This window comes from Ipomoea nil, unplaced genomic scaffold, assembly GCF_001879475.1.
Source record: "Ipomoea nil cultivar Tokyo-kokei standard unplaced genomic scaffold, Asagao_1.1 scaffold2928, whole genome shotgun sequence".
Lineage (NCBI taxonomy): Eukaryota > Viridiplantae > Streptophyta > Magnoliopsida > Solanales > Convolvulaceae > Ipomoea > Ipomoea nil.
In genome coordinates, this window is record NW_017619356.1 from 1,506,345 (window position 1) to 1,578,433 (window position 72,089).

At 45.4% G+C, this 72,089-nt stretch overlaps 2 protein-coding genes across 2 annotated transcripts; both read left to right on the plus strand.

Annotated features, from left to right (window-relative positions):
* Positions 1-27,757: 27,757 nt before the first annotated feature.
* Positions 27,758-31,066, plus strand: LOC109162262 (RNA-directed DNA polymerase homolog). The gene is made up of 2 exons (XM_019310981.1): positions 27,758-27,886; positions 30,569-31,066. Exons 1-2 carry the CDS (start codon positions 27,758-27,760, stop codon positions 31,064-31,066), a joined length of 627 nt encoding a protein of 208 aa, XP_019166526.1.
* Positions 31,067-31,072: 6 nt separating this feature from the next.
* LOC109162263 lies at positions 31,073-32,761 on the plus strand. The gene has a single exon (XM_019310982.1). The coding sequence runs from the start codon at positions 31,073-31,075 to the stop codon at positions 32,759-32,761; it is 1,689 nt and encodes a 562-aa protein (XP_019166527.1).
* The last annotated feature ends 39,328 nt before the right edge of the window (positions 32,762-72,089 follow it).

A 72,089-nucleotide genomic window follows, 5' to 3' on the forward strand; every position in this document is an offset into this window, starting at 1 on the left:
GAACATCATAATTATCAAGAATCTCCCAATATCAAGATCACCCATGGAATTATCCCATCAATCATCAATAATAATATCGCAAATCATCAATACACAATAATATGGGGAAATCCTACGGGGGAAATCATAGCTATGAAAATAGGTTTTGTTGAGACATGGGTTACCTCTTAGCCTTAATTAATTCCTTGGCTATGAAGGGTCTTTCTTTAAGCTTTCTTGCTTTCTTGATTTCTTCTAGGGGGATTCTTGGAGCTCTTTGGGGTGGTGGGCGTTATTCTTGTGGTGGGGGGTTTCTAGGTGCCTTTTAAGTCCCCTATTTATATATTTAGAAGTCCTAGTTAGGAACTAATATTATGGGCTTGCTAGTTCTATTTCTTTTAGGACTAAGGATTGGGTTTAGGGATAAGGGCCCGTGGACTATGGTGGGCCTTTCCTAATTAATTATTGTGATTTAATTCTCTCTTTTGGGTAATTGATTAAATGATTTAATTGATCTTAGGGGTCATAACACGGGGTGTTACACTCTCCCCCCCCCTTATGAGGGGCTTCGTCCCCGAAGCCCGGTGTGTTAATCCACTCTTTCACCCCTAGGCATCCCGCATCTTGGCCTCCTGGTTAGGAATGTGGCCCCACGTTTTGCCTTAGCTGGGGTAGACTGGATTCCTGGTGGTGTTGTGATAGAAGGTGTAACACCCCAGATTTTGCATAATATGGTAGCCGGTGGGTGGGGGTCACCCGCCGGCCATCACTGTTCCGGGCAGCGGGTGCCCGGCGGGCAGCTGCCCGCTGCCGGAGCTGCCCGAATTGCCGCGGGTAGGTGGTGGGTCCCCTACCCCCCACCTACCCCCCACTGACTCTTTTCACCACTTTTCGTCCCGGGAACCATTGTGGAACCCGAAACCATGCTTAGACACTTTTCAACGTAATTAACGACAACACATAGACAATTAACGGAGCAAATACGATAAACGAACGGCACATAACCTATCATGCTTTTCTAATCATAATCAACACCCAAACATGCGATTTCCCCACCCGATAATCCAAGAATAATATCATACGATACAACCTAGGGTTCTAATCACTTTTATATCAACAAGAATACAATTCGTCTTGTAATTGCAAGATTCGGTAAGAATAACACATACACATCAAGAGCATCACATAATTATCCAGAACAACACATAATCATCAAGAACTCCATATAATTACCAAGAACACCATAATTATCAAGAATCTCTCAATATCAAGATTATCAAGATTTCTCATGGAATCATTATATCAATCATTAATAATAATCATCACCAATCATTAATACACAATAATATGGGGAAACCCTAAGGGGGAATCATAACTATGAAAATAGGTTTTGTTGAGACATGGGTTACCTCTTAGCCTTAATTAATTCCTTGGCTATGAAGGATCTTTCTTTAAGCTTTCTTGCTTTCTTGATTTCTTCTAAGGGAATTCTTGGAGCTCTCCTGGGGCGATGGGGCGTTTAGGCGTGTGGGAGGGGGTTCTAGGTGCTCCCTAAGTTCCCTATTTATAGATCCAAGGGTTTATTTAGAGTTTATTCCTATTGGGTTTAGGGGTTGGGTTTATATAATTGGGCCTATGGGCTATGGTGGCCTTTTTCCCTAATTAACCATTATAGTTTATTCTTTCTCCTGGGTTATTAATTAATTAATTAATTAATTAGTTGGTTTTAGGATCCGTAACACGGGGTGTTACAGAAGGGTTTTAGGTCTACCTCGGTTTCCTGTTCCTGAGCTGGATGCCCCGCGAGTGCCCAAGGTGGCCTCGATCGCCGCCACCCTCTGATCTAGTGTGCGTGTCGTACGGATCAAGGATGAGAATCCTTCCTCCATGATTTGGTTTTGCCGGTTGAGCTGTGCGAGTATGCGTTCATTGATTGAGCCCTCGTTTTGCTCCCTTGGATTTCCTCCCGATCGTGGTTGCACTGTTGGGTTGGGCTCGTCATCCTCCTCCTGGTCCTCATTTCCCTCCAGAACCCCACAATCTTGCATAGCCCGTTTGAGCTTTTTGTTGGAGATGTCTAGTTGGTCGACCAATTCTCTTCGCTCATCCTCGGGTTTTTGGTAGATTTCTTCGAGGGTGAGGTAATGTCCTCCCTCGGTGTAGTAGATGTCATTGCGGCGTAGGTTTTGGGCATTAAAGACCATGCCATTTGCGGTCTTTACCTCGGTGTGGCTTAGGTCCACCCCCTTTTTCTCCATGATCCAACTTAGGATCATCCCGTAGGGTAGGCTAAGACGGTTGTTTGTCTTGCAAAACTCCATGTGTTTTAGCATGAGTGCCGGCAGGTTAAACTTGATTTTATGTTTCAGTAGATAGGCAAAGGTGCATTCTAAGCTCCCTACGTCCTTGCTCTTATTATTGGTGGGCAAGAGGCTATCGGTTACAATCATAACCAATATCTTTTGCTCCGCTGATAGCCACTTCCGGTTGGGTCGCGTGGCCGAGGTGAACCCGTCCTCTTTCCCGAGTAGGTACCCGAGGTAGTCCTTGTACCCCGTGTGTTGGGTATCGATCCACCCCTTTCGGTCGTAGTTTGACACACCCGTGGTGGTCAATTTCAAGAGTTTGGCCAAACGGCCCTCGGAAAGCACAATTTCCTTGCCACGGACCTCGGTGGTGACTTCTACCTTGTCACCCCGTTTGGTGGCCACAAGGTGTTGGTAGAATTCTTTCACCAATTCGGGGTACGTATCCCCCTTGATGGTGAGGTACGTATCCAAAAGCCCTTGGTGTTTAAGCATGTCAACCAATTCCGGAGAAAATTGGTCGGGTTCAAGGGCTTTACCTCCGATCACGGTGTAATCGACGTTGCTCCATTCCGGGGTGCGGGTTCCGAGGGGCTTTTTTGGCATTGTGAAGCTTCTCTTGGCGGCGAAATTTTCCGGTGAACTTTCCGGTGAGGCGGTGGCGGAGCTCCGGCGCGTTTTTCCGGCGAGGTCTTTGGCGGCTAGGCGGGTTCCGGCGTCGGTGCGATGAGGGGGTGATTGCGTGGTGGTGGCGTTGGGCGGTGATGGCAGCGGGTTGTAGCTGGGCGGTTGACGGGAAGCGGTGGCGTTGCAGGCTACCTCAGGGTGACGGCGGCGTGTGGCGGGGCGACGTATGGGCGATCGTCGATGGCTCCGGCGGTTGACGGCGGCTGGTCGGGCTGTTGGTCCGGTGCTTTGGGGCAGCGGGGGTGGTGAGATGGGTAGGTAGGGTGAGGAAGAGGGAGTGTGGAAGAAGAGAAGGAAGGGGAAGGGTTTTTGATTTGGGGATTTTTGTGGGTTTTAGGGATTTGTGGGGGTTTAAGAAGAGGGTGTTCCCTTGGGGTTTTAAGAAACACCTTTAGCCTAGCGATCAAGACTTTGGTCTTGTAAGTGGGAGGTCAAGGGTTCAATTCCCATTGGTAAAACTAGGTTCCTTGATGATGGTGCTCTTGTCTTTTTCCTTCTTTCGTCTTCTAGTGGTGAGGGCTTGTGTAGTTTTAGTTCTACCCCTGTAAGTAAGACCGAATTTCGAACTAATCTTTTATTTATAATATTTCTGAAGTAATTGAGCTAAGTAATTCTACTACGGAGGTGATTACAAGGAAATTGCTGAACTACCCTAGACAATATTCGTCTTCTTGGCTTTCTCCCACAGGGTTGGCATGGTCCTCGTCTTCTGGGCTTGGGTTTCCTTCCTCGAGATTGCTCTCGTTCCCGAGGTCGGCTTGAGTGCGGCTCATGACGAATATTTTTCCAGGAGCGTCGTAGTTTCCTTGATGAGTGGTGCCCCCATGTTGTCCCATGGTGGTAGTGCGTGGTCTTTGGGGTTGGGTGCAAAGGAAGGCCTTGTGTCCTTCCTCTCCGCAGTTGAAGCATCGCAAGTGTTTGCCCATGCAATCCTTGCCTCTATGGTTCTTGTTGCATTTCGGACAAGGAAAGCTGTAACACCCCTGATTTTCAAGACATTTAAAACTTAATAATAAAGGTAACATCTCATTAAATTTCAAAGCGTAACATAAGTTTACGGGGTGCTATGCCACACCGGGGCTAGAGAACCCAGGTGCACAGGCTGTCTAACTACTATCCTCCGAAATATAAAAGCATAACATGGCACGCAGGCCGAAAGGGAAACTACACTACTTCTACGCTCCAGTTCTAGCGCGCTCCAGTGCTCTAATCCTCTGTGCCTGAAAGCCAAATATATCTGTTCAGCGAGAGATGCTGGTAACCCACTCCAACGCGTTGAAATACAATACATATAGAGATATATATAGATATACGAAAACCATTTTGAGCATGAAGATATATCCTACGAACTCTAGCTTTAAAACCGGGAATGACTCGACAGATAAGGTCAGACATAAGCAACAGTTATAACGAGCATATGCAGTTCACAACAGATAAGGCAGATAAGGCAAAGCATAAACAATGATCATAACCCAACATGGACAATCCCCAATATAAATCCCATAGTCACATCCCCCAAGACACTCGTAATCACAACTCGTCCATGTCACAACACATAACACACTTTGTTGGCGCCACAGGACCAATCGCATGCCCATACATGAGGGTCAGCGCATATAGCTCTGACACGGCCCCGCAGCACCCTGCCCCGTATCGCAACACGGAGGGGTCGATCGCAACCGACCGATGAACCGCAGCTCATAAGAATGTGTAATCTGACTGTAGCCAGGAATTCCCATCTGACTACAGCCAGCCTCCGAACCGCAGCTCGGGAAAATGTCATCTGAATGCAGCCAGGAATTCCCATCTGACTACAACCAGCTTCTGGACCGCAGCCCAGGATACCGTCATCCGACTGCAGCCAGGAATTCCCATCTGACTGTAGCCGGCTTCTGAACCGCAGCTCAGGATAACCAATCCGATCGCAACCGAATTGGGGCAACACGCACACATAACACATAGCAAGCACATGCAACCCACATTACACATTGGGAAGGGGGATAAAGCGTATAACAACCTTATGCGTGATCCATCACGTACTAAGAATAGTTCTAAGGGGTTCATACTTCTTCCACCTAGGTCAACGGGATACCAATTCAACTAGCATGCAATATAATAGACTCATAAACCTATGAACGGTATCCGAAATATCAAACTAGACATAGGCACGACAAACTGGGTCCGTTGGGACACCATGGGGATTGGGGAAACATCAAACGGGGAAGCCGGGGTCCCGAGGGGGGGAAATTCCAGCGGGTAGCCGGTGGGTGGCGGGTCCACCCGCCGGCTGCCCGCCGGCCATCACTGTTCCGGGCAGCGGGTGCCCGGCGGGCAGCTGCCCGCCCGCCGGCTGCCCGCTGCCGGAGCTGCCCGAATTGCCGCGGGTAGGTGGTGGGTCCCCTACCCCCCACCTACCCCCCACTGACTCTTTTCACCACTTTTCGTCCCGGGAACCGATGTGGAACCCGAAACCATGCTTAGACACTTTTCCACGTAGTCAACGACAACACATAGACAATTAACGGATCAAATACGATAAACGAACGGCACATAACCTATCATGCTTTTCTAATCATAATCAACACCCAAACATGCGATTTCCCCACCCGATAATCCAAGAATAATATCATACGATACAACCTAGGGTTCTAATCACTTTTATATCAACAAGAATACAATTCGTCTTCTAATTGCAAGATTCGGTAGGAACAACACATAATTATCAAGGATAACAATTAATCATCAAAAACATCATAATCATCAAGAACAACCCGTAATCATCAAAACCCCAATTAATCATCAAGAACATCATAATTATCAAGAAACTCCCAATATCAAGATTATCAGGATTCCTCATGGAATCATTATATCGACATCAATAATAATCATCATCAATCGCCATTTACAACAATATGGGGGAAACCCTAAGGGGAAATCATAGCTATGAAAATAGGTTTTGTTGAGACATGGGTTACCTCTTAGCCTTAATTAATTCCTTGGCTACGAAGGATCTTTCTTTAAGCTTTCTTGCTTTCTTGATTTCTTCTAAGGGAATTCTTGGAGCTCTCCTGGGGCGATGGGGCGTCTAGGCGTGTGGGGGGTTCCGGGTGTCTCCTAAGTTCCCTATTTATATATTTAAGACTCCTAATTAGGGCCTGAATGGTATGGATTTACTAATTCTATTCCTTATAGGACTCAGGGACTTGCTTTAGGGATAAGGGTCCATATTACTATCTTTATTCCTAATAGGCTTAGGCCTCTAATTCAGGCAAGGGTCCACGGTTCATGGCGGACCCTACTAATTAATTAAAGGGGAACTTAAACATAATTAATCATATTTAATTATTATTAGCGGGATTAATTAAATAATTAATCCAGGATTAAAGGCCGTAACACGGGGTGTTACACTCTCCCCCCCTTACAAGGGGCTTCGTCCCCGAAGCCCGGTGTCATAGTCCACCCTTTCACCCCTAGACATCCCGTAGTTCGGCCTCCTGGGTAGGAGTGTGGCCCTACGTTTGTCTTAGCTTGGGATAGGCTGTACTTTTGGTGGCGTTGTGATAGAGAAGTTATGGGTGTACCTCGGTTTCCTGCGTTGGAACTGGGCGCCCCACGAGTGCCCAAGGCGGCCTCGATTGCTGCCACCCTCTGATCGAGTGTGCGTGTGGTGCGAATCAAGGATGAGAACCCTTCTTCCATGATTTGGTTTTGCCGGTTGAGCTGTGCGAGAATGCGCTCATTGACGGAGCTCTCGTTTTGATCCCTCGGGTCCCTTCCGGATCGTGGTTGCACTGTCGGGTCGGGCCCGTCATCCTCCTCTTGTTCCTCATTTTCTTCCGTGCCTCCGCAATCTTGCATGGCCCGCTTGAGCTTTTTATTGGAGATGTCCAACCGATCAACCAATTCTCTACGTTCATCCTCGGGTTTTTGGCAAATTTCTTCGAGGGTGAGAGAGTGTCCTCCCACGGTGTAGTAGATGTCGTTGCGGCGGAGGTTTTGGGCATTGAGAACCATGCCATCGGCGGTCTTGACTTCGGTGTGGCTTAGGTCTACCCCCTTCTTCTCCATGATCCAACTTAGGATCATCCCGTAAGGTAGGCTAAGCCGGTTGCTTGTTTTGCAGAACTCTATGTGCTTTAGCATGAGTGCCGGCAGGTTGAACTTGATTTTATGTTTTAGGAGGTACGCAAAGGTGTACTCCAAGCTCCCTACATCCTTGCTCTTGTTATTGGTGGGCAAGAGGCTATCGGTTATAACCATAACCAATATCTTTTGCTCCGCCGATAGCCACTTTCGGTTGGGTCGAGTAGCCGAGGTGAACCCGTCCTCCTTCCCGAGTAAGTACCCGAGATAGTCCTTGTATCCCGTAGTTTGGGTATCAATCCACCCCTTTCGGTCATAGTTAGACACACCCGTGGTGGTCAATTTCAAGAGCTTGGCCAACCGGCCTTCGGAAAGCACAATTTCCTTGCCACGGACCTTGGTGGTCACTTCTACTTTGTCGCCCCGTTTGGTGGCCACAAGGTGTTGATAGAATTCCTTCACCAATTCGGGGTACGTATCCCCTTTGATGGTGAGGTATGTATCTAGAAGGCCTTGGTATTTAAGCATATCAACCAATTTCGGAGAAAATTGGTCGGGTTCAAGTGCTTTAACTCCGATTACGGTGTAATCGGCGTTGTTCCATTCCGGGGTGCGGATTCCGAGGGGTTTCCTTGGCATCGTGATACTCGTTTGACGGGCGTGTCTGCCGGCGATCTTTCCGGTGACGCGGTACGGTTTCCGGCGAGGCGGCGCGGTTTTCCGGCGAGTTCTCCGGCGAGGCGGCGGCGGGACTTCGGTGTATTCTTCACTTGCGAGGCCGACGCCGGTGAGGTGGGGGCCGATTCTGGTGCGGTGGCGCTGTGGGGTCGGCTGGGCAGCGAGTTGTAGCTGGGCGACGCTCGGTGGACGGCGGGTGATCTCCGGCGGCTTGGTCTGGACGGCGGCGAGGCGGGGCGGCGTCGCCGGGGAGTGGCCGGGCAATGGCGGCGTCCGTTCGGTGGTGTTGGGAGGTGGCTGCTATGGTGGGGCAGTGGGGTGTGCGAGAGGGAGGAGGAGAGGGTGTGGGGAGGAAGAAGGAGAAGAAGAAGAAGAAGAAGAGGAAGAAGGGTTTTTGATTTGGGGATTTTGTGGGTTTTAGGGATTTGGAGGGGTTTTAACAAGGGAGTATCCCCTTGAAGTTTCAAGAAACGTTCATGGGCTAGTGGTTAAGGCTTTAACTTGTAAGTGAGAGGTCCATGGTTCTAATCCCAATGGTAACATTAAGTATTTCTTGGTGAGGTGGTTTTTGTCCTTTTTCCTTGTTTCGTCCTTTAGTGAGGAAGGGTTGGGTGGATGGCATAACTTGTGTTTTACTCTCGTAGTGGAATCGGAATTTGAATGAAAAGGAATCTTTATTTATAATACTTTCCAAGTAGCTAGGTCAAGTAGACATAATGCTCCCGAAGTCATTAAACTAAATAAGTCGTCTATACAGTGTAGAGGGTGGTTACAAGGGGGTGATGGCTTATCCCAGACAGAATTCGCTTTCGGGGTTTTCTTCGGCGGGGCCCGTATGGTCCTCGTCTTCAGGGATTGGGTTTTCCCTTCCTAGGCCTTCTTCGTTCTCGAGGTCGGCTTGCGTTTGGCTCATGAAGAATATTTTTCCGGGGGCGCTGTAGCCCCCTTGGTGACCGGTACCCCCGTGTTGGCCCGTGGTGGTGGGACGCGGTCTTTGGGGCCGAGTGCATTGGAAGGCCTTGTGTCCTTCCTCCCCGCAGTTGAAGCATCGCCAGGGGTTGCCTGCGCAGTCCTTGCCTTTGTGACTTTTGTTGCATCTCGGGCAAGGAAAGTTTCTTGGGTTCGCTTCGTTGCTTCCTGGGGGCGGTCTTGGATTAGTCGGGTTGCTTGGTTTTGTGCCGATGTCGTTCCTTGTTCTTTTCATCGGTGGTGCCCCACTCCCGGTGTTCCTTCTTCGCATTTGTTCCTGAGCTCCGCGTTGAAGTAGTTGGATCCGATAGAGGTTCGCGGCACTGACGTAAGCCTCGTTGAGGGTCCGGGGCCTACTTACTACTAGCGCCTTTCGGGCTTCGAAGTTGAGGCCCGATACGAATCTTTCTACCTTGGTCACCTCAGTGGGGACAAGTTCGGGTGCGAAGCGCGCCAGTTCGAGGATCGTTTATGGTACTCCACAACGGTGGCCGTTCCTTGCTTTAGATGGAGGAACTCTTCATACATGGATGCTTTTATGTGGGTTGGGTAGAACCGTTCACGTAATCGTGCCTTGAGGCTTTCCCAGTTGAACCCTGGTTCTTGTCGATGGGTGGGTCCTTCGTGGATCCACCAGAGGTCGGCCTCGTGCCCGAAGTAGAACGAGGCTATTTCTACACGACGCTCTTCCGGGCATTCTACTACCCCTAGAATCTTGTCAAGGGTCCGAATCCATTCCTCCAGGACTGCGGGGTCCTCTTCTCCGAAGAACGTGGGTGGTCGGTGATTCGAGACTTGTCGAGTGACATCAGAGTTTGCATTCACCGGAGGCGGTGGGGGTCTGGTGTTGCGAAGGGCCGCGTTGCTTAACGCCTGCGCGACTTGTGTTAGTTGCTGTAGGGTTTGAGTCAAGGGGTCGCTGGTGGCGGGTTCCGGAGTCCTTGATTGCCTTTTGTTCGGTGCCATGCTATTGTTTTTCTAGTCAGTGTTTACAAGAATATTAAGTTAGGGTTCGACGCACTTCTGGTGAAGTGATAAGTGGGGAAGGGTTTTAGAATGGGAAAGGGCAACGTGTAGGGAAGTTATGTGTAGGTTTCACAATCTCACCGCGCGTCCTAAGGTTCCTGAGTCCTATGTTCCTAGGTACTTAGAGTTTAAGCCTAACGTCCTAAAGTCCGGTCTTAAGAGTCTTTTCCTAGGGTCAAACTTAGGCTCTGATACCAACTGTAACACCCCTTATTTTCAAGACATTTAAAACTTAATAATAAAGGTAACATCTCATTAAATTCCAAAGCGTAACATAAGTGTACAGGGTGCTATGCCACACCGGGGCTAGAGAACCCAGGTGCACAGGCTGTCTAACTACTATCCTCCGAAATATAAAAGCATAACATGGCACGCAGGCCGAAAGGGAAACTACACTACTTCTACGCTCCAGTTCTAGCGCGCTCCAGTGCTCTAATCCTCTGTGCCTGAAAGCCAAATATATCTGTTCAGCGAGAGATGCTGGTAACCCACTCCAACGCGTTCAAATACAATACATATAGAGATATATATAGATATACGAAAACCATTTTGAGCATGAAGATATATCCTACGAACTCTAGCTTTAAAACCGGGAATGACTCGACAGATAAGGTCAGACATAAGCAATAGTTATAACGAGCATATGCAGTTCACAACAGATAAGGCAGATAAGGCAAAGCATAAACAATGATCATAACCCAACATGGACAATCCCCAATATAAATCCCATAGTCACATCCCCCAAGACACTCGTAATCACAACTCGTCCATGTCACAACACATAACACACTTTGTTGGCGCCACAGGACCAATCGCATGCCCATACATGAGGGTCAGCGCATATAGCTCTGACACGGCCCCGCAGCACCCTGCCCCGTATCGCAACACGGAGGGGTCGATCGCAACCGACCGATGAACCGCAGCTCATAAGAATGTGTAATCTGACTGTAGCCAGGAATTCCCATCTGACTACAGCCAGCCTCCGAACCGCAGCTCGGGAAAATGTCATTTGATTGCAGCCAGGAATTCCCATCTGACTACAACCAGCTTCTGGACCGCAGCCCAGGATACCGTCATCCGACTGCAGCCAGGAATTCCCATCTGACTGTAGCCGGCTTATGAACCGCAGCTCAGGATAACCAATCCGATCGCAACCGAATTGGGGCAACACGCACACATAACACATAGCAAGCACATGCAACCCACATTACACATTGGGAAGGGGGATAAAGCGTATAACAACCTTATGCGTGATCCATCACGTACTAAGAATAGTCCTAAGGGGTTCATACTTCTTCCACCTAGGTCAACGGGATACCAATTCAACTAGCATGCAATATAATAGACTCATAAACCTACGAACGGTATCCGAAATATCAAACTAGACATAGGCACGACAAACTGGGTCCGTTGGGACACCACGGGGATCGGGAAAACATCAAACGGGGAAGCCGGGGTCCCGAGGGGGGGAAATTCCAGCGGTAGCCGGTGGGTGGGGGGTCCACCCGCCGGCTGCCCGCCGGCCATCACTGTTCCGGGCAGCGGGTGCCCGCCCGCCGGCTGCCCGCTTCCGGAGCTGCCCGAATTGCCGCGGGTAGGTGGTGGGTCCCCTACCCCCCACTGACTCTTTTCACCACTTTTCGTCCCGGGAACCATTGTGGAACCCGAAACCATGCTTAGACACTTTTCCACGTAGTCAACGACAACACATAGACAATTAACGGATCAAATACGATAAACGAACGGCACATAACCTATCATGCTTTTCTAATCATAATCAACACCCAAACATGCGATTTCCCCACCCGATAATCCAAGAATAATATCATACGATACAACCTAGGGTTCTAATCACTTTTATATCAACAAGAATACAATTCGTCTTCTAATTGCAAGATTCGGTAGGAACAACACATAATTATCAAGGATAACAATTAATCATCAAAAACATCATAATCATCAAGAACAACACGTAATCATCAAAACCCCAATTAATCATCAAGAACATCATAATTATCAAGAAACTCCCAATATCAAGATTATCAGGATTCCTAATGGAATCATTATATCGACATCAATAATAATCATCATCAATCGCCATTTACAACAATATGGGGGAAACCCTAAGGGGAAATCATAGCTATGAAAATAGGTTTTGTTGAGACATGGGTTACCTCTTAGCCATAATTAATTCCTTGGCTACGAAGGATCTTTCTTTAAGCTTTCTTGCTTTCTTGATTTCTTCTAAGGGAATTCCTTGAGCTCTCCTGGGGCGATGTGGCGTCTAGGCGTGTGGGGGGTTCCGGGTGTCTCCTAAGTTCCCTATTTATATATTTAAGACTCCTAATTAGGGCCTGAATGGTATGGGTTTACTAATTCTATTCCTTATAGGACTCAGGGACTTGCTTTAGGGATAAGGGTCCATATTAATTAAAGCGGATCCTAATCACAATCTGAACAGTAAAAGGTTTACTATCTTTATTCCTAATAGGCTTAAGCCTCTAATTCAGGCAAGGGTCCACGGTTCATGGCGGACCCTACTAATTAATTAAAGGGGAACTTAAACATAATGAATCATATTTAATTATTATTGGCGGGATTAATTAAATAATTAATCCAGGATTAAAGGCCGTAACACGGGGTGTTACAAAAGCCCCTGGCGCCAGCGTCGTTGTTCCCTAGAGGTGGTCTTTGGTTGGTCAGGTTGCCTGGTCTCGTGTTGGCGTCGCTTCTTGTTCTTTTTACTGGTGGTGCCCCTCCTCCGGGGTTCCTCTTTCGCATTTGCTCCTGAACCCCGCGTTGGAGTAGTTGGATTCGGTAGAGATTAGCGGCACTGGAGTAAGCCTCGTTGAGAGTCTGAGGTCTGCTTACCACTAGTGCTTTTCGGGCTTCAAAGTTGAGGCCCGATACGAATCTCTCTATTTTGGTTACCTCGGTGGGGACAAGTTCGGGTGTGAAGCGTGCTAGTTCAAGGAATCTTTTGTGGTATTCCATAACGGTAGTTGTCCCTTGCTTCAGATGGAGAAACTCCTCGTACATGGATGTTCTCACGTGTGTTGGATAGAACCTCTCTCGTAGTCGTGTTTTGAGTTGTTCCCAGTTGAACCCCGGTTCTTGTTGGTAAGTGGGACCCTCGTGGATCCACCAGAGATCGGCCTCGTGTCCGAAGTAGAACGAGGCTATCTCCACGCGGCGTTCTTCCGGGCATTCCACTAACCCGAGAATTTTGTCAAGGGTTCGGATCCATTCCTCCAGGATTACGGGATCCTCCTCTCCTGAGAACGTGGGTGGTCGGTGGTTAGAGACTTGTCGGGCGAAGTCTGTGTTCGCGTTCGACGGAGGTGGCGGAGGCCTGTTGCTGCGGAGAGCTACGTCGCTTAGTGCTTGGGCGACTTGTGTTAGTTGTTGTAGCGTTTGGGTTAGGGGGTCGTGTGTGGCGGGTTCTGGAGTCCTTGATTGTCTTCTGTTGGGTGCCATGTTGTCGCCTTCCTGGGTCAATGTTTATAAGAGCGTTAAATTGGGGCTCGGTGTCCTTCTTTGCGATAATGGGGGAAGGTTTTCTCCAGGTAAGGGAGGTTATGTGTGGGTTTCACAATCTCACCGTGCGTCCTAAGATTCCTGAATCCTGTGTTCCTAAATACTTAGAGTTCGAGCCTATTGTCCTAAAGTCCGGTTTTAAGGGTCTTATCCTAGGGTCAAACTTAGGCTCTGATACCAACTGTAACACCCCAGATTTTCAAGATATTTAAAACTTACGAAATAAAGGTGAAATCTCATTAGATCCCAAAACATAATACCAGAGTGCGGGGTGTTATGCCACACCTGAGCTAGAGAACTCAGGTGCACAGGCTAACTAACTAATATCCTCAAAACGTAAATGCATAACATGGCACGCAGGCCGAAAGGGAAACTATCTACTTCTACGTTCCAAGTTCTAGCGCGCTCCAGTGACTTATTCTTCTGTGCCTGAAAGCCAAATATATCTGTTCAGCTAGAGATGCTGGTAACCCACTCCAACGTGTTGAAATACATTACATATAGAGATATATATAGGTATACGAAAACCATTTTGAAGCATGAAGATATATCCTACGAGACTCTAGCTTTTAAAACCAGGAATGACTCGACAGATAAGGCTAGACACAAGCAACAGTTATAACAGGCGTATACAATCCTCAACAGGCAAGACAGATAAAGCTGAGCATAATTAATAATCATAACCCAATGTAAACAATCCCCAGCATAAATCCCATAGTCACATCCCCCTGATATACTCATAAACACGACTCATCCATAACTCATCACATAGCACACTTTGTTGGCGCCACAAGACCAATCGCATGCCCATACATGAGGGTCAGCGCATATAGCTCTGACACGGCCCCGCAGCACCCTGCCCCGTCTCACATTACGGAGGAGTCGATCGCAACCGACTAATGAACCGCAGTTCTATACAATATTTATATACCTGACCGGTCTTTACCAGCGTGGTTAACAGTTGGGATGGTTCTCAACTCATTAAACTGCCCGTATAGTGGACCTTTGTCCTATATAATATTTATATACCTGACCGGTCTTTACCAGCCTGGTTAACAGCCGATATGGTTCTCAGCCCATCCGAATGCCCGTATAGTGGAACTTAGTCCTATATAATATTTATATACCTGACCGGTCTCTACCAGCCTGGTTAACAGCCGATATGGTTCTCAGCCCACCCGACTGCCCGTATAGCCCGATTGATCTCAACCAATTCGGGGTGACACGCACACATAACACGTAGCAAGCACATGCAACCCACATTAACACATTGGGAAGGGGAGGAAACGTATAACAAAACCTATGCGTGATCCTTCACATGCTAAGAATAGTCCTAAGGGGTTCATACTCCTTTCACCTAGGTCAGCGGGATACCAATTCAACTAGCATGCAATATATAAGACTCATACAACCTACGAACGGTACCCGAAATATCAAACTAGACATAGGCATGATAGACGGAGTCCGTTGGGACACCACGGGGGTCGGGGGAACATCAAACGGGGAAGCCGAAACCCCGGGTTGGGGTATTTTCCAGCGGGTAGCCGGTGGGTGGGGGTCCACCCGCCGGCTGCCCGCCGACGTGCACTGTTCCGGGCAGCGGGTGCCCGGCGGGCAGCTGCCCGCCCGCCGGCTGCCCGCTGCCGGGACTGCCCGACTTGGCCGCGGGTAGGTGGCGGGTCCCCTACTCCCACCTACCCCCCACTGACTCTTTTCATCACAAAAACGCCCCGGGAACCATTGTGGAACCCGAAACCATGCGTAGACACTTTATAACGCAATTAACGATCAACACGTAGTCAATTAAGGATCAAATACGAGAAACGTACGACACACAACCTATCATGCTTTTCTAACATAATCGACACCCCAAACATGCGATTTCTCACCCGATACACCAAGAATGATATCATACGATACAACCTAGGGTTCTAATCACTTTTATACCCACAAGAATACGATTCGTCCTCCAATTACAAGATTCGGTGCAAATAACACATAAGCATCAAGAATGCTATACAATTATCAAGAATGACATATAAACATCAAGAACTCCACATAATCATCAACAACATCATAATTATCAAGAATCTCCCAATATCAAGATCACCCATGGAATTATCCCATCAATCATCAATAATAATATCGCAAATCATCAATACACAATAATATGGGGAAATCATAGCTATGAAAATAGGTTTTGTCGCCCACCAAGGCGCCTTCACGATGGCTTGCCGAGCCATCTTGCGGGGGTAGTTTTGGCCGAGAATGGCCAAAGAGTGTGCAGACTACGCCAGGAGCTGAGAGACATGCCAGCACTTCCAGGTCGGCCCCGGCCGACCCGCCACGAACTACACCCCGATCAGTTCGATCATCCCCTTCTCCAGGTGGGGGGTGGACATAGTAGGGGCTCTACCTATGGGGTCGGGCAAAAGAAAGTACCTCATAGTGGTTGTCGATTACTTTACCAAATGGGTTGAGGCGAAGCCGCTGGCAAGCATCACAAGTCCCCGTTGCAAACAGTTTGTCTACTAAGACATTTTGTGCCGTTTTGGGGTCCCGATGCAACTCATCACTGACAACGGACGCCAATTCGAAGGGCAGGAGTTCGAAAGATTCTGCGTCGAGTGGAGCATCAACCATAGCCGAGTGGTCGTTTGCTATCTACAAGCCAATCGGCATGTGGAGAACGCCAACCGCACCACAGTGAATGGCCAAAAGAAGAAACTTGAATCCGTAGGGGGAGCATGGGTGGAAGAGCTCGACGCCATCCTATGGGCCTATCGCACCACCCCCAGAAGGGCCACGGGGGAAACACCATTTTCATTAGCCTACGGTTTTGAAGCCCGAGCCCCTGCCGAGGCGGTCATACCTTCTCGCCGAGAAGAAGAATATGATCCCGACGCCAACAAGGAGCACCACAGGGCCGACCTCCACCTAGTGGACGACAGAAGAGAGAAGCCTCCATCCGAACTAAAAATTACCAAAGGCAGACTAAGTCCTACCACGACAGACGAGTACAACCCCGTTACTTCCAGGTAGGAGATTATGTACTCAGGAGGAGAGAGGCGTGCCAACCCCAAGCTGGAGGAAAGTTCGCCGCGAACTGGGAGGGCCCCTATATTGTGGCAGCGGTGGTCCATGCGGGCAGCTGCAAACTCAAGAACCCCAAAGGAAATATGATACCCAGAGTTTGGAACTCGGAGCATTTACTGAGGTACAACCAGTGATCCACCATGGGCCGACCCAGCTATTAGGACCATCTCATCTCCTTTTTTCAAATAATGTCACAAGAGGCAGCAGGCCCCCTCCGTTGCAATAAACAGAATAAAGCTTTGTATTATGAAACATTTTTTCTCACCCGACTTCCCCAGTCATACCCTAAGGGGGCACGAGGTCCTGACACCGTGTACCAACCCCAATGGAGGAGCCCCACGGTCGAGTCTCACAAGACTATACCGTCGCGGTCAACATACCCTAAGGGGCACGAGGCCCGACCTCGCGTACCAACCCCGACGGAGGAGCCCCGCGGTCTAGTCTCATAAGACTATACCGTCGCGGTTAGCATACCCTAAGAGGGCATGAGGCCCGACCTCGCGTACCAACCCCGACGGAAAAGCCCCCCAGCCTAAGTTCCAAAGGACTCGGTCCGAACGGCTATCAAAAAGGAATTAAAGAAAAAAAAAAAAAAACCATAAAACGCCTCTGCCACGGCCAAGGCCCGCAAACTCGACCGAGGCGAAGGCCCAACAACTCAGCCACGGCCCAGATCTAGCAACTCGGCCGCGGCCGAGGCCCAGCAACTTGGCCACTGCCGAGGCGAGACGTCTCGACAGTAGCCGAGATCCCGCGTCTCGGCAGTAGCCGTGGCCCACGCCATGCAACAGCCCCAAGTTGGTGTTCCGGTCACCCGAGAAGTTCTCTCGTGAAAGCATAGAAGCAACAAAGGCGAGATTTTAACAACTTTTAACAAACGAAATGGAAAAGTTTGTACAAGATAGATAGGTTCAATTCAAAGTCAAAGAAGCGCGGAGTTTGCATAGGCAAAGAGTTCAGACAAAACAAACGAGCTCTATACAAAGCCAAAATAAGCGCAGAATTTGCATCTAAGTGCGACAAAAAGAAAACAACCCCGGGCTAGCCATTCAAGTCGCGGGCATCATGGACGACCTCGTGGGCGGCCATCCCCTCGACATAGGTGTCCAAGCTAGCGAGGACATTCTCCGTGGATGGAGAGATGGAACCCGTAAGAGGGGTTTGGCTCACGAGCAAGGCATCCAATCTCCCCAATGCATCCGCACAACTGGAAGCCACACCCCCGCCAACAGCATGAGTAGAATCACCCGCTCCAACAGAAGGACCAACTGCGGAGCCCTCGGGCAGGGGAAGATAACCTGGCAAGCCCCTCGCTACAGGATCAAATGAGGGGTCCTATTGCTTCAAGATAGCATAAATGTCCTGCTGCATCGTGTACTCACCCACATCATAAGCTGCCATCCCCTCCTCCTCGATGCGACTCTTCCCCTCCTCCGAGGCAAGCCACTCGTCTATAAGCTCCTGCCGCCGGCCCCGGGCGTACGACATAGCATCCAAAGTGAACTGGTGGGACCTGTGGTAAGCCGGTACCACGCGGCCCATCTCCTCTCTCAGTCTATCAGCCTCAAGACGACGAGCTTCCTTCTCCTGGTCAAACAACTGGGTGAGCTCAGTGACCCGCACCTCGAGAGTCCCATTGCACGCCCGGAGTGCCTCATGTCTCCCGCAAAGGGTGGTGCAGTGGAGAACAGCTTGCCAATCCGAAAAGGAAAAACACAAGATTAGCAACAACATGTGAAATATAAAGTCGCGCCCCTTAGAGGAGAGACATAAATCTACCCCTCTTCGGGGGGAACACAAAACATGCTCCCCTCCATCAAGTGATTGTACATGGCACCCTCGTCAGTGACGGCCGACCCGCGAGAGGAGACTAAGTCCTGGAGCAACTCGCGGAGGCGTGAGAGATCTCTGGGCCCCGACCGGCGGGGGGGAACAAGAGGTGCTCGCGGAAAGACGGGAGGCACGGGGATCACCGGCGCGCTAGTAGAACGAGTACGTACCGTAGCAGCAGTTGAGCGGGAGGTGCCCGCCCCACCCCCCTCGGCGGCTCTGTGGCACTTCCTCTCCCGGTATCTCTCCACCCGATCAGCCATCAAGGGAGGGTCTGTAACACCCCGTGTTACGGCCTTCAATCCCGAATTAATTATTTAATTAATTCCATTAATAATAATTAAAAAGAATTTAATTTGGTTAGGATTCCCTTTAATTAATTAATGTGGTCCACCATGGATCGTGGACCCTTGCCTAAACTAGAGTCTTAAGCCTATTAGGAATAAAGAGAGTGGACCTTCCACTATTCAAATTCTAATTAGGAATCCTAGACCTATTAGGAATAAAGATAGTAGGCCTTTACTACTCAGATTCTAATTAGGGATCCTAGGGCTATATACCTGTTAGGAATAGAATGTAGGTCCTTACTATTTAGACTCTAATTAGGATTTCTAACTCTATAAATAGGGGATTAGAAAGAAATTAGAACCCTTACCACCCATAGTTATATTACACGAAATTATTCCCAGGAGATTCCCCACCACCAAGCCTAGGGAGATCAAACGGATGGAAATCTTAGAGAAGAACCTTAATAGCCAAGGGAGGATTAATTAAGGCTAAGAGGTAACCCATGTCTCAACAAAACATATTTTCCTTGCTATATCTTCTTCATTGGCTCCTTTGATATATAATTTTGTGTTCGAGTCTTGATAAAGCTTTCCTAAGATTTATATGGTGTTCGTGAGATAATCTTGATGATTATGTGTTAATCTTGATGCTTATGTGATGATCTTGATGTTCTTGATACCATGATAAGTTATATGAATGATCTTGTATTATGATTATGACTAGAGCCCTAGGGTAATAAACGTGGATTTCGTATTATGTTATTCTTGGTATGTTTGGGTGGGATTTTGCATATTCGGGTGTTGAGTCTTGGCATGTTTAGGAGTCGTGTTAGGATGTATTTTGTAACACCCCGTGTTACGGCCACTAACCCAAACTAATTATTTAATTACTTACCCTTAATAGAGAATTGAATTCCCTTAATTAATTAGGAAGGGTCCACCATAGACCATGGACTTTATCCCTACACCAAACCCTTAGTCCTATAAGGAATAGAATAAGTAAATCCCTACCATTCAGACCCTAATTAGGACTCTTAGATATATATATAAGGACATAGGAGGCACCAAGAATTCACACCACAATAGATTCCACCACACAAGAATTCCCAAGAATCCCCCTATCACCAAACGTAGGAGAAATAAAGAAGAGGAGATCTTAGAGAAAGAACCTTAGTAGTCAAGGATTCTAATTAAGGCTAAGAGATAACCCATGTCTCAACAAAACCTATTTTCCATGCTATAATCTTCTTCTTTGGCTCCATTGATATGCAATTCTATGCGTGTGTCTTAATAAGGCTTTATGATGATTATGAGATAATCTTGATGTTTATGAGAAGATCTTATGTGTTCATCTTGATAACCTTGATGTTTATGAGAGGATCTTGATATTGGTGTGTTGATCTTGATAATCTTGATGTTCATGCTTCTAAGATAAAATTATGATCTTGTGCTTTAAATATGATTAGAGCCCTAGGGTAAATCGTTGATTTCGTATTATGATATTCTTGGTATGTTTGGGCAGGATTTTACATGTTCGGGTATTGGGTCTTGATTATGATTAGAAGTCGTTTTAGGAGGTATTTAATGTGATTCTTGATCTTAATTCATTACTTGATTACGTGGTGTCGTCATTTGTGTTTAAATGTGTCTGGACATGGTTTCGGGTTCCACAAAAGATCCCGGGACCAAATTATTACAAAACAGTCAGTGGGGGGTAGGTGGGAGCAGGGGTACCCGCCACCTACCCGCTGCCCATTAAGGCCGCCGGCAGCGGGCGACTGCTCGCCGGGCACCCGCTGCCCAGTGTTGCGCCGCCGGCGGGTGGTCCTCCACCCGCTGGCCACCCACTGGAAATTCCATGTGGAATTTTGTGGTTTTTCCCGTTTCATGTTTCCCCGTGTCCCGTGGTGTCCCAATGGACCCCGTTTTTCGTGCCTGAGACTGGTTTGATGTTTCTGGTACCGTTCGTAGGATAAAAGAGTCTTGTGTATTGCATGCTAGTCGAATTGGTATCCCGTTGGCCTAGGTGAAAGATGTATGAATCCCTTAGGCATATCTCAAGTAATGTGGTTGACCACGCATAAGCTTTATATACATGTTTTCCCCCTCCCTATGTGCTAATGTGGGTTGCATGTGCTTGGCTATGTGATATGTGTGCATGATACCCCAATTGGTTGCGATCAATTGGCTATACGGGTAGTTGGATGGGTTGAGAACCATCGGCTGTTAACCAGGCCGGTTGCGATTGGTCAGGTATATAAATATATATAGGGCTATGGTCCACCGTTTGGTTGTGATCAAACGTTATAAATGAGGTGCGGTTCATCAATCTGGTTGCGATCAGAAATACACACCATTTGGGATGCGGTCCACCGTTTGGTTGCGATCAAACGTTACTATATGAGCTGTGGTTCATCGATTGGTTGCGATCAATCTCCTTGTGCTGCGGTACAAGCAGGGTGCTTCGGGGCCATGCCAGAGCTATATGCGCTGGCGCTTCGTGTATGGGCGCGTAAAGGGTCCTGCAGCACCAACAAATGTGTTTACGTGTTGAGATAATGATTGACTACTAATATGTTTGATGTGAAATAATCTTGTGACCTCAGGGTGTATGCAAGTATCTTCATATGTGTGTTTGTAACTGATGAATGTGCTTACCTTTACTTGTTGAGTCTATTCTCGATTTTAAATTAGAGTCTCATAAGTATATATATCTTCTGGCTTCAAAATGGTTTTCCTTTTATATATATATATATATATATATATATATATATATATATATATATATATATATATATATATATATATATCTACCTATATTGTATTTTAACGCGTTGGAGTGGGTTACCAGCATTATTCGCTGAACAGATATCTTTGGCTTTCAGCACTAGAGGACCCGAAGCTTAGTTAGTTTCCTTATCGGCCTGCGTGCCATGATGATGTATTGACACTGTTTTGAGGATATTTAGATAGTATAGCCTGTGCATCTGGCTATACAGGCAGTTGGATGGGTTGAGAACCATCGGCTGTTATATATATATATATATATATATATATATATATATATAGTGCTGCGGTCCATAATCTGGTTGCGATCAGATATACATGATAATAGGGCTGTGGTCCACTTTTGGTTGCGATCAAACGTTATGATATAAATGAGCTGCGGTTCATTGATTGGTGGCGATCAATCCCCTTGTGTTGCGAGGGTATGTTAGAGCTATATGCACTAACCTTCGTGAAGGGTCCTGTGGCACCACCATATGTGCACACGTGTCTTATTGTTGATTATGACTGCAATAGTAATTGGACACTGATATGATTGATATTGGATAGTCTTGTGACCTTTGGATATCTGTTGGAATCTTTATGTGCATGATTAATTATATTGAATGTGTCTGCTACTGCTTGATTGAGTCTACTCTCGGTTTTAAATTAGAGTTTCATAAGTATATATGTATTCCGGCTTCAAAATGATTTTCCTTATATCTACCTATATTGTATGTAACGCGTTGGAGAGGGTTACCAGCATTATTCGCTGAACAGATATATTTGGCTTTCAGGCACAGATGAGTAACTCCGGAGCGCGCTAGTCGGACCCGTGGACATAGCTAAATTAGTTCTATTATCTGCCTGCGTGCCTTAAGATTGTACTAGATATTGAATTCAGAATTTCTTATAATTGGATAGTTTAGCCTGTGCATCTGAGTTCTCCAGCTCAGATGTGGCACAGCACCCCGACATTTATGTTTAGTTTATGCTCTGTTTGGGATTTGATAATAGAATTGCCTTTATAAGCGGTAAAAGTTTTAAAATTTAGGGGTGTTACAGGGTCCCCTACAAAAAACCAAAATGTTCGATCAAAACATAAAGTGATGTTACGAGGGTACGGGAAGGAACCTAGAGTGATGGAAACCGACCTCTCAGCGTAGCCATGGTAAGCTCAAGCTCGGGCTCGGGCAGGACCTCGGGTGCAGAAGTCGGCCCGGCCGAGGCCGAGCTGGGGGACTCGTCCCGATCCCGTGGCAGGAACTCGAAGGCCAAGTCATTCGAGTTCTCACCTCCGGAGGGCGAGTCCACGGCAATGGGCTCGGGCTCGTCCGCCAGGGGTCCCGGTAAGGGGGGAGGGAGCGGGGCACCCCAGACGAAGCCTAAACCCGCCAAGCTCTTCTCGCTCACCATCGGGGTGATGTAGATGGTTGGACAACCCCGTCGGAAAATTCGGACGTCTTCTAGCAAAGCGGCCCCTTTCCTAGGGGTAACATGCTTCCAGAACCGGGAACTCCAATGAGACATGAAGGGAAACTCGGGTCCTACGTAGATATACACAAACTTGGGTTTCCACACGTGATTGGGAGAATTGAGATCCTGGAAGGTTTTCATATGGGGGCGAGCTGAGAAAGACACCCACCCCTTGCTTGAACGACCCGTGGAATTCGTGGCTTGGAAAAGGTAGTTGAAGAGGTCAAGATAGGGCATTATGCGCACCTCTCTACAGCTAAGGAGGAAGGCCAATAGCACACAATGCGAGTTCGGGACTAGTTGTCCGGGGGCAATCTCGTAGTAGTTGAGGAGAGACACGACAAAGGGGTGGAGCGGGAAACGCAACCCATACGAAAGAGAAGGGACGTGCACCCCAAAGAGGCCGACCCGCGGAGGGGCGGTCACGTTGTCATCCAAGGTGGGCACTACCACCTCGATGCCCGGTCCCACTATCGCACGAGCCTTGTCAAGTTGGTAGGGCGAATGGCGGGCCATAGTGATCCTTGGGATGTGCGGGTCGAGGTCGGTATACTCGACCTCGACCTCGCGCGGGCTCGCGGCCTCCAAGTCGTCCCCAAGGTCCTCGGAACCCTCGGGGAATGCGGGAAGCTTATTTTCGAGCGGGATCAACGCGTCCGGAGAGTGGGAGTCGTCCATATCGATCTCACTCTCGTCAATGGAGTCCAACACGCCAAGATCGAAACTAATGGACATACAAAAGAGACAAAGGAGGAGGGACCATGGAAGGGGACCCCTCGGCCCAGCCCTTTGGGCGAAAATATATATATATATATATATATATATATATATATATATATATATATATATATATATATATATATATATATATATATATATATATATATATATTATGCAACTCGAGCAACTAGGAAGAAGGAGAGGAAAAAGAAACGACTAACCGGACTCGGGATGAAACTTGGAGACTCGAATGAAAGCTTGTGACCCTAGGAGGAGCTTGAGAGATTCTTGGTGTGGTGATATGGTGGAGTGGCCGAAAATATGGAGAATGGGGGGGTTTAAATATGAGATAGGTGGTGGAAAAGAGGGGGAAGGGGAAGAGTTGACCAAAAGTTTAAAATTTGAAAAGGTGTATGGGGAAGAAGAAAAGGTAATGGGGATGGGAGGAAGATTTGATAGATATGATGGGTGAGATTCTCAAGAATTTATAAGGAGGGAATTGCATGTTAATAGAGATTCTACCATATCTGGGGAGGCTTTTTCGCAAGGGAAATTCTATCCGCGATAAAGATTTTATTTGGTGGAGGTCAGCTAATTATCAACTCGGGGTGACCGCATAGGAGTCGGCTCGCAATGTGTCTACTCTCTATCATTGTCGACTCATCACAACGAAGAGAGTGGGGGACTCGTGATGGATATATTGGACCTGGAGCGAACCGACCTGGAGAGACGGACCCAAATCGCCGCGACGCGAGACGCCTCGGCCCAACCCCTTGGGCTGTGACCGGGTCGGCCCAAGCAGCTCGGCTGTGGGCCGAGCCCAGCCACGGACGAGCTCTGTGTAACCGAGCTCGTCACCATGGACCTTAGCTATTGCCGAGTCGGTCCAAGGTGGACTCGGCTAGGCCAAGCTCGGTACATGCCCAGCTCGGCCATACCGAGTCGCCTCACTTTGGACCCAGTCCCGGATAGGACGTGGTCAAAGCGGGCCAATCTAACCACCCGTGGTTTTTCGGGTGCGGAGGGGGTTTAGTTGATATAAAAGCCCCCATCTTGTCCTAAACTACTACTTTATAGCTATTATTGTCCTAATCAAGCCTTGTAATAGCTTATTAGTGAAATTTAATACGATTTACAATCCCTGCGACCTACGGTCCTCGCGACCTTACTATATCTTCGAGTTACGTTTATTTATTCCATATATAATCTTATATAATCTTTTCCGGGTTTGATAATTTGGGCCACCCCGGATTAATTAAATCCATCAGGTGAAATGGTTAAAACGAATATACTTAATTAGGTATAAAAGTATAACTGTAAAGATATTAGTTTAATTACCTAATAATAATTGCTTAATAAATATTATGGTAATTAAGTTAACAATGGGCCATTGAATTTATTTTTATAATAATTATAATTAAATTATTTTATTTTTTTCCCATATTTATTTAGTAATAATATTGATGGGGTGTGAACCCCGTGGGCTCGGGGCCCAAAAAGGAATAAGAGAGGCCCAAGAGGAAGAGAGACCCAAGAAGAAAGAGGGCCAAGTCCAGAAGAGGAAACAGCTCAGAGGCAGAAGTTAGAAGCAGGAGGTCGGCTCAAGCCCGAGCTCGGCGCGAATAGGCGGGCGGCACGAAGATATCCGTTGGAACATTAAAGCGGCCATTTAAGAGGCCCGGTCTGCAAACCGTTGGGAGGCCCAGTAACGGCAACCCAACGGCCCATAGAGTTAATAGGCCGATTTATGACCTTAAATGTGTATTTTTTAATGAATCTGAGGAGACCCACTATAAAAGGGGACTCCTCAAGAATGCAAAGGCGGACGGCAAGTTTGGGCCAAGAGTATACACACACTTATAAGAGCTATTACTTTCCCTTCTATTTTTGAAAAGTAAATCCACCAACCAAGGTTGTGTTGGACCTCCCTAGGCCCAAAAACCCTAAAACCAACACTGGCACCGTCTGTGGGGATCGAAACGAAAGATTACGATCGCTCTCTTGCATTGAGAAAGGAGTTAGAAACATAGCAGAAAGTCGGGTAACAAGGGCAGAAGTTCAAAACAATGGTTGAGGATCGAAGCCAGGCCTCCGACCGTCGTAGCGTGCCCGAGGCAGACCTGAGGAATCAACTGAATCAGCAAAATTCGCAAAGTCAGGGAGACGATTCGCCGCTTCAAAATTGGCCTCCATCAATGATAACTCTTACCCCCGTGCAGATCGAGGCCATTGCTCACGCCGTAGCCGGACAAACCCAGGAACTAAGAGAACCATCGATCTCCTAATCGCCGAATCCGCAGCCGCAAAACCAGCATCCGCCCCAAAGGTCTGATAGAGACGGGCGGGAGGATTGGAGGGTGGAAGATCTACCAGTTCGGTCTGTGCACTCCAGACTAGGCCCAAACACGACCCGACGCTCGGCAAAAGAACGATTGGGAAAGGGAGCGCCCAGCCAAGCGCGGTCAGGTCGGCAGAATCATGAGGTCGCCCGAGAAAAGACTCACACACGAAGAACTAGAACCCAGGGGCAGCAGACTGAGAGGCCTGCCCGTAACGAGGATCGGCAAGCCGAATCTCAAATCGGAGAGAGCACCGAGTCCACTGGAAATCATACCCGAAACTCTGGAGAGATGACTTATTTGGCTTAGGAACTGCGAAATTTAAAGGAACAAGTAGAGGGCAAAACCAAGTCTCCCAGTCAAACGTTGCTCACCGCCTTGCCTTCTCAGCCGAAATCATGGCATATAAGATACCCGGCGACTTCAAGTTCTCAGAGCAAGCTACTTTCGATGGGTCAGGTGATCCGCGCGAACACCTCCTTAGTTACCAGGCGAAAATGCAAGTCTTACGGGTCAAGGACCCTGTCATGTTCCGCGCCTTCTTGCCGACTCTGAAAGGGCCAGCTCAAAGATGGCTCGTCGCCCTACCACCGGGATCGGTCCGTAGCTTCTAGGGATTGGCCGACCGTTTCATGAGTCACTATTCTTCCAACATAAAGCCTAAGAAGGATCTTACGCATCTTGGCGATATTCATCAAGATGAGGGTGAATCCCTCAAAACATACTTGGCTCGGTGGCAAAAGGAGATCCAATCTATTAAAGAAGTCGAGGATCAGACCGCGCTCACATTCTTCGTTGAGTCGCTTCGATCCGGCCAGCTGTATCGAGACTTATGGGATAATCGGCCAGCCACATACGCGGAGGCCATACACATGGCCAATAAGCGAGCTAACACTGAGCAGGCGATGAAGTACAAGCGACAGCGTGAGGTCGGAGGGGCCTCAGGAGGGAAACGAACCAAAGTAGATGCGGAAGAAAGACATCGGGATCCGCCAAGCCGACAGGAGGCCTGGCGCGTTTACGACAGAGCCAGTACTCTCCCTTACCGATCGCTTCCTCAGCATCCGGTGCACGAGGTAAAAGGGGGTACACCGCCTCCGCCGAGTGAGCATACGACGAGTGCCGACCCAGGTAAGTCATCCAAGTACTGTCGCTATCATAAAACTTATACTCACAATACGGAAAATTGCTATTACTTAAAGAAGATCATGGAGGGGATCATTTAGCAAGGCACGTCGCCTCCTAATCAATGGCGAAGAAGAGCTGCATCCCAGATCAAGGAGGATGGCGACCCCTCCGGGTCGGCCAACATAGATCACGGCAAGCAGACGGTATCCACGGAAGATGAGGCGCAATGGAGACAGAAGTCGGTCATCAATATGATAGTTGGCGGGCCGGAAGGAGGCGAATCCTCTAATACTTGAAAGACCTGTGCTCGGCAGCTGTACGTGGGGACAGTGTACGGGCATGAAGGCAGCCCGAAGAGGGTATGCAGAGAATCCATAACTTTCACGGATAAGTACCTGCCGACTGGTCAGGCACCGCACCGCGACACACTGGTTATCGCGATAGACGTGAACGGGGTGGTCGTTCGACGAATCTTGGTGGATACCGGAGTAGTGTCAACATCCTGTATCTCGAAACTTTCACCAAGTTGGGTCTAGCACGAGAACGACTGACCCCGATCAAGACGCCACTAGCAGGTTTCACTGGGGATTCCATCGAGGCTGAAGGGTCTGTCACCCTGCCGGTTGAGATCGGCAGCTATCCTGACATAAAGAAGCTGGAAATGAAATTCTTTGTGGTTGACCTAGCCTGCTCCCACAACGCCATCCTCGGACGACCCGGCCTGGAGGACTTGGGAACGTAGATCTCCGTCGAGCACCTCTGTCTGAAATTCTGCACGCCGACAGGAGTGGGCACGGTGCGTTGTGACCGGAGAGTCGCCCGAGAGTGCTATCTGCAGGTATGCTGGGGAATGGGAAGACGAGAAATGCAAGTGCATGAGATCACCGAGCGGCCCGCAAAGAAAGCAATGCCACCTCGCCCTGAACCGATCGTGGAGTTAGAAGAAGTGGAGATCGACCCTGCCCGACCAGAGAGGCGGGTAAGAATCGGAGTCGGCCTCAGGGAGGAAATATGAACGGAAGTCATACGTGTGCTCCGTGAAAACCGCCTGGTCTTCGCTTGGGAGCCAGAGGACATGCCGGGTGTGGACCGTTCTATCATCTCTCACCGACTTGTGGTAGATCCCGGCCATCGCCCCGTGATTCAGAAAAAGCGATACTTAGCCAACGACCGACGAGAATTCGTGAAGAAGGAGGTGAGCACGTTGCTGGCTGCCGGCCACATCCGAGAGGTGAAATATCTGGATTGGTTGGCCAACGTGGTACTAGTGCCAAAACCGCCGGCCTAGAGAATGTAACACCCCATAAATCCAAATTCTATTTAAGGATTAATTAAGTAATTAATCCTAGCTTAATTGATAGTTTATTTCTAAAATCCTGAAAATTCAATAGTCGGAGGACTAGTAATTGACTAGTCAATCCAAGTCAATGGGTTGTACCTTATGCTTCATGAGTTGTTCCCTTGTCTCCTTACATTTTTTCATTTTAGTAAGGGTAAAGAAGACTTTTCACCTTATGATTGTATCCCAAGCTAGCCTAGAGTCATCTTTCATTCTTTTCCCTAACACCCTAAAAAGAAAATCTCCTCCTTCTCTCTAGAAAATAGCTAGCTTCTTCTTCAAGCCAAGTTTGGGCATTCCAAGATTCTTCAAGTTGGTCTCCAAGATTCAACCTTTCTTAATCTTGAGCATATAGGAGTGTAAGATCTTTGGTCCTTTAGTGTTTTTAGTACCTTTTAAGGTGTCTTTTTCTAAAGATGAAATCTTTGTTGTCTTTCGGTGTGTTTGTGAAGTTGAAGTTGAAGGAGAGGCTTAATAGAAGCTTGTAAGGGTGTGATAAGTGAAGTTGTAGGCTACAAGAGGTAACCCATGCTTTACAAAATCTATTTTCTTACCTATATGATGATTTCTTGACTTCTACATGTGATTTTTGCTATGAAATGCGAGTTTTGATGCATTGTCTTGTGAGAATGCATATCTAGAGCTTGTTATTAGGGTCCTTGTATGCCATTGCTTGGCTATTCCTTTGATTCAAGTCATATTGTTGTATTTTGTGAGATTTTGGGTGTTTTGGACTTGGTGTTGAAAATCCCCGAAGGGATTATTTGTGGTACAGGTTGTACCCGCGGGCGGAACGGTGGGCAGTGGCCTACCCGCCGCCCCACCCGCGGGGTACACAGCTGGTGGAGTTGAGTTCCCGCGGGCAGAACCACGCCCGTGGCCCCACCCGCGGGGTACACAATGGTGATGTTTGGGGATTTGTTCCCCGTAATTCTTTTGACTCGGTAATTGATGTTTTGACTTCCCGATGTTCTTTTGTTAGGCTATTTGAGTGTCTTCTTGATGTTTCGTATGTCTAGAACGTAATGGTAGGAATCCATGTAGGATTTGGTGTCTTGAATCGTGCTAAGTGTTCAACCTTGTGATTCGTTGAACCAAGATGATTCTTGTACGTTCTTTGGAACTATGTTTGGTTTACCAATTTGATAAGCATGCTAGTTTGATGTTGAAATGCTAGTGTGTGTGGTTTGTTCTTTCCCATTGTGGATGATAACTTGTGTTGATCATCGTTGGTGTCGGATTGTAATCCTTCCTTGATTGAGTATGGTTTCATATCTTCGTTGTGATCTGTTGATTGATTCCTATGATGATGTGTGTGTTGGCTGTACCTGGATTGCACGATTAATGGTATGGGACATTAGTCACCAAGGTACAAATGTGGTCCTCGTGGTGGCCATGAAATGATATTATGGAGTTGTATTATGGGCTTCAGGCTCATGGGCTTCAGGCTCACTTGTTAGTGGTTGTGTGATTGAAATGAACGGTACCCTCGTGTACTATGTGTTGGTGGAAATGTTGGTGGTTGTTGGTGGAGGAACGACAGTTCCTGAAGGTATAAGGTTGGACTCAGAAGTACAGGGGTCCTGGAGGTAAAGGTTAGAACTAGTTATAAGGTCGGGGGTAGTCACAAGGTCAGAACCGGGCATAAGGATGGAATATGGAACATGGAATTTGTAACATGTGACATGTAGTGTCACGCTGGCATGTGTTGCCAATGATTGTTTGTCTATCCTTTTCTGTTGAGCATGTCGAGTGGTATTCTAGTTTGTGATCAGTAAAATACACCTCGAGTTGTACTTGTGTTGTTGTCGTTCTTGTCTTGATGTTGTCTTGGGATGTTGATTCCCGTTGTCCTTGTTGGGAGTGAAATAGAGTCTTTGCAGTTGACTTCTCTCTTTACGGTTTTGAACTGATATATACTGTATTCTATTTCGAAAATGATTTTGTATTAAACTATCCATATATGCTATTGAACGCGTATTGATGGGTTACTAGCAATATTCGCTGACCGGGCGTCGTCCCCTTTCTTTATATGCTTTATAGATCCTGAGTAGATGGCGAGAGCGTTAGCCGTGGATAGTTTAGATCCCCTAAACAGTATAGTTAGTGTTTTGGCCTGTGTGCCACAGATGTTGAACATACTAGTTGGATGGTTTTAGACTTTGCCTGTGCGTTCACATTAGGGTGAACGTGGCATAACACTCTTTGGTTTTCCCGGTTTTTATATTAGACTTCCGTTGTGCTCACGTTTTATGTTATATGTTGGTTAGTTTACTTTGCATATTAAGCTTTAAAATGGCATGAAAAACGGGGGTGTTACAGAGAATGTGTGTAGATTACACCGACCTCAACAAGGCCTGTCCGAAGGATCCTTTTCCTCTACCCAGGATTGATCAGCTAGTCGACGAGACTGCAGGGTCGGCCCTATTGAGCTTCATGGATGCCTTCCGAGGCTACCATCAGATCTACATGCACAAAGCCGACGAAGAGAAGACGGCCTCCATCACCCCCAATGGTGTGTACTGCTACCAGGTGATGCCCTTCGAACTCAAAAACGTCGGGGCTACATACACCCGAATGGTCGCTCGGCTATTCCAAGATCTATTGGGAAAATCTATGGTGGCGTACGTTGATGACATGTTGGTCAAAAGCCCGGAAGAGTCAGGTCATGCTCAAGATCTGGCCGAGTTTTTCCAGGTAATGCTTAAATATATTCGACGGCTTAATCCCAAAAAGTGCGCCTTTACCGTGCAAGGAGGGAAATTTTTGGGCTACATGGTGACCAAGCGGGGCATTGAGCCGAACCCCGAGAAGGTCTAAGCCATTATGGACATGCAACCTCCCAGCACCATAAAGGATCTTCAGAGGTTGACCGGCCGACTGGCCACCCTAAGCCGGTTCCTAAGCAAGTTGGCAGACAAGACTGTACCTTTTTTCGAGGCTATGAAGAAGAAAGAAGGCTTCGCTTGGAAGGCTGAGTGTCAAGAGTCCTTCGGAGAGTTGAAGAGGTACCTCTCGACGCCTCCCGTATTATCTACCCTGCAGGTCGGCGAACCCCTATACTTATACTTAGCGGCGTCACCCAAGGCTGTCAGTTCAGTGCTCGTTCGGGAAGAAGAGCGGGCTAAGCATCCGGTCTACTACGTCAGCCGATCTCTAAAAACGGCAGAAACTCGTTATACTCCCCTAGAAAAGGTGGTATATGCACTAGTGGTCACAGTGCGGAAGCTAGCACCTTATTTTCAGGTGCACACCGTCCGAGTCTTAACTGATCAACCCTTGGGAGGTGTGCTATGCAACCCCACGTCCTCAGGGCGACTCGTCAAGTGGGCCGTGGAACTGATCCAATATGGAATTGAGTACCAACCCTGCCCTTCAATCAAGGTGCAAGCGTTGGCCGACCTCCTAGTCGAATGCGCAATAGGAGAAGTCGATGAAACCCCAACCTCGGAAGAAGGTTCGGGAGAATGGTGGGAACTACATGCCGACGAAGCTACGAGTAGCCAGCATTGTGGCGGTGGGGTTATGCTAATCACTTCGGAAGGATTTCGGTTATACTACGCCCTGAGCTATCAATTCCAGGCATCCAATAACGAGGCAGAGTATGAAGCTGTGCTGGGAGGCATCCGGCTCGCCAAGGCCCTAGGATTCGACCGCCTGCATATTAAGACGGACTCGCGCCATGCGATAGGACAAGTATTAGGAACCTACGAAGCTAGAAGTACTCGACTGGCACAGTACAAAGAGAAGACCATGGAGTTATTAAAAGGGTTTGCCGCCTACGAGATAGAGAACATCTCGCTGGCCGAGAACACGGAAGATGACATCTTGTCAAAGATCGCCTTGGAAGGAGTGCCGGACCATCTCCTAAGGATCTGTCAAAAGGAGGAGCTGCGCCGACCCAGCATCGAGGAACCCGACGAAGAAGTTCAGCAGGTAACGGTCCCGGATTGGAACCGTGCCAAAAACCCAGAAATGTTCTGGATCGAAGACATCCGGCGTTACAAAGAAGAGGGAAAGTTGCCTAACGACCTCACGGTCGCTGCCCGAGTCCGGAGAAAAGCCCCTTCCTTTGAGATCATAGATGGGCAGTTATACAAGAGGTCATTTGAGGGCCCCCTCCTCAAGTGCCTACTCCGACCTAAGGCGGAGAGAATAATGGACGAGGCCCACCACGGGATATGCGCAGCTCATCAAGGTGCTCACACCCTCGCACGAAAGTTAGTTGTCCAAGGATATTATTGGCCTACTATGATGAGAGACTGCATCGACTGGATAGCGAAGTGCACCGTGTGTCAGGCGTTCGCACGAAAAGACACTCGGCCAGCCACCTTTTACACTCCGGTTTCCACTGCCATTCTGTTCGCTAAGTGGGGGATCGACCTACTCGGCCCTCTACCGGTTGCCCCAGGGCGTTTTAAGTTCTACGTGGTGGTCATCTATTACTTCACCATGTCGGTGGAAGCCGAGCCTCTAGTCACCATTACTGAGTATCAATGTCAACGTTTCTTATGAAAGAAAGTGATCTGTCGTTTTGGATTGCCCGAGCACTTAGTCAGCTACAACGGTCGACAGCTTGATTGTCAACCCTTCGCAGATTTCTGTCGACGGCACAACATTCGGCATACCAAGGTGTCGGTCGCTTATCCTCATGCCAACGGACAGGTCGAGAATGTGAACCGCACCATTGTGGACGGTATTCGCAAAAAGATAGAAGACGTGGGAGGAAACTGGGCTGATGAGTTGGACCACGTCTTGTGGGCGTATCGCACCACTTAGAGGCGACCTACCGGCGAAAGCCCGTTCTCGCTAGCATACGGCTTTGAAGTAAAGGTGCCCATAGGGGTTGTCGAGCCCACTCATAGGGTTCGCCATTACACCGATGAGGGAAACGAGGAGAACCTTAGGATCGAGAAGAATTTCCTGGAAGAACGAAGAGAAACATCACACGCTCGCATGGTGGAATACCAGCACACTGTCAAGAGGTATCGTGACAAGCAAATCCGACCCCGAGCTTTCCAGGTGGGGGACCTTGTCTTACGTGATCGACAGGCTAGCCGACCCACCGAATGAGGGAAGTTCGCAGTCAAGTAGGAAGGACCTTACCGGATGGCTGCCGTAATCCAAGATGGCACCTACAAGTTGGAAACCTTAGAAGGGGAGCCTATCGACCAAATCTGGAATGTGATCCATTTGAAGAAATACTACCAGTGAAAGGTTAGCCCGTGTATTCATTAAAACACAGCTTTGAATAAATATTGATTACTCTCCTGTATCCGAGGCACTGACCCTTAAACGTTTCTAAGATAGAAAAAGCCTAAGAGGTCGCCTCGACTGAGGGACTCGGCGAGAAAAGAGAGAAACAACGGGGCATTAAACCTTAAACGTTTCTAAGATAGAAAAAGCCTAAGGGGTCGCCTCGACTGAGGGACTCGGTGAGAAAAGAGAGAAACAACGGGGCACTGACCCTTAAACGTTTCCATGATAGAAAATGCCTAAGGGGTCGCCTCGACTGAGGGACTCGGCGAGAAAAAAGAGAAACAACGGGGGACTGACCCTTAAACGTTTCTAAGATAGAAAAAGCATAAGGGGTCGCCACGACTGAGGGACTCGGCGAGAAAAGAGAGAAACAACGGGGCACAGACCCTTAAACATTTCTAAGATAGAAAATGCCTAAGGGGTCGCCTCGACTGAGGGACTCGGCGAGAAAAGAGAGAAACAACGGGGCACTGACCCTTAAACGTTTCTAAGATAGAAAAAGCCTAAGGGGTCGCCTCCACTGGGGGACTCAGCGAGAAAAGAGAGAAACAACGGGGCACTGACCCTTAAACGTTTCTAAAATAGAAAAATCCTAAAGGGTCGCCTCGACTGAGGGGTTCGGCGAGAAAAGAAAGAAACAACGGGGCACCGACCCTTAAACGTTTCTAAGATAGAAAAAGCCTAAGGGGTCGCCTCGACGGAGGGACTCGGCGAGAAAAGAGAGAAAAATGAGGCACTGACCCTTAAACGTTTCTATGATAGAAAATGCCTAAGGGGTCGCCTCGACTGAGGGACTCGGCGAGAAAAGAGAGAAACAACGGGGCATTGACCCTTAAACGTTTCTAAGATAGAAAAAGCATAAGGGGTCGCCTCGACTGAGGGACTCGGCGAGAAAAGAGAGAAACAACGGGGCACAGACCCTTAAACATTTCTAAGATAGAAAATGCCAAAGGGGTCGCCTCGACTGAGGGACACGGCGAGAAAAGAGAGAAACAATGGGGCACTGACCCTTAAACGTTTCTAAGATAGAAAAAGCCTAAGGGGTCGCCTCGACTGGGGGACTTGGCGAGAAAAGAGAGAAACAACGGGGCGCTGACCCTTAAACGTTTCTAAGATAGAAAATCCTAAAGGGTCGCCTCGACTGAGGGGTTCGGCAAGAAAAAAAAGAAACAACGGGGCACCGACCCTTAAACGTTTCTAAGATAGAAAAAGCCTAAGGGGTTGCTGTTGGTCCCGATAGGGTGGTAGAAAGTCTTGAGGGGGGGGGGGTGAATAGACTTTCTAAACTTTTTCACAATTTAAATAACTCTTTGGTAACTTCAACTCTAAGTAGCAAGTAAATAGAGTAAGTTTAAACTGCACAGCGGAATAGGTAGTATGTAAAGAGTTAGGCCCAATTAATGAATTAAATATGCATGTAAGATAGAATAAAGTAACAGAGGTATCTTGAATATATAAAGGAGATGGTTCACTCAATATATAATAACAATATTCAAGATTGTAAATAAATATCGTATCACGTCGACCGTGTAACGAATGTTACATGCAACACGTCAAACATGCTTAGAATAATTCAATATTTAAGCTCGAGAAGTTTGAGTCACATGCATACGTGAAAACACACTAAACCCGAACGATTAAGATTGATTGTGAATAGAAAACGGGTTAGTCGGATAAGATAGATAGATAGAGCAAATTATGTAAGTGCGGTATGTAAATGAGAGAGGCAATTTATAGTGGTTCGGAAGTGGCGTAATCTTCCTAGTCCACTTTTCTCCTTTCGCGTCTAGGAGAAATTCACTATTTTTCCACACACAGTTACAATAGTGAATAAGCGCTACACAAGCACTTCATCCGGATGTCTTGCACACAGCTACACCCAACTTCGAGTGCCTCGCACACAGCTACACTCAACTCCGAGTATCTCGCACACAGCTATACTCAACGCCAACTAAGTGTCTTGCACACAGCTACACTTAGCAACTACGAGTGTTTTGCACACAGCTACACTCACTAGAGTATTTTGCACACAGCTATACTCTTTTTACAATTACAAATACATAGGTAATTGTATCTCTCTCCAACTAGATTTGAGACTATTCAGACTAAGTCTCTAAGAATATTTGAGCACTTGAACTTTTTGAATTTTCGTGTGTATTGCACTTCTATCTCGTGTCTATCTTGTTCACCTCTGCTCCACACACACTTTGTCTTCAAGTCTTCATAGCTTTTTATAAGCAATCAAATATATCCGTTGGAGTGGGATAATTTGATATTTGAAATTTGAATCTTCATAGCCTGATATTGTTGACAATAGTAGGTCTTCAATTTTGATTTGATTGTCAACTTGCCTGACAAAATAATATCTTATCTCCAATTGATTTGTTCAAAATATTATTTTGTTGTCATATAGAATATCCAACGTATCTTTGAAATAAATTCATCTGATAGAATTTATTTCTAGGATAAGTTTTTATATTCATGTCTTCATAAATATTTTTCCGTTCGGATCAAATGTCTTTCAGGCAATTTTGGATTCTTGTGGCATGTGGGTAGACTTGGAATAAATTCCTTCGAATTGATTCAATTTCTGATCATCTTGCTTCTTTGCCACATTGTGCTCTTTTGACTTTGAACATCGTGCTCTTTTGACTTGAACATTGTGCTTTTCTGATTTGGTCACATTGTGCTCTTTTGGACACATCGTGCTTGTTCACATTGTGCTCCTGTAGAACATTGTGCTCCTTTAGATACATTGTGCTCCTTTTGATACATTGTGCTCCTTTTGAACACTGTGCACCTGAGTTCTCTAGCTCAGGTGTGGCATAGCACCCCGTACTCTTGTATTACGTTTTGGGATTTAATGAGATTTCGCCTTTATTTTATAACTTTTAAATATCTTGAAAATCCTTGGGTGTTACAGTTGGTATCAGAGCCTAAGTTTGACCCTAGGATAAGACTCTTGAAACCGAACTTTAGGACATTAGGCTTGAACTCTAGGTATTTAGGAACATAGTAGTCGTGAATTTTAGGACGCGCGGTGAAGTTGTGAAACCTACACATAAACCCCCTCACTTCATTTCTTCCTTGTCTAAAGAAAACCTTCCTCCGCTTATCACATCAAAGAAGGACACCAAACCCTAATTTAATGTCCTTATAAACATTGACTCAGAAAGGCGACATCATGGCACCCAACAGAAGACAATCAAGAACTCCAGAACCCGCCACACACGACCCCCTGACCCAAACACTACAACAACTAACGCAAGTCGCCCAAGCACTAAGCGATGTAGTTCTTCGCAACAACAGGCCCCCGCCACCTCCATCAAACACGAACTCAGACGTCGCCCGACAAGTTTCAAATCATCGACCACCCACATTCTCAGGAGAAGAGGACCCCGTGATCCTGGAGGAATGGATCCGAACCCTCGACAAAATTCTCGGGTTAGTGGAATGCCCAGAAGAACGTCGCGTAGAGATAGCCTCGTTCTACTTCGGACACGAGGCCGATCTTTGGTGGATCCACAAGGGTCCCGCTTACCAACAAAAACTAGGGTTCAATTGGGAAAACCTCAAGGCACGAATATGGGAACGATTCTACCCGACACACGTAAAGGCATCCATGTACGAAGATTTCCTCCATCTAAAACAAGGGACAGCCACCGTCATGGAATACCACAAGCGATTCCTCGAACTAGCACGCTTGGCACCAGAACTAGTCCCCACCGAAGTAACCAAAATAGAAAGATTCGTCTCGGGCCTCAACTTCGAAGCCCGGAAGGCGCTAGTGGTAAGCAGACCTCGGACACTCAACAAGGCTTACGCCAGTGCCGCCAATCTCTATCGAATCCAACTACTCCAGCGCGGGGTTCAGGAACAGATACGGAAAAGAAACACCGGAGGGGGAGCACCACCGGTAAAAAGAACAAGGAACGACACTAACACAAGGCCAAGCAACCTGACCAGCCAAAGATCGTCCCTAGGGAACAATGACGCAAACCCAAGGAGCTTCCCTTGCCCAAAATGCAACAAAAGCCATAGAGGGAAAGATTGCATGGGCAATCCCTGGCGATGCTTCAACTATGGGGAAGAAGGGCACAAGGCCTTCTAGTGCGTCCAACCCCAAAGACCACGCCCCACCGCCACAGGACAACACGGAGGCGCCACCGACTAAGGGAACTACAGCGCTCCCGGGAAAATATTCGTCATGAGCCGCACTCAAGTCGACCTCGGGAACGAGAGCAACCCCGAGGAGGGGAACCTAACCCCAGAAGTCGAGGACCTCGCAAACCCCGCAGGAGAAAATCAATAAGACAAATTCTGTCTATGATAAACCGACAATTCCTTGTAATCACCTTCATGGTGAACTACTTATTTAGCAATTACTTCGGAATTTTATAAATAAAAGGATTCAATTAAAATTCGATCCTGCTTATAAAAACGAAACCACAACTATATAACAAGCCAAGCCTCCCATCACTAAAAGACAAGGGCCACACCATCAAGAAAAGCTTAGTGTTGCCAATGGGAATTGAACCATTGACCTCCCACATACAAGACCAAGGTCTTGACCACTAGGCTAAGGGTGTTTCTTAAAACCTCAAGGGAACACTCTCTTCTTAAAGCCCTACAAGTCCCTAAACCCACAAAAATCCCCAAATCAAAAACCCTTCTTCTTCTTCTTCCACACCCCACCTCTCTCCCTCTTCTCTTCCTTCCTCTCCCTCTCGTCCAACCGCCCCCACGCCGGAACCCACGAATCACCACCGCCAAAACGCACAGACCACGCTCAGCCGCACGCCGCCACCGGCCGAGCACCATCCGTCAGCCCCCGCCACCGCGCCGCCGCCTAAGCCGACCGCCCCACCATCACCCACGCTACTCCCAGCTGCAACCCGCTGCCACCACTGCCCAAAAAACCGCCACCACGCCTTCGCCCTCGCCACACCAACACCGGAACCCACCTAGCCGCCACTTCCCTCGCAAAACACCGCATCACCGAGGGTCTCGCCGGAAAAACGTGCCGGAGCTCCGCCGCCATCCCGCCGAAAAATCATCGGAAAATTCACCGGACCATTCTACCACCAAGAAAGGCTTCACCATGCCGAAAAAGCCCCTCGGAACCCGCACCCCGGAATGGAGCAACGCCGATTACACCGTGATCGGAGGTAAAGCCCTTGAACCCGACCAATTCTCTCCGGAATTGGTTGATATGCTTAGACACCAAGGGCTTTTGGATACATATCTCACCATCAAAGGGGATACGTATCCCGAATTGGTGAAGGAATTCTATCGACACCTTGTGGCCACCCAACGGGTGATAAGCTAGAAATCACCACTAAGGTCTGCGACAAGGAAATTATACTTTCCGAAGGCCATTTGGCCAAACTCTTGAAATTGACCACCACGGGGGTGTCAAACTACGACCGAAAGGGGTGGACTGATACCCAAAACACGGGGTACAAGGACTATCTCGGGTACCTACTCGGGAGAGAAGACGGATTCGCCGCGGCCACATGACCAAATAGGAAGTGGCTATCGGCGGAGCAAAAGATATTGGTCATGATTATAACCGACAGTCTCCTGCCCACGAACAATAAGAGCAAGGACGTAGGAAGCTTAGAATGCGCCTTTGCCTATCTCTTGAAACATAAAGTCAAGTTCAACCTACCGGCGCTCATGCTAAAACACATGGAGTTTTGCAAGACAAACAACCGACTTAGCCTACCTTACGGAATGATCCTAAGTTGGATCATGGAGAAAAAGGAGGTGGACCTAAGCCACATCGAGGTTAAAACTGCAAATGGCATGGTCTTTAACGCCCAGAATCTCCGCCGCAACGACATCTACTACACCGAAGGGGGACACTACCTCACCATCAAGGAAATTTGCCAAAAACCCGAGGAGGAGCGAAGAGAATTGGTCGACCAATTAGACATCTCCAACCAGAAACTCAAGCGGGCAATGCAAGATTGTGGAATCCCGGGGGGAAATGAGGACCAGGAGGAGGACGACGAGCCTGGTCCGTCGTTACACCCACGATCAAGAGGGAATCCCAGGGAGCAAGACGAGGGCTCGATCAACGAGCGCATACTCGCACAACTCAACCGACAAAACCAAATCATGGAGGAAGGGTTCTCATCCTTGATCCGTACGACACGCGCGCTAGACCAGAGGGTGGCAGCAATCGAGGCCACTTTGGGCACTCGCGGGGCATCCAGCTCGGGAGCAGGAGACCGAGGTAGACCCAAAACCCTTCTATCACAACACCACCAGAAATCCAGTCTACCCCGACTAAGGCGAAACGTGGGGTCACATTCCTAACCAGGAGGCCAAAACGCAGGATGCCTTGGGCCCTTGTAAGGGGGGGAGAGTGTAACACCCCGTGTTAGGACCCCTAAAACCAATTAAATCATTTAATTAATCACCTAAGAGAAAGAATTAAATCACAACAATTAATTAGGGAGGCCCATCATAGTCCATGGGCCCTTATCCCTAAACCTAATCCTTAATCCCAAAAGAAATAGAGTTAGCAAACCTATAGTAATTAGGCCTAAGTAAGATATATAAATAGGGAACACAAGGAGGCACTTAGAATCCCCACCACAAGAATAACGCCCCACCACCCCAAAAGAGCTCCAAGAATCCCCTTAGAAGAAATCAAGAAAGCAAGAAAGCTTAAAGAAAGATCCTTCATATCCAAGGAATTAATTAAGGCTAAGAGGTAACCCATGTCTCAACAAAACCTATTTTCATAGCTATGATTTCCCCCGTAGGATTTCCCCATATTATTGTGTATTGATGATTTGTGTTATTATTATTGATGATTGATGGGATAATTCCATGGGTGATCTTGATGATGAGAGGTTCTTGATAATTATGGTGTTCTTGATAATTATGTGGAGTTCTTGATGATTATATGTCGTTCTTGATAATTGTATGGCGTTCTTGATGCTTATGTGTTATTTGTACCGAATCTTGTAATTAGAAGACGAACCGTATTCTTGTTGATGTAAAAGTAATTAGAACCCTAGGTTGATGTTCTTGTTGGCGTTCTTGATGCTTGTGTGATGTTCTTGATGCTTATGTGATATTCTTACCGAATCTTGTAATTAAAAGACAAATCGTATTCTTGTTGGTATAAAAGTGATTAGAACCCTAGGTTGTATCGTATGATATTATTCTTGGTGTATCGGGTGGGGAAATCGCATGTTTGGGTGTCGATTATGTTTAGAAAAGCATGATAGGTTATGTGTCGTACGTTTCTCGCATTTGATCCGTTGATTGTCTACGTGTTGATCGTTAATTAAGTTGTAAAGTGTCTAAGCATGGTTTCAGGTTCCACAATGGTTCCTGGGGCGTTTTGTGTGTAAAGAGTCAGTGGGGGGTAGGTGGGGGGTGGGGGACCCGCCACCTACCCGCGGCCAGAAGGGACGTCTCCGGCAGCGGGCAGGCGGCGGGCGGGCAGCTGCCCGCTGGCGACCCGCTGCCCGGAACAGTGCTTACCGGCGGGTGGCCCGCACCCATCGGCTACCCGCTGGAAATCTCCCCCATTCGGGACCCCGGCTTCCCGTTTGATGTTTCCCCGATCCCCGTGGTGTCCCAACGGACTCCGTTCATCGTGCCGTGTCTAGTTTGATGTTTTGGGTACCGTTCGTAGGTTTATGAGTCTTTTATATTGCATACTAGTTGAATTGGTATCCCGTTGACCTAGGTGGAAGAAGTATGAAACCCTTATGACCATTCTTAGTATGTGAAGGATCATGCATAGGTTTTGTTATACGTTTTCTCCCCCTTCCCAATGTGATAATGTGGGTTGCATGTTCTTGCTATGTGTTATGTGTGCATGATACCCCAATCCGGTTGCGATCGGATTGGTTATTCCTGAGCTGCGGTTCAGAAGCTGGCTGCGGTCAGATTTACACTCTTGGGCTGCGATCAAACATTTCTACATGAGCTGCGGTTCATACTTTCCTGGCTGCGGTCAGATGACATACTTTTGGGCTGTGGTCCACTGTTTGGTTGCGATCAAACTATGATGAGCTGCGGTTCATCGGCCGGTTGCGATCGACCCCTCCGTGTTGCGATACGGGGCAGGGTGCTGCGGGGCCGTGTCAGAGCTATATGCGTTGACCCTCATGTATGGGCATGCGATTGGTCCTGTGGCGCCAACAAAGTGTGCTATGTGATGAAATACGGATGAGTTGTTGTTATGAATGTCTTGGGGATGTGACTAGGGGATTTACACTGGGAATCGCATGTGTTGGGTTATGTCATTAATTATGCTTATCCTTACTTGTCTAGCCTGTTTGTAACTATATATGTTGGTTTAACAGCTGTCTGTGCTTAGCCCTATCTGATGAGTCTATCCCTGTTTTAAAAGCTAGAGTTCGTAGGATGTATCCTCATGATCAAAATGGTTTTCGTATATCTATATATATCTATATGTATTGTATTTCAACGCGTTGGAGTGGGTTACCAGCATCTCTCGCTGAACAGATATATTTGGCTTTCAGGCACAGAAGAATAAGTCACTGGAGCGCGCTAGAAATTGGAGCGTAGAAGTAGATAGTTTCCCTTTCGGCCTGCGTGCCATGCTTATGCATTTACATTATCAAGGATATTAGTTAGTTAGCCTGTGCACCTGAGTTCTCTAGCTCAGGTGTGGCATAGCACCCCGTACTCTTGTATTACGTTTTGGGATTTAATGAGATTTCGCCTTTATTTTATAAGTTTTAAATATCTTGAAAATCTTGGGTGTTACAGTTGGTATCAGAGCCTAAGTTTGACCCTAGGATAAGACTCTTGAAACCGAACTTTAGGACATTAGGCTTGAACTCTAGGAATTTAGGAACATAGTAGTCGTGACTTTTAGGACGCGCGGTGAGGTTGTCAAACCTACACATAAACCCCCTCACTTCATTTCTTCCTTGTATAAAGAAAACCTTCCTCCTCTTATCACATCAAAGAAGGACACCAAACCCTAATTTAATGTCCTTATAAACATTGACTCAGAAAGGCGACATCATGGCACCCAACAGAAGACAATCAAGGACTCCAGAACCCGCCACACACGACCCCCTGACCCAAACACTACAACAACTAACGCAAGTCGCCCAAGCACTAAGCGATGTAGCTCTTCGCAAAAACAGGCCCCCGCCGCCTCCATCAAACACGAACTCAGACGTCGCCCGACAAGTTTCAAATCATCGACCACCCACATTCTCAGGAGAAGAGGACCCCGTGATCCTGGAGGAATGGATCCGAACCCTCGACAAAATTCTCGGATTAGTGGAATGCCCAGAAGAACGTCGCGTAGAGATAGCCTCGTTCTACTTCGGACACGAGGCCAATCTTTAGTGGATCCACAAGGGTCCCGCTTACCAACAAGAACTAGGGTTCAATTGGGAAAACCTCAAGGCACGACTACGGGAACGATTCTACCCCACACACATAAAGGCATCCATGTACGAAGATTTCCTCCATCTAAAACAAGGGACAGCCACCGTCATGGAATACCACAAGCGATTCCTCGAACTAGCACGCTTGGCACCAGAACTAGTCCCCACCGAAGTAACCAAAATAGAAAGATTCGTCTCGGGCCTCAACTTCGAAGCCCGGAAGGCTCTAGTGGTAAGCAGACCTCGGACACTCAACAAGGCTTACGCCAGTGCCGCCAATCTCTATCGAATCCAACTACTCCAGCGCGGGGTTCAGGAACAGATACGGAAAAGAAACACCGGAGGGGGAGCACCACCGGTAAAAAGAACAAGGAACGACACTAACACAAGGCCAAGCAACCTGACCAGCCAAAGACCGTCCCTAGGGAACAATGACGCAAACCCAAGGAGCTTCCCTTGCCCAAAATGCAACAAAAGCCATAGAGGGAAAGATTGCATGGGCAATCCCTGGCGATGCTTCAACTGCGGGGAAGAAGGGCACAAGGCCTTCTAGTGCGTCCAACCCCAAAGACCACGCCCCACCGCCACAGGACAACACGGAGGCGCCACCCACCAAGGGAACTAAGGCGCTCCCGGGAAAATATTCGTCATGAGCCGCACTCAAGCCGACCTCGGGAACTAGTGCAACCCCGAGGAGGGGAACCTAACCCCAGAAGTCGAGGACCTCGCAAACCCCGCAGGAGAAAATCAATAAGACAAATTCTATCTAGGATAAACCGACAATTCCTTGTAATCACCTTCATGGTGAACTACTTATTTAGCAATTACTTCGGAATTTTATAAATAAAAGGATTCAATTAAAATTCGATCTTGCTTATAAAAACAAAACCACAACTATATAACAAGCCAAGCCTCCCATCACTAAAAGACAAAAGAGGGAAAAAGACAGGGACCACACCATCAAGAAAAGCCTAGTGTTGCCAATGGGAATTAAACCCTTAACCTCCCACATACAAAACCAAGGTCTTAACCACTAGGCTAGGGGTGTTTCTTGAAACCTCAAGGGAACACTCTCTTCTTAAAGCCCTACAAGTCCCTAAACCCACAAAAATCCCCAAATCAAAAACCCTTCTTCTTCTTCTTCCACACCCCTCCTCTCTCCCTCTTCTCTTCCTTCCTCTCCCTCTCGTCCGACCGCCCCCACGCCGGAACCCACGAATCACCACCGCCAAAACGCCCAGTCCACGCTCAGCCGCACGCCGCCACTGGCCGAGCACCATCCGTCAGCCCCCGCCACCGCGCCGCCGCCTAAGCCGACCGCCCCACCATCACCCTCGCTACTCCCAACTGCAACCCGCTGCCACCACTACCCAAAAAACCGCCACCACACCTTCGCCCTCGCCACACCAACACCGGAACCCACCTAGCCGCCACTTCCCTCGCAAAACACTGCATCACCGAGGGTCTCGCCGGAAAAACGTGCCGGAGCTCCGCCGCCATCCCGCTGGAAAATCATCGGAAAATTCACTGGACCATTCTACCACCAAGAAAGGCTTCACCATGCCGAAAAAGCCCCTCGGAACCCACACCCGGGAATGGAGCAACGCCGATTACACCGTGATCGGAGGTAAAGCCCTTGAACCCGACCAATTCTCTCCGGAATTGGTTGATATGCTTAGACACCAAGGGCTTTTGGATACATATCTCACCATCAAAGGGGATACGTATCCCGAATTGGTGAAGGAATTCTATCGACACCTTGTGGCCACCCAACGGGGTGATAAGCTAGAAATCACCACCAAGGTCTGCGGCAAGGAAATTATACTTTCCGAAGGCCGTTTGGCCAAATTCTTGAAATTGACCACCACGGGGGTGTCAAACTACGACCGAAAGGGGTGGATTGATACCCAAAACACGGGGTACAAGGACTATCTCGGGTACCTACTCGGGAGAGAAGACGGATTCGCCGCGGCCACACGACCAAATAGGAAGTGGCTATCGGCGGAGCAAAAGATACTGGTCATGATTATAATCGATAGTCTCCTGCCCACGAACAATAAGAGCAAGGACGTAGGAAGCTTATAATGCGCCTTTGCCTATCTCTTGAAACATAAAGTCAAGTTCAACCTACCGGCACTCATGCTAAAACACATGGAGTTTTGCAAGAGAAACAACCGACTTAGCCTACCTTACGGAATGATCCTAAGTTGGATCATGGAGAAAAAGGGGGTGGACCTAAGCCACATCGAGGTTAAAACCGCAAATGGCATGGTCTTTAACGCCTAGAATCTCCGCTGCAACGACATCTACTACACCGAAGGGGGACACTACCTCACCATCAAGGAAATTTGCCAAAAACCCGAGGAGGAGCAAAGAGAATTGGTCGACCAATTAGAAATCTCCAACCAGAAACTCAAGCGGGCAATGCAAGATTGTGGAATCCCGGGGGGAAATGAGGACCAGGAGGAGGACGACGAGCCTGGTCCGTCGTTACACCCACGATCAAGAGGGAATCCCAGGGAGCAAGACGAGGGCTCGATCAACGAGCGCATACTCGCACAACTCAACCGACAAAACCAAATCATGGAGGAAGGGTTCTCATCCTTGATCCGTACGACACGCGCGCTAGACCAGAGGGTGGCAGCAATCGAGGCCACTTTGGGCACTCGCGGGGCATCCAGCTCGGGAGCAGGAGACCGAGGTAGACCCAAAACCCTTCTATCACAACACCACCAGAAATCCAGTCTACCCCGACTAAGGCGAAACGTCGGGCCACATTCCTAACCAGGAGGCCAAAACGCGGGATTCCTAGGGGTGAAAGAATGGATTAACGCACCGGGTTTCGGGGACGAAGCCCCCCTTGTAAGGGGGGGAGAGTGTAACACCCCGTGTTACGACCCTTAAAACCAATTAAATCATTTAATTAATAACCTAAGAGAAATAATTAAATCACAACAATTAATTAGGGAGGCCCACCATAGTCCATGGGCCCTTATCCCTAAACCCAATCCTTAATCCCAAAAGAAATAGAGTTAGCAAACCTATAGTAATTAGGCCTAAGTAAGATATATAAATAGGGAACACAAGGAGGCACTTAGAATCCCCACCACAAGAATAACGCCCCACCACCCCAAAAGTGCTCCAAGAATCCCCTTAGAAGAAATCAAGAAAGCAAGAAAGCTTAAAGAAAGATCCTTCATAGCCAAGGAATTAATTAAGGCTAAGAGGTAACCCATGTCTCAACAAAACCTATTTTCATAGCTATGATTTCCCCCGTAGGATTTCCCCATATTATTGTGTATTGATGATTTGTGTTATTATTATTGATGATTGATGGGATAATTCCATGGGTGATCTTGATGATGAGAGGTTCTTGATAATTATGGTGTTCTTGAAAATTATGTGGAGTTCTTGATGATTATATGTCGTTCTTGATAATTGTATGGCGTTCTTGATGCTTATGTGTTATTTGTACCGAATCTTGTAATTAGAAGACGAACCATATTCTTGTTGATGTAAAAGTAATTAGAACCCTAGGTTGATGTTTTTGTTAGCGTTCTTGATGCTTGTGTGATGTTCTTGATGCTTATGTGATATTCTTACCGAATCTTGTAATTAGAAGACAAATTGTATTCTTGTTGGTATAAAAGTGATTAGAACCCTAGGTTGTACCGTATGATATTATTCTTGGTGTATCGGGTGGGGAAATCGCATGTTTGGGTGTCGATTATGTTTAGAAAAGCATGATAGGTTATGTGCCGTACGTTTCTCGCATTTGATCCGTTGATTGTCTACGTGTTGATCGTTAATTAAGTTGTAAAGTGTCTAAGCATGGTTTCGGGTTCCACAATGGTTCTCGGGGCGTTTTGTGTGTAAAGAGTCAGTGGGGGGTAGGTGGGGGGGGGGGACCCGCCACCTACCCGCGGCCAGAAGGGACGTCTCCGGCAGCGGGCAGGCTGCGGGCGGGCAGCTGCGCGCCGGCGACCCGCTGCCCGGAACAGTGCTTACCGGCGGGCAGCCGGCGGGTGGCCCCCACCCATCGGCTACCCGCTGGAAATCTCCCCCATTCGGGACCCCGGCTTCCCCGTTTGATGTTTCCCCGATCCCCGTGGTGTCCCAACGGACTCCGTTCCTCGTGCCGTGTCTAGTTTGATGTTTCGGGTACCGTTTGTAGGTTTATGAGTCTTTTATATTGCATGCTTGTTGAATTGGTATCCCGTTGACCTAGGTGGAAGAAGTATGAACCCCTTAGGACGATTCTTAGTATGTGAAGGATCACGCATAGGTTTTGTTATACGTTTTCTCCCCCTTCCCAATGTGATAATGTGGGTTGCATGTGCTTGCTATGTGTTATGTGTGCATGATACCCCAATCCGGTTGCGATCGGATTGGTTATTCCTGAGCTGCGGTTCAGAAGCTGGCTGCGGTCAGATTTACACTTTTGGGCTGCGGTCCACCGTTTGGTTGCGATCAAACGTTTCTACATGAGCTGCGGTTCATACTTTCCTGGCTGCGGTCAGATGACATACTCTTGGGCTGCGGTCCATTGTTTGGTTGCGATCAAACTATGATGAGCTGCGGTTCATCGGTCGGTTGCGATCGACCCCTCCGTGTTGCGATACGGGGCAGGGTGCTGCGGGGCCGTGTCAGAGCTATATGCGCTGACCCTCATGTATGGGCATGCGATTGGTCTTGTGGCGCCAACAAAGTGTGCTATGTGATGAAATACGGATGAGTTGTTGTTATGAATGTCTTGGGGATGTGACTAGGGGATTTACACTGGGAATCGCATGTGTTGGGTTATGATCATTAATTATGCTTATCCTTACTTGTCTCGCCTGTTTGTAACTATATATGTTGGTTTAACTGCTGTCTGTGCTTAGCCCTATCTGATGAGTCTATCCCTGTTTTAAAAGCTAGAGTTCGTAGGATGTATCCTCATGATCAAAATGGTTTTCGTATATCTATATATATTTATATGTATTGTATTTCAACGCGTTGGAGTGGGTTACCAGCATCTCTCACTGAACAGATATATTTGGCTTTCAGGCACAGAAGAATAAGTCACTGGAGCGCGCTAGAAATTGGAGCGTAGAAGTAGATAGTTTCCTTTTCGGCATGCGTGCCATGCTTATGCATTTACATTATCAAGGATATTAGTTAGTTAGCCTGTGCACCTGAGTTCTCTAGCTCAGGTGTGGCATAGCACCCCGTACTCTTGTATTACGTTTTGGGATTTAATGAGATTTCGCCTTTATTTTATAAGTTTTAAATATCTTGAAAATCTGGGGTGTTACATGTGTAACACGTGCGTGTTACCTTGTCCACTTTCTGTATGAATGGATTGAATTTCCTCCGTGTGTTGGCTAGCTTGCATGGCATTTTGATCTTGACTTATTTCAGTGAAATTCAAAACACTCACATCATATAAACCACTGTCCATTAAATGTGCACCACATGTGACATTTTCTTCTTCTACATTCCTTGTGACAAATTCATCAATATTAACTAGGAAGTCATCTTCGGTAGGCATATCTCCTTGGACTGTGAAATTAACAGTAGCTTCGGCCAACTTAGCTTTCAATTTATTCACAAATATTCCATTCACCGTAGACATCAAAGTTGCATGGCCAACATCAAAATTACCAATCCAATTCAAAGAAAATAATTCTTCTTCTTGCATACTCGGTCCTTTTGTCATCAAATCTTGGTAGGAACCAAGTCTCCATTTTCTCCAATTTAGGACTCTTCGGTATTCACTCACCAACACCAAATCAAGTCCATCAATTTGATGAATCTCCTCATTCAACATTGTTTCCAGTTCGGCAATTTGGGAAAAAGGATTTATGAAACTTTGGCTTGTATTGGGATTGTGACTTATGGTTGGATTTTGGCTTGTGTTTGGATTTTGGCTTGAGGTAGGGTTTTCATGGGATTGAGTTGAGGGTTGAGAGGATAAACCAAGAATTTCTACAACTGGCCTTTTCCTAGCAGGAATGCCTCTCGGTTTCCTTTTTCTCTTGGAGCTCAAATCAGTTGATTCCTCATGATCCTTAAACAGTATCCGGTTACTTCCAAAAGGCTTTCTTGATCTCATTGGTAACCCTTTCATTTTTATAATTTCACCAATAAGCAAACCGAACCCTAGGATACGGTTGAACTTCCCATTCCTAATTTTTGCACCTTTCACAAAATGTGCAATCCGGCTTAAAATGAGTTTACTCCAGTCACCCCTAACTCCATTCATCACAGCATGCAAATATCCAATTCTCACGGGTGATATATCCTCCATACTATTCAATTTGCACAATACACATTTATAGAGAATTCTAACTAGCATCTCATACTCATGCTTCAAATCAGATTTTTGACCGGAAAGATTTGGTTCGAGAGAAGCATTCTCATTCCGAATTTCTGTCCAAATTTCCGTGTGATCATATGTGTGAACATCTAAGTCCAACAGTGGTTGTTCTGGACTAGATATAGGCAATCCAAAGGTTGTGTGCAACTCTTGTTCATCAATGGTGATGAGAGTTCCATTCACGGTGGACTCAATGGTCCATCCAACAACCTTGGCATTCATATAAAATCTGCTACATCTTCATCATAAAATCCTGAGTATGGATAAGAACATAACCTCATGAGATTACTTTGTTGAAGTGCATGGATGATTCTTTGTGCAAGATGAGAGTTCTCGGCTTCTTTTAGAAATCCTTGAGGGTCAAAACTTCCTCCGGCCTTGATTCCAACTGCTAGCTTCGAGAGATTGAGTTGTTGAGAGTGTTCTTCATTTGGTTGAGAGCTTGAATCTCCAATGGCAGCCATAATGTGCTTGGTATTTTTAGAGATTGAGGGATTGAAGATTTTGAAAGAGATGAAGATTGAGTGTTTCGGCTATGGAAGGTGAAAAGATTTTGAGAGTTTTGAGTGTAATGGTGGCTCTTCCAACCGGTTGGGTGGAAGGGAGGTGTCTTTACACAAATATCCTCACAACTTAAATGTTGACTTTTAATAAGTGAGGGGTATTTTTGATATTCCAATAGCTTCCAACCTTTGACCTAACTGATAGTTAGTTTAGGTTATATATTCTCCATCCAATTTGTCTGCTGATGTGGCGCCAAAAAGTTAGATACTCGGACTGATTTTACCTGAAATAAAATTCATAGAGCACTAAATCTGTTCCGAAAATAATATGTGCATGTATATATATACACGTTTTTATGTAGTTGGAAGAAAGAAAAAGAATTGATTCTTTTTAGACAATTTATTATATACAACTACCATAAAAAGGTGTTCTCATTTAAGATAAAAACCATCATCATACTATCTTGTCACTCTTAAATGGTAAGATTGTGTAAATCTTAATAATTTTTATTTGTGTAAGAAGTAAATAGATAGATACACGGGTAGACATGCATGCAATATATGCTTTTTCAACATTTAATGTAGACTTAAATATATAGGATGTGACAAATTTGCATGTGAGACACATAGGCACGAAAGAGATTTAAATAAATCAGATAGTAATGAATTTTTCAGATAAAAAAAATTTGAGCTTTTAATTTAAATAGAGTTTAGAAACTTAGCTCAATTCAATCATGCCCATCTCGTGTCTTAATTTCGAAAATCTTGATTCACACAGAGGTTTTGTGAGAATATCAGCTATTTGATTCTCGGTCGGGATGTATTCAATTGATAATTCCTTCTTTTCGACATGATCCCAGATAAAATGATGTCTCACATCAATGTGTTTTGTTCTTGAATGTAACACGGGATTGTGTGTTATAGCTATGGCACTTGTATTGTCACACAATATGTTGACATTTTCACAATTCACGCCATAATCTTTCAGTTGCTGCTTCGACCAAAGAATTTGCGCGCAACAACTCCCAGCGGCTATATATTCAGCTTCGGCTGTACTCGTGGCTATAGAGTTTTGCTTTTTGCTAAACCATGATACCAATCTTCCCCCTAAGAACTGGCATGTCCCTGAGGTACTTTTTCGATCGATTTTACATCCTGCAAAATCTGCATCTGAGAAACCAGTTAGTGTAAAATTACCTTCTTTGGGATACCATAATCCCACATTGACTGTTCCTTTTAGGTATCGGATGATTTTCTTGGTAGCAAGAAAATGACTTTCTTTTGGCTTTGACTGGAACCTTGCACATACTCCCACTGAATAAGATATATCTGGTCGGCTTGCAGTGAGGTATAGTAATGATCCAATCATTCCTCGATATTTTGTTTCGTCAACGTCCTTGCCTTCATCATCTTTATCCAATCTTAAAGATGTGCTCATCGGGATCTTGATTGAAGATTTTCCATCTTGACCGAATTTCTTTATAAGATCTTTCGTGTATTTGGCCTGATTGATGAATATCCCTTCGTTGAGTTGCTTTACTTGTAAACCAAGAAAGTAGTTCAACTATCCCATCATGCTCATCTCGAACTTATTCTGCATTAGCTTGGAAAATTTCTCACATAAAGTTATATTAGTACTACCAAATATAATATCATCAACATAAATTTGTACCAATAAAATGTGATCATTTTCTTGAATTCTAAACAAGTTTTTATCAACAAGGCCTTTTGTAAAACCACAGTTAATTAGGAACGTTGATAGAGTGTCGTACCAAGCTCTTGGTGCTTGTTTTAACCCATATAACGCCTTCTTTAATTTGTAGACCTTATTACTATCACCTTTTACCTCGAAACCAGGAGGTTGTTCAACGTAGACTTCCTCTTCAAGTAAGCCGTTAAAAAATGCACTTTTCACGTCCATTTGATAGACAGTGAAATTCTTGTAGGCGGCATATGCTAGAAATATTCTGATGGCTTCCAGTCTTGCAACGGGTGCAAACGTTTCATCGAAATCTATGCCTTCTTCTTGTGAATATCCTTTTGCCACTAAACGTGCTTTATTTCGTATGACAATTCCATCCTCATTTGCTTTATTCCGAAAGACCCATTTTGTTCCAATTACATTGTAATTTTCAGGTCTTGGAACTAATTCCCATACGTCACTTCTTTTAAATTGATCAAGCTCTTCTTGCATTGCATAAATCCAATCTGGATCACTTAGAGCTTCTTCAATGCTTGTGGGCTCCACCTGAGAAAGAAAACAAGAAAATAAGGTATGTATATTTGAGGACCTTGTTTTTACTCCTTCTCGTGGATCTCCAATCACTAGCTCTGGAGGGTGATTTTTGAGCCATCTCAAGTCAGGTTGTAGGTTGCATGGGCTTTCCACGTTTCCTTGCTCAGTAGGTAAGTTGGAGGTAGACACATTTTGCTCATCAGATTGATCTCCAACTTGTGTTTCAACTTGAGAATTTTGACTTTCCACGTGGGGATCTTCATTGACTTCCACGTGTCCTTCACAGTCAATGTCCAATTGCTCCATACCCTGTATAATTTGATCTTTGAAGGATATGTCAGTATCATTAAATGATTTTTCAACTTAACAACTTTCCTGATCATTTTTGTTGCTCTGGGTTTTCTTCTTATGAGCTTCATCAAATGTAACATGAATTGATTCTTCTACCACCATTGATTTCTTGTTCAATACTCTGAATGCTTTGCTGGTAGATGAATATCCTAAAAATATTCCTTCATCTGCACGCTCATCAAAAGTCTTTAGATATGCTTTACCATTATTAAGAATAAAACATTTGATGCCAAAAGTATGAACATAATTAAGTTTAGGTTTTCTCCCTTTCCATAATTCGTACAGAGTCTTATTGTAAGACTTGTGTATCAAGCTTTGATTTTGCGTATAGCAAGCGGTGTTGATTGCTTCAGCCCAATATCTTTTAGGTAGCTCGGCTGACGTAATCATCACTCGTGCGGCTTCTTTTAGCGTTCTATTTCTTCTTTCGGCTACACCATTTTGTTACGGTGTACGTGCGGCAGATAATTGATGTAGAATTCCTTGAGAATTGCAGTAGACTTTAATTACTTGATTCACGAACTCTGTTCCTCGATCAGTTCGGATTTTTGCAATTTTCAAGTCTTTCTCGTTTTGTAGCAGCTTGAGTAGTTCTGGCAGCTTTTGCTCGACTTCGTTTTTCTTTTTGAGAAATATCGTCCATGTGTACCTGGAAAAATCATCAACAACAACTAGTGTATATTTCTTACCACTTAGACTTGCAGGGTCTACTGGACCGAATAGATCCATGTGTAGTAGACTCAGCGGTCTTGTTGTAGATTCTTGAACTTTGGATTTGAAAGATGACTTGATTTGCTTTCCTCTTTGGCAAGCATCACATATTTGATCTTTCTTGTAGACAATATCGGGTAGACCTTCAACGAGTTTGTTTCTTGCTAGTTTGTTGATAGTCTTGAAGTTTAGATGATTCAACTTCTTGTGCCATTCCCAACTTGTTGCATGTGAGTTGTTTGCTAGTAGACACACTGATTCTTTTGTTGTGTTCCAATCCACAACATACATATTTTTCTTCCTTATTCCTTCGAGCACAACTTCTCCCGAGGAATTAATCTTCACTTGGCACTTGTCTTTGAAGAACTCTACTAGATATCCATTGTCACAAAATTGACTTGTACTCAACAAGTTGAATTTTAGACCTTCAACAAAGGATACATCTTCGATTTTCAAACCATTTTGAAAAATTGTACCAATTCCTTTTGTTTTGTCGTATCGTTCATTTCCACCGAATACGACTTTTGGTCCTTTGATATTTTTAAGATTCACAAGACTAGATTTATTTCTAGTCATGTGTCTAGAACATCCACTATCGAAGTACCAAACTTCCTGCAAACAAATTAAACATTTTTAGGTACCCAACTTGATTTGGGTCCTTGAGTGTTAGTCATTTTTGGTACCCAAATCCACCTTGTACTCACTGATCTAAGTTTAGGTGATTGGTAACCATTAAACATATTATAATCATATTTAATTTTTGAAAATATTTTTTGTCCCAATTTTTGATAATTTACTCGATTTTTTGGCACATGGGAAGAAGATTGTTTGGGCCTAGGATAGGCATTAAATCTGGACTTAGTCCATGGTTTAATATAACCAACCTAATCTTGTTTTGAGGGATAAAATCTCCCTGCCTCAATTCTTGGATTCCTTCCCATTTTTCTATGAGGGCTTTGTGCACTAGACTCATTGGTGTGTTTCCATTTAGGAACAAACTTTTGCCTTTTTGTATACTGTTTAGGCGAAATATTGTTTCTTTGGGGCTTCGGCTTAACAGTATTAATTTTGACATTCGTTTGGTAACCAATTCCTTGTCTCACTGTGCTTTCTTGACCTTTTACAAATTTTACTACTTGGACTTTATTACTTAAAGTAGTAGTAGAATTGGCCAAGTTCTTGGAGGCTTGAGAACACGATGGATCATAACCGAGTCCGGTTTTATCACTTGAGTGTTTTTGCATATTTACCATTTTGTCCATTATTTTGGATGAATGTGTAAATGTTGCTATAACCTCTCTAAGGTTGTGCTCTCTCACTTCCCTTGATTTACACTCTTCTTGAAGACAAATAATTTTATCTTTCAAGTCTTTCACTTCAAGTAGAGCATTTTGCAATTTCTCATTTATTTGATCTTTTTCGAGAATCAAAAGACAATTGCGCTCTTTGAGTTGAGAGTGAGTGTCCATTACGGTTTGACATTCTTCCATTAAGTGAAAGAAGGACTCTCTAGAAAATGAAGAATTGACAGAATCATAAGAGTGAGATGTTACCTCATTTTCTTCATTTCCATTTGCCATAAGACACATGTCCTCGTAGGGTGAGTTGTTGGAGATGCTCATGCAAAACATTGCATTGTCATCCTTTGAGGTGTCACTTTCATCACTTGAAGATTCTTCTGACTCACTTATTTCAAGTGGGTCACTAATAAGTGCTTTTCTTCTCTCCTTTGTGAACCTTTTATCTTTGGGCTTGAATTCTTCCTGTTGAGAGTTAGAAACATTTGTATATTGACTTTTACTTACCTTAGGGTGTGGACAACTTGCTGCAAAGTGTCCAGGCTTTCTACAATTGTAGCATAAATTCGAATCTTCCTCAATAATTTCTTTCTTCGAATTCTTTGTTGCATTCCACGATTTCCCTTGTGGATTTTTCTTGTAGTTGCTTCTCTTCATGAATTTCCTAAATTTCTTGACAAAGAGAGCAAATTGATCATTAGGTAATAATTCAACATTTTGTACTGACCTTGAGGTTGATGGTTGCTCGGCTATAAGTGCGTTGTTCTTTTCTTCATGATCTTCCTCTAATCTTGATTTCATCTCGAATTCATAAGCTTTTAGATCACTAAAGAGCTTATCGGTCGATAGGGTTTTTAGATCCCTATGATCTCTCATGGCCGTGACCTTCATGTCCCATGTAGATGGTAGACCACGTAGAATTTTGAGTGAAATTTCTTTTTGATTAATATCTTTTCCAAGATCATTAATCTCTCCTAAGATTTTGGCAAATCTTGTTTCCATGTCGGTAATATTCTCGCTGTTTAGCATTTTGAAATCCTCGAATTTCTTTAATGCTATGGTGAGCTTATTATCTTTTCTTGTTCGTCTCCTTCACCAATTTGAATGAGCGTTTCCCAAACTTCCTTCGCGGATTGACACTTTCGAACTTTTGGAAATATCGTGTCATCGATAGATTTAAACAAAATATCCTTGGCAATATTGTCCAAGTTATTTCTTGTTCTATCTTCACGAGACCATTCCTCTTTTGGTTTTGGAATGTATTGTGGAGTGTCACTTGTTTGTACGGATGAGGTGTTGACTTGCAAAATCTCAATAGGACCACTTGTAACCACTTCCCACATTTCATCATGTAATGCGGATAAATGTACCTGCATGCGAATTTTCCAATCATCAAATTTTTTTTAAGGAAAACAATAAATTTTGGGCAAGAGCCATATCTCTATTCATCATCTTGATTTTTCGAGATCTGTCTAGCAGTCAAGATTGACTCAAATAGACAACTGCTCTGATACCAATTGTTGGTCCCGATAGGGTGGTAGAAAGTCTAGAGGGGGGGTGAATAGACTTTCTAAACCTTTTCACAATTTAAATAACTCTTTGGTAACTTCAACTCTAAGTAGCAAGTAAATAGAGTAAGTTTAAACTGGCACAGCGGAATAGGTAGTATGTAAAGAGTTAGGCCCAATTAATGAATTAAATACGCATATAAGATAGAATAAAGTAACAGAGGTATCTTGAATATATAAAGGAGATGATTCACTCAATATATAATAACAATATTCAAGATTGTAAATAAATATCGTATCACGTCGACCATGTAACGAATGTTACATGCAACACGTCAAACTTGCTTAGAATAATTCAATATTTAAGCTCGAGAAGTTTGAGTCACATGCATACGTGAAAACACACTAAACCCGAACAATTAAGATTGATTGTGAATAGTAAACGGGTTAGTCGGATAAGATAGATAGATAGAGCAAATTATGTAAGTGCGGTATGTAAATGAGAGAGGCAATTTATAGTGGTTCGGAAGTGGCGTAATCTTCCTAGTCCACTTTTTTCCTTTCGCGTCTAGGAGAAATTCACTATTTTTCCACACACAGTTACAATAGTGAATAAGCGCTACACAAGCACTTCATCCGGATGTCTTGCACACAGCTACACCCAACTTCGAGTGTCTCGCACACAGCTACACTCAACTCCGAGTATCTCGCACACAGCTATACTCAACGCCAACTAAGTGTCTTGCACACAGCTACACTTAGCAACTACGAGTGTTTTGCACACAGCTACACTCACTAGAGTATTTTGCACACAGCCTATACTCTTTTTACAATTACAAATACAAAGGTAATTGTATCTCTCTCCAACTAGATTTGAGACTATTCAGACTAAGTCTCTAAGAATATTTGAGCACTTGCACTTTTGAATTTTCGTGTGTATTGCACTTCTATCTCGTGTCTATCTTGTTCACCCTCTGCTCCACACACACTTTGTCTTCAAGTCTTCATGGCTTTTTATAGGCAATCAAATATATCCGTTGGAGTGGGATAATTTGATATTTGAAATTTGAATCTTCATAGCCTGATATTGTTGACAATAGTAGGTCTTCAATTTTGATTTGATTGTCAACTGCCTGACAAAATAATATCTTATCTCCAATTGATTTGTTCAAAATATTATTTTGTTGTCATATTGAATATCCAACGTATCTTTGAAATAAATTCATCTGATAGAATTTATTTCTAGGATAAGTTTTTATATTCATGTCTTCATAAATATTTTTCCGTTCTGATCAAATGTCTTTCAGGCAATTTGGATTCTTGTGGCATGTGGGTAGACTTGGAATAAATTCCTTCGAATTGATTCAATTTCTGATCATCTTGCTTCTTTGCCACATTGTGCTCCTTTGACTTTGAACATCGTGCTCTTTTGACTTGAACATTGTGCTTTTCTGATTTGGCACATTGTGCTCTTTTGGACACATCGTGCTTGTTCACATTGTGCTCATGTAGACATTGTGCTCCTTTAGATACATTGTGCTCCTTTTGACATTGTGCTCCTTAGCACATCGTGCTCTTTTTAATACATTGTGCTCCTTTGGTAGCATTGTGCTCCTTGGTGAACATTGCTTGTCCGAAAATTTGACTAGTGAAAAATAAATCCTTGGGGGAATCGATCTCAAGTGTGATCGTTTTGAGTAAGGACTTTTACCATTTCACCGTTAGGCTCATCCAATCATTCTTTGCAACGCCATTTCTTTATGCTTCTTCTCGGATGAATACTCGTAGGACCAAAATTAATTTCTCAAATTAATTTTGTTCTTCCTATGGTAGATTCTTTTGATTCGCTATTCTGATTTATGATGCTTGTACTCAAAGACCTAAAAACTAAGGGGATCTAAAGTACATTTGGCTTCAGAGACGTGAGTGTCCATACGGTTTGACATTCTTCCATTAAGTGAAAGAAGGACTCTCTAGAAAATGAAGAATTGACAGAATCATAAGAGTGAGATGTTACTCATTTTCTTCATTTCCATTTCCATAAGACACATGTCCTCGTAGGTGAGTTGTTGGAGATGCTCATGCAAAACATTGCATTGTCATCCTTTGAGGTGTCACTTCATCACTTTGAAGATTCTTCTGACTCACTTATTTCAAGTGGGTCACTAATAAGTGCTTTTCTTCTCTCCTTTGTGAACCTTTTACTTTGGGCTTGAATTCTTCCTGTTGAGAGTTAGAAACATTTGTATATTGACTTTTTACTTACCTTAGGTGTGGACAACTTGCTGCAAAGTGTCCAGGCTTTCTACAATTGTAGCATAAATTCGAATCTTCCTCAATAATTTCTTTCTTCGAATTCTTGTTGCATTCCACGATTTCCCTTGTGGATTTTTCTTGTATTTGCTTCTCTTCATGAATTTCCTAAATTTCTTGACAAAGAGAGCAAATTGATCATTAGGTAATAATTCAACATTTTGTACTGACCTTGAGGTTGATGGTTGCTCGGCTATAAGTGCGTTGTTCTTTTCTTCATGATCTCCTCTAATCTTGATTTCATCTCGAATTCAAAGCTTTTAGATCACGTAAAGAGCTTATCGTCGATAGGGTTTTTAGATCCTATGATCTCTCATGGCCGTGACCTTCATGTCCCATGTAGATGGTAGACCACGTAGAATTTGAGAGGACCTTGTTTTTACTCCTTCTCGTGGATCTCCAATCACTAGCTCTGGAGGGTGATTTTTGAGCCATCTCAAGTCAGGTTGTAGGTTGCATGGGCTTTCCACGTTTCCTTGCTCAGTAGGTAAGTTGGAGGTAGACACATTTTGCTCATCAGATTGATCTCCAACTTGTGTTTCAACTTGAGAATTTTGACTTTCCACGTGGGGATCTTCATTGACTTCCACGTGTCCTTCACAGTCAATGTCCAATTGCTCCATACCCTGTATAATTTGATCTTTGAAGGATATGTCAGTATCATTAAATGATTTTTCAACTTAACAACTTTCCTGATCATTTTTGTTGCTCTGGGTTTTCTTCTTATGAGCTTCATCAAATGTAACATGAATTGATTCTTCTACCACCATTGATTTCTTGTTCAATACTCTGAATGCTTTGCTGGTAGATGAATATCCTAAAAATATTCCTTCATCTGCCACGCTCATCAAAAGTCTTTAGATATGCTTTACCATTATTAAGAATAAAACATTTGATGCCAAAAGTATGAACATAATTAAGTTTAGGTTTTCTCCCTTTCCATAATTCGTACAGAGTCTTATTGTAAGACTTGTGTATCAAGCTTTGATTTTGCGTATAGCAAGCGGTGTTGATTGCTTCAGCCCAATATCTTTTAGGTAGCTCGGCTGACGTAATCATCACTCGTGCGGCTTCTTTTAGCGTTCTATTTCTTCTTTCGGCTACACCATTTTGTTACGGTGTACGTGCGGCAGATAATTGATGTAGAATTCCTTGAGAATTGCAGTAGACTTTAATTACTTGATTCACGAACTCTGTTCCTCGATCAGTTCGGATTTTTTGCAATTTTCAAGTCTTTCTCGTTTTGTAGCAGCTTGAGTAGTTCTGGCAGCTTTTGCTCGACTTCGTTTTTCTTTTTGAGAAATATCGTCCATGTGTACCTGGAAAAATCATCAACAACAACTAGTGTATATTTTCTTACCACTTAGACTTGCAGGGTCTACTGGACCGAATAGATCCATGTGTAGTAGACTCAGCGGTCTTGTTGTAGATTCTTGAACTTTGGATTTGAAAGATGACTTGATTTGCTTTCCTCTTTGGCAAGCATCACATATTTGATCTTTCTTGTAGACAATATCGGGTAGACCTTCAACGGAGTTTGTTTCTTGCTAGTTTGTTGATAGTCTTGAAGTTTAGATGATTCAACTTCTTGTGCCATTCCCAACTTGTTGCATGTGAGTTGTTTGCTAGTAGACACACTGATTCTTTTGTTGTGTTCCAATCCACAACATACATATTTTTTCTTCCTTATTCCTTCGAGCACAACTTCTCCCGAGGAATTAATCTTCACTTGGCACTTGTCTTTGAAGAACTCTACTAGATATCCATTGTCACAAAATTGACTTGTACTCAACAAGTTGAATTTTAGACCTTCAACAAAGGATACATCTTCGATTTTCAAACCATTTTGAAAAATTGTACCAATTCCTTTTTGTTTGTCGTATCGTTCATTTCCACCGAATACGACTTTTGGTCCTTTGATATTTTTTAAGATTCACAAGACTAGATTTATTTCTAGTCATGTGTCTAGAACATCCACTATCGAAGTACCAAACTTCCTGCAAACAAATTAAACATTTTTAGGTACCCAACTTGATTTGGGTCCTTGAGTGTTAGTCATTTTTGGTACCCAAATCCACCTTGTACTCACTGATCTAAGTTTAGGTGATTGGTAACCATTAAACATATTATAATCATATTTAATTTTGAAAATATTTTTTGTCCCAATTTTTGATAATTTACTCGATTTTTTGGGCACATGGGAAGAAGATTGTTTGGCGGCCTAGGATAGGCATTAAATCTGGACTTAGTCCATGGTTTAATATAACCAACCTAATCTTGTTTTGAGGGATAAAATCTCCCTGCCTCAATTCTTGGATTCCTTCCCATTTTTCTATGAGGGCTTTGTGCACTAGACTCATTGGTGTGTTTCCATTTAGGAACAAACTTTTGCCTTTTTGTATACTGTTTAGGCGAAATATTGTTTCTTTGGGGCTTCGGCTTAACAGTATTAATTTTGACATTCGTTTGGTAACCAATTCCTTGTCTCACTGTGCTTTCTTGACCTTTTACAAATTTTACTACTTGGACTTTATTACTTAAAGTAGTAGTAGAATTGGCCAAGTTCTTGGAGGCTTGAGAACACGATGGATCATAACCGAGTCCGGTTTTATCACTTTGAGTGTTTTTGCATATTTACCATTTTGTCCATTATTTTTGGATGAATGTGTAAATGTTGCTATAACCTCTCTAAGGTTGTGCTCTCTCACTTCCCTTGATTTACACTCTTCTTGAAGACAAATAATTTTATCTTTCAAGTCTTTCACTTCAAGTAGAGCATTTTGCAATTTCTCATTTATTTGATCTTTTTCGGAGAATCAAAAGACAATTGCGCTCTTTGAGTTGAGAGTGAGTGTCCATTACGGTTTGACATTCTTCCATTAAGTGAAAGAAGGACTCTCTAGAAAATGAAGAATTGACAGAATCATAAGAGTGAGATGTTACCTCATTTTCTTCATTTCCATTTGCCATAAGACACATGTCCTCGTAGGGTGAGTTGTTGGAGATGCTCATGCAAAACATTGCATTGTCATCCTTTGAGGTGTCACTTTCATCACTTTGAAGATTCTTCTGACTCACTTATTTCAAGTGGGTCACTAATAAGTGCTTTTCTTCTCTCCTTTGTGAACCTTTTATCTTTGGGCTTGAATTCTTCCTGTTGAGAGTTAGAAACATTTGTATATTGACTTTTACTTACCTTAGGGTGTGGACAACTTGCTGCAAAGTGTCCAGGCTTTCTACAATTGTAGCATAAATTCGAATCTTCCTCAATAATTTCTTTCTTCGAATTCTTTGTTGCATTCCACGATTTCCCTTGTGGATTTTTCTTGTAGTTGCTTCTCTTCATGAATTTCCTAAATTTCTTGACAAAGAGAGCAAATTGATCATTAGGTAATAATTCAACATTTTGTACTGACCTTGAGGTTGATGGTTGCTCGGCTATAAGTGCGTTGTTCTTTTCTTCATGATCTTCCTCTAATCTTGATTTCATCTCGAATTCATAAGCTTTTAGATCACTAAAGAGCTTATCGGTCGATAGGGTTTTTAGATCCCTATGATCTCTCATGGCCGTGACCTTCATGTCCCATGTAGATGGTAGACCACGTAGAATTTTGAGTGAAATTTCTTTTTGATTAATATCTTTTCCAAGATCATTAATCTCTCCTAAGATTTTGGCAAATCTTGTTTCCATGTCGGTAATATTCTCGCTGTTTAGCATTTTGAAATCCTCGAATTTCTTTAATGCTATGGTGAGCTTATTATCTTTTTCTTGTTCGTCTCCTTCACCAATTTGAATGAGCGTTTCCCAAACTTCCTTCGCGGATTGACACTTTCGAACTTTTGGAAATATCGTGTCATCGATAGATTTAAACAAAATATCCTTGGCAATATTGTCCAAGTTATTTCTTGTTCTATCTTCACGAGACCATTCCTCTTTTGGTTTTGGAATGTATTGTGGAGTGTCACTTGTTTGTACGGATGAGGTGTTGACTTGCAAAATCTCAATAGGACCACTTGTAACCACTTCCCACATTTCATCATGTAATGCGGATAAATGTACCTGCATGCGAATTTTCCAATCATCAAATTTTTTTAAGGAAAACAATAAATTTTGGGCAAGAGCCATATCTCTATTCATCATCTTGATTTTTCGAGATCTGTCTAGCAGTCAAGATTGACTCAAATAGACAACTGCTCTGATACCAATTGTTGGTCCCGATAGGGTGGTAGAAAGTCTAGAGGGGGGGTGAATAGACTTTCTAAACCTTTTCACAATTTAAATAACTCTTTGGTAACTTCAACTCTAAGTAGCAAGTAAATAGAGTAAGTTTAAACTGCACAGCGGAATAGGTAGTATGTAAAGAGTTAGGCCCAATTAATGAATTAAATACGCATATAAGATAGAATAAAGTAACAGAGGTATCTTGAATATATAAAGGAGATGATTCACTCAATATATAATAACAATATTCAAGATTGTAAATAAATATCGTATCACGTCGACCATGTAACGAATGTTACATGCAACACGTCAAACTTGCTTAGAATAATTCAATATTTAAGCTCGAGAAGTTTGAGTCACATGCATACGTGAAAACACACTAAACCCGAACAATTAAGATTGATTGTGAATAGTAAACGGGTTAGTCGGATAAGATAGATAGATAGAGCAAATTATGTAAGTGCGGTATGTAAATGAGAGAGGCAATTTATAGTGGTTCGGAAGTGGCGTAATCTTCCTAGTCCACTTTTTTCCTTTCGCGTCTAGGAGAAATTCACTATTTTTCCACACACAGTTACAATAGTGAATAAGCGCTACACAAGCACTTCATCCGGATGTCTTGCACACAGCTACACCCAACTTCGAGTGTCTCGCACACAGCTACACTCAACTCCGAGTATCTCGCACACAGCTATACTCAACGCCAACTAAGTGTCTTGCACACAGCTACACTTAGCAACTACGAGTGTTTTGCACACAGCTACACTCACTAGAGTATTTTGCACACAGCTATACTCTTTTTACAATTACAAATACAAAGGTAATTGTATCTCTCTCCAACTAGATTTGAGACTATTCAGACTAAGTCTCTAAGAATATTTGAGCACTTGCACTTTTTGAATTTTCGTGTGTATTGCACTTCTATCTCGTGTCTATCTTGTTCACCTCTGCTCCACACACACTTTGTCTTCAAGTCTTCATAGATTTTTATAGGCAATCAAATATATCCGTTGGAGTGGGATAATTTGATATTTGAAATTTGAATCTTCATAGCCTGATATTGTTGACAATAGTAGGTCTTCAATTTTGATTTGATTGTCAACATGCCTAACAAAATAATATCTTATCTCCAATTGATTCGTTCAAAATATTATTTTGTTGTCATATAGAATATCCAACGTATCTTTGAAATAAATTCATCTGATAGAATTTATTTCTAGGATAAGTTTTTATATTCATGTCTTCATAAATATTTTTCCGTTCTGATCAAATGTCTTTCAGGCAACTTTGGATTCTTGTGGCATGTGGGTAGACTTGGAATAAATTCCTTCGAATTGATTCAATTTCTGATCATCTTGCTTCTTTGCCACATTGTGCTCCTTTGACTTTGAACATCGTGCTCTTTTGACTTGAACATTGTGCTTTTCTGATTTGGCCACATTGTGCTCTTTTGGACACATCGTGCTTGTTCACATTGTGCTCATGTAGAACATTGTGCTCCTTTAGATACATTGTGCTCCTTTTGAACATTGTGCTCCTTAGCACATCGTGCTCTTTTTAATACATTGTGCTCCTTTGGTAGCATTGTGCTCCTTGGTGAACATCGTGCTTGTCCGAAAATTTGACTAGTGAAAAATAAATCCTTGGGGGAATCGATCTCAAGTGTGATCGTTTTGAGTAAGGACTTTTACCATTTCACCGTTAGGCTCATCCAATCATTCTTTGCAACGCCATTTCTTTATGCTGCGTTCTCGGATGAATACTCGTAGGACCAAAATTAATTTCTCAAATTAATTTTGTTCTTCCTATGGTAGATTCTTTTTGATTCGCTATTCTGATTTATGATGCTTGTACTCAAGGACCTAAAAACTAAGGGGATCTAAAGTACATTTGGCTTCATCAAAACTTACAAAAATATTCCTATCAGTCGCCTCCACTGGGGGACTCGGCGAGAAAAGAGAGAAACAACGGGGCACTGACCCTAAAACGTTTCTAAGATAGAAAAATTCTAAACGGTCGCCTCGACTGAGGGGTTCGTCGAGAAAAGAAAGAAACAACGGGGCACCGACCCTTAAACGTTTCTAAGATAGAAAAAGCCTAAGGGGTCGCCTCGACTGAGGGACTCGGCGAGAAAAGAGAGAAAAATGAGGCACTGACCCTTAAACATTTCTAAGATAGAAAATGCCTAAGGGGTCGCCTCGACTGAGGGGCTCGGCGAGAAAAGAGAGAAACAACGGGGCACTGACCCTTAAACGTTTCTAAGATAGAAGAAGCCTAAGGGGTCGCCTCCACTGGGGGACTCAGCGAGAAAAGAGAGAAACAACGGGGCACTGACCCTTAAACATTTCTAAGATAGAAAAATCCTAAAGGGTCGCCTCGACTGAGGGGTTCGGCGAGAAAAGAAAGAAACAACAGGGCACCGACCCTTAAACGTTTCTAAGATAGAAAAAGCCTAAGGGGTCGCCTCCACTGGGGGACTCGGCGAGAAAAGAGAGAAAAATGAGGCACTGACCCTTAAACGTTTCTATGATAGAAAATGCCTAAGGGGTCGCCTCGACTGAGGGACTCGACGAGAAAAGAGAGAAACAACGAGGCACTGACCCTTAAACGTTTCTAAGATAGAAAAAGCAAAAGGGGTCGCCTCGACTGAGGGACTCGGCGAGAAAAGAGAGAAACAACGGGGCACAGACCCTTAAACATTTCTAAGATAGAAAATGCCTAAGGGGTCGCCTCGACTGAGGGACTCGGCGAGAAAAGACAGAAACAACGGGGCACTAACCCTTAAACGTTTCTAAGATAGAAAAAGCCTAAGGGGTCGCCTCCACTGGGGGACTCGGCGACAAAAGAGAGAAACAATGGGGCACTGACCCTTAAACGTTTCTAAGATAGAAAAATCCTAAAGGGTCTCCTCGACTGAGGGGTTCGGCGAGAAAAGAAAGAAACAACGGGGCACCGACCCTTAAACGTTTCTAAGATAGAAAAAGCCTAAGGGGTCGCCTCGACTGAGGGACTCGGCGAGAAAAGAGAGAAAAATGAGGCACTGACCCTTAAACGTTTCTATGATAGAAAATGCCTAAGGGGTCGCTCGACTGAGGGACTCGGCGAGAAAAGAGAGAAACAACGGGGCACTGACCCTTAAACGTTTCTAAGATAGAAAATGCCTAAGGGGTCGCCTCGACTGAGGGACTCGGCGAGAAAAGAGAGAAACAACGAGGCACTGACCCTTAAACGTTTCTAAGATAGAAAAAGCATAAGGGGTCGCTTCGACTGAGGGACTCGGCGAGAAAAGAGAGAAACAACGGGGCACAGACCCTTAAACATTTCTAAGATAGAAAATGCCTAAGGGGTCGCCTCGACTGAGGAACTCGGCGAGAAAAGAGAGAAACAACGGGGCACTGACCCTTAAACGTTTCTAAGATAGAAAAAGCCTAAGGGGTCGCCTCCACTGGGGGACTCGGCGAGAAAAGAGAGAAACAACGGGGCACTGACCCTTAAACGTTTCTAAGATAGAAAAATCCTAAAGGGTCTCCTCGACTGAGGGGTTCGGCGAGAAAAGAAAGAAACAACGGGGCACCGACCCTTAAACGTTTCTAAGATAGAAAAAGCCTAAGGGGTCGCCTCGACTGAGGGACTCGGCGAGAAAAGAGAGAAAAATAAGGCACTGACCCTTAAACGTTTCTATGATAGAAAATGCCTAAGGGGTCGCTCGACTGAGGGACTCGGCGAGAAAAGAGAGAAACAACGGGGCACTGACCCTTAAACGTTTCTAAGATAGAAAATGCCTAAGGGGTCGCCTCGACTGAGGGACTCGGCGAGAAAAGAGAGAAACAACGAGGCACTGACCCTTAAACGTTTCTAAGATAGAAAAAGCATAAGGGGTCGCCTCGACTGAGGGACTCGGCGAGAAAAGAGAGAAACAACGGGGCACAGACCCTTAAACATTTCTAAGATAGAAAATGCCTAAGGGGTCGCCTCGACTGAGGGACTCGGCGAGAAAAGAGAGAAACAACGGGGCACTGACCCTTAAACGTTTCTAAGATAGAAAAAGCCTAAGGGGTCGCCTCCACTGGGGGACTCGGCGAGAAAAGAGAGAAACAACGGGGCACTGACCCTTAAACGTTTCTAAGATAGAAAAATCCTAAAGGGTCTCCTCGACTGAGGGGTTCGGCGAGAAAAGAAAGAAACAACGGGGCACCGACCCTTAAACATTTCTAAGATAGAAAAAGCCTAAGGGGTCGCCTCGACTGAGGGACTCGGCGAGAAAAGAGAGAAAAATGAGGCACGGACCCTTAAACGTTTCTGTGATAGAAAATGCCTAAGGGGTCGCCTCGACTGAGGGACTCGGCGAGAAAAGAGAGAAACAACGGGGCACTGACCCTTAAACATTTCTAAGATAGAAAAAACATAAGGGGTCGCCTCGATTGAGGGACTCGGCGAGAAAAGAGAGAAATAACGGGGCACAGACCCTTAAACATTTCTAAGATAGAAAATGCCTAAGGGGTCGCCTCGACTGAGGGACTCGGCGAGAAAAGAGAGAAACAACGGGGCACTGACCCTTAAACGTTTCTAAGATAGAAAAAGCCTAAGGGGTCGCCTCCACTGGGGGACTCAGCGAGAAAAGAGAGAAACAACGGGGCACTGACCCTTAAACGTTTCTAAGATAGAAAATGCCTAAGGGGTCGCCTCGACTGAGGGACTCGGCGAGAAAAGAGAGAAACAACGAGGCACTGACCCTTAAACGTTTCTAAGATAGAAAAAGCATAAGGGGTCGCCTCGACTGAGGGACTCGGCGAGAAAAGAGAGAAACAACGGGGCACAGACCCTTAAACATTTCTAAGATAGAAAATGCCTAAGGGGTCGCCTCGACTGAGGGACTCGGCGAGAAAAGAGAGAAACAACGGGGCACTGACCCTTAAACGTTTCTAAGATAGAAAAAGCCTAAGGGGTCGCCTCCACTGGGGGACTCGGCGAGAAAAGAGAGAAACAACGGGGCACTGACCCTTAAACGTTTCTAAGATAGAAAAATCCTAAAGGGTCTCATCGACTGAGGGGTTCGGCGAGAAAAGAAAGAAACAACGGGGCACCGACCCTTAAACATTTCTAAGATAGAAAAAGCCTAAGGGATCGCCTCGACTGAGGGACTCGGCGAGAAAAGAGAGAAAAATGAGGCACGGACCCTTAAACGTTTCTGTGATAGAAAATGCCTAAGGGGTCGCCTCGACTGAGGGACTCGGCGAGAAAAGAGAGAAACAACGGGGCACTGACCCTTAAACATTTCTAAGATAGAAAAAACATAAGGGGTCGCCTCGATTGAGGGACTCGGCGAGAAAAGAGAGAAACAACGGGGCACAGACCCTTAAACATTTCTAAGATAGAAAATGCCTAAGGGGTCGCCTCGACTAAGGGACTCGGCGAGAAAAGAGAGAAACAACGGGGCACTGACCCTTAAACGTTTCTAAGATAGAAAAAGCCTAAGGGGTCGCCTCCACTGGGGGACTCAGCGAGAAAAGAGAGAAACAACGGGGCAGTGACCCTTAAACGTTTCTAAGATAGAAAAACCCTAAAGGGTCGCCTCGACTGAGGGGTTCGGCGAGAAAAGAAATAAACAACAGGGCACCGACCCTTAAACGTTTCTAAGATAGAAAAAGCCTAAGGGGTCGCCTCGACTGAGGGACTCGGCGAGAAAAGAGAGAAAAATGAGGCACTGACCCTTAAACGTTTCTATGATAGAAAATGCCTAAGGGGTCGCCTCGACTGAGGGACTCGGCGAGAAAAGAGAGAAACAACGAGGCACTGACCCTTAAACGTTTCTAAGATAGAAAAAGCAAAAGGGGTCGCCTCGACTGAGGGACTCGGCGAGAAAAGAGAGAAACAACGGGGCACAGACCCTTAAATATTTCTAAGATAGAAAATGCCTAAGGGGTCGCCTCGACTGAGGGACTCGGCGAGAAAAGAGAGAAACTACGGGGCACTGACCCTTAAACGTTTCTAAGATAGAAAAAGCCTAAGGGGTCGCCTCCACTGGGGGACTCGGCGAGAAAAGAGAGAAACAACGGGGCACTGACCCTTAAACATTTCTAAGATAGAAAAATCCTAAAGGGTCTCCTCGACTGAGGGGTTCGGCGAGAAAAGAAAGAAACAACGGGGCACCGACCCTTAAACGTTTCTAAGATAGAAAAAGCCTAAGGGGTCGCCTCGACTGAGGGACTCGGCGAGAAAAGACAGAAACAACGGGGCACTGACCCTTAAACGTTTCTAAGATAGAAAAAGCCTAAGGGGTCGCCTCCACTGGGGGACTCGGCGAGAAAAGAGAGAAACAATGGGGCACTGACCCTTAAACGTTTCTAAGATAGAAAAATCCTAAAGGGTCTCCTCGACTGAGGGGTTCGGCGAGAAAAGAAAGAAACAACGAGGCACCGACCCTTAAACGTTTCTAAGATAGAAAAAGCCTAAGGGGTCGCCTCGACTGAGGGACTCGGCGAGAAAAGAGAGAAAAATGAGGCACTGACGCTTAAACGTTTCTATGATAGAAAATGCCTAAGGGGTCGCTCGACTGAGGGACTCGGCGAGGAAAGAGAGAAACAACGGGGCACTGACCCTTAAACGTTTCTAAGATAGAAAATGCCTAAGGGGTCGCCTCGACTGAGGGACTCGGCGAGAAAAGAGAGAAACAACGAGGCACTGACCCTTAAACGTTTCTAAGATAGAAAAAGCATAAGGGGTCGCCTCGACTGAGGGACTCGGCGAGAAAAGAGAGAAACAACGGGGCACAGACCCTTAAACATTTCTAAGATAGAAAATGCCTAAGGGGTCGCCTCGACTGAGGGACTCGGCGAGAAAAGAGAGAAACAACGGGGCACTGACCCTTAAACGTTTCTAAGATAGAAAAAGCCTAAGGGGTCGCCTCCACTGGGGGACTCGGCGAGAAAAGAGAGAAACAACGGGGCACTGACCCTTAAACGTTTCTAAGATAGAAAAATCCTAAAGGGTCTCCTCGACTGAGGGGTTCGGCGAGAAAAGAAAGAAACAACGGGGCACCGACCCTTAAACATTTCTAAGATAGAAAAAGCCTAAGGGGTCGCCTCGACTGAGGGACTCGGCGAGAAAAGAGAGAAAAATGAGGCACGGACCCTTAAACGTTTCTGTGATAGAAAATGCCTAAGGGGTCGCCTCGACTGAGGGACTCGGCGAGAAAAGAGAGAAACAACGGGGCACTGACCCTTAAACATTTCTAAGATAGAAAAAACATAAGGGGTCGCCTCGATTGAGGGACTCGGCGAGAAAAGAGAGAAACAACGGGGCACAGACCCTTAAACATTTCTAAGATAGAAAATGCCTAAGGGGTCGCCTCGACTGAGGGACTCGGCGAGAAAAGAGAGAAACAACGGGGCACTGACCCTTAAACGTTTCTAAGATAGAAAAAGCCTAAGGGGTCGCCTCCACTGGGGGACTCAGCGAGAAAAGAGAGAAACAACGGGGCACTGACCCTTAAACGTTTCTAAGATAGAAAAATCCTAAAGGGTCGCCTCGACTGAGGGGTTCGGCGAGAAAAGAAATAAACAACAGGGCACCGACCCTTAAACGTTTCTAAGATAGAAAAAGCCTAAGGGGTCGCCTCGACTGAGGGACTCGACGAGAAAAGAGAGAAAAATGAGGCACTGACCCTTAAACGTTTCTATGATAGAAAATGCCTAAGGGGTCGCCTCGACTGAGGGACTCGGCGAGAAAAGAGAGAAACAACGAGGCACTGACCCTTAAACGTTTCTAAGATAGAAAAAGCAAAAGGGGTCGCCTCGACTGAGGGACTCGGCGAGAAAAGAGAGAAACAACGGGGCACAGACCCTTAAATATTTCTAAGATAGAAAATGCCTAAGGGGTCGCCTCGACTGAGGGACTCGGCGAGAAAAGAGAGAAACAACGGGGCACTGACCCTTAAACGTTTCTAAGATAGAAAAAGCCTAAGGGGTCGCCTCCACTGGGGGACTCGGCGAGAAAAGAGAGAAACAACGGGGCACTGACCCTTAAACGTTTCTAAGATTGAAAATGCCTAAGGGGTCGCCTCGACTGAGGGACTCGGCGAGAAAAGAGAGAAACAACGAGGCACTGACCCTTAAACGTTTCTAAGATAGAAAAAGCATAAGGGGTCGCCTCGACTGAGGGACTCGGCGAGAAAAGAGAGAAACAACGGGGCACAGACCCTTAAACATTTCTAAGATAGAAAATGCCTAAGGGGTCGCCTCGACTGAGGGACTCGGCGAGAAAAGAGAGAAACAACGGGGCACTGACCCTTAAACGTTTCTAAGATAGAAAAAGCCTAAGGGGTCGCCTCCACTGGGGGACTCGGCGAGAAAAGAGAGAAACAACGGGGCACTGACCCTTAAACGTTTCTAAGATAGAAAAAGCCTAAGGGGTCGCCTCCACTGGGGGACTCAGCGAGAAAAGAGAGAAACAACGGGGCACTGACCCTTAAACGTTTCTAAGATAGAAAAATCCTAAAGGGTCGCCTCGACTGAGGGGTTCGGCGAGAAAAGAAATAAACAACAGGGCACCGACCCTTAAACGTTTCTAAGATAGAAAAAGCCTAAGGGGTCGCCTCGACTGAGGGACTCGGACGAGAAAAGAGAGAAAAATGAGGCACTGACCCTTAAACGTTTCTATGATAGAAAATGCCTAAGGGGTCGCCTCGACTGAGGGACTCGGCGAGAAAAGAGAGAAACAACGAGGCACTGACCCTTAAACGTTTCTAAGATAGAAAAGCAAAGGGTCGCCTCGACTGAGGGACTCGGCGAGAAAAGAGAGAAACAACGGGCACAGACCCTTAAATATTTCTAAGATAGAAAATGCCTAAGGGGTCGCCTCGACTGAGGGACTCGGCGAGAAAAGAGAGAAACAACGGGGCACTGACCCTTAAACGTTTCTAAGATAGAAAAAGCCTAAGGGGTCGCCTCCACTGGGGGACTCGGCGAGAAAAGAGAGAAACAACGGGGCACTGACCCTTAAACGTTTCTAAGATTGAAAATGCCTAAGGGGTCGCCTCGACTGAGGGACTCGGCGAGAAAAGAGAGAAACAACGAGGCACTGACCCTTAAACGTTTCTAAGATAGAAAAAGCATAAGGGGTCGCCTCGACTGAGGGACTCGGCGAGAAAAGAGAGAAACAACGGGGCACAGACCCTTAAACATTTCTAAGATAGAAAATGCCTAAGGGGTCGCCTCGACTGAGGGACTCGGCGAGAAAAGAGAGAAACAACGGGGCACTGACCCTTAAACGTTTCTAAGATAGAAAAAGCCTAAGGGGTCGCCTCCACTGGGGGACTCGGCGAGAAAAGAGAGAAACAACGGGGCACTGACCCTTAAACGTTTCTAAGATAGAAAAATCCTAAAGGGTCTCCTCGACTGAGGGGTTCGGCGAGAAAAGAAAGAAACAACGGGGCACCGACCCTTAAACATTTCTAAGATAGAAAAAGCCTAAGGGGTCGCCTCGACTGAGGGACTCGGCGAGAAAAGAGAGAAAAATGAGGCACGGACCCTTAAACGTTTCTGTGATAGAAAATGCCTAAGGGGTCGCCTCGACTGAGGGACTCGGCGAGAAAAGAGAGAAACAACGGGGCACTGACCCTTAAACATTTCTAAGATAGAAAAAACATAAGGGGTCGCCTCGATTGAGGGACTCGGCGAGAA

What these genes read in the sequence shown, in the direction of transcription:
- LOC109162263 (XM_019310982.1), top strand. Translation starts at nt 31,073, where the DNA reads ATGGACATGCAACCTCCCAGCACCATAAAGGATCTTCAGAGGTTGACC.
- LOC109162262 (XM_019310981.1), top strand. Translation starts at nt 27,758, where the DNA reads ATGGGAAGACGAGAAATGCAAGTGCATGAGATCACCGAGCGGCCCGCA. An exon ending in CTGCCCGACCAGAGAGGCGG is followed by an intron (nt 27,887 to 30,568) that starts GTAAGAATCGGA and finishes GGGGTGTTACAG; the next exon opens with AGAATGTGTGTAGATTACAC.